The following is a 72,089-nucleotide window of genomic DNA, read 5'->3' on the forward strand; positions in this document are numbered from 1 at the left end:
CAAGGATATTGTGGAGGAAGTATGCTTTGAGGCACATTCTTTTCTTACCTCCAACCCCAGGAAGAGGGGAAACTGGAGGTCCCCTGAGAGACATTGACTGCTGCTGGCTGGTTGTGGACAGAGTCTCTCTCTGCTTGTTCAGTTGTGAAAACTTGTAGATTTGGGACTCAGTGGAGAAACGGATGGCTCTTGGAAAATTCTGTCTTAAGTCTCCTATTGTGAAGGGCACAGGAATTTTGATCTGATTGTTGCTTAGAAAGGTTCGATGATGGGAAGCTCACACAAACTCCCTTGGTGAGAGTAAGGGGTAGTTGAGGTGGATGCAAACTGCAATATCACCACTTGCTATGTGGGTATGCACTCCCCTGAATCCAAAGGAAGTGGAAACGAATGGGGGGTTGAGTTTATTCAAGAGAACCCTTGGCTCAGAAAGGGGAACCCAGAGTAAAGAAATCATGTGGAATATTTCAGTGGAAAGTCAGGTAAAGTCAGAAGAGGCCAACAGGTACACACCACCTACATCAGGGGAGGGAACAGTATGGAAATTCCTCCGTGGTATATCTATTAATAGCTGTGGGGTTATCTCCTAACACCCACAGAAGTGCTCTGAGAGGTAACTAGTCTGAGTATAGTGACATCTGGGTTTAGTAAGAGAAACGGAACCAGCAGGGAATATGTATTAAGAGATTGTTGAAAGGAAATGGTTTAAGTAATTGTGGGATTGACTAGGCACGTCTAAAACCCCTAGACAGATTGTCAGGAGGGGCGGACAAGACCTCTCATAGGGGTAGATAGGGGCTGAGGCCACTGTCCACCCGTGGCAAGTCCTCTTCCTCAGAGAAGCTTCAATGCTGCTCTTTAAGGCCATTGAACTGACTGAATCAAGCCCTCCGAGATCCTCTGTGATGACCCTACCTTACTTAAAGCAACTGGTTATAGGCTTTAAATCTACAAAATAGCTACAAACAGATTCATATTTGAATGTAGAACTGGGGACTGTTACTTCATCAACCTGGCACAGCAAATGGCCATCACAAGTATCTTCCACACAAGATGGTAAGCAGGGAACAGCACCAGTGAAATGATTTTGTCCTTTCCTCCTGAGGCAGGGGACTGCCTCACTCCCACACTGCTTGTCTGCTGGAACAAGGAGCAGAACTGAGAGAAATAGACAGAAGCTTCAAATTGGTTTTAAGGTTGACATTTTGATTTATATTGGATTGCGTTTTTTTCAGGTATCAGAAATTAGTCAGGAGATCAGTCAGGAGAAAGACAAATGCCGGATGGTGTCACGTGTATGTGGAATATAAAGAAACAAAACCAAGGGTTAGATAAAGCCAAACTAGAAAACTAACCCTTGAAATATCAATCTATAAATATAAAATGGAGCTGAGGGAGGGGGGTGAGAACAAAGAGGAGGTAGAACAAGGGATCTTGGAGGTGGGGACACTGTGGCAGCAATATCTGAAGGAGGGGCTCCTACAGTCCTGGAATACGAACAGTGATGCAAAACAATGTTACTTCAATAAAAAATTATTTTAAAATATTGAGGATTGGGGCCTCCCTGGTGGTGCCAGGGATTAAAGCACAGCACTATGAAGCAAAGCATAGCACTATGAAGCTATCTACAGTCACTGCAGCATGAGTTCTATCCTCACCATGGTCAGGAAGCTGACCCACGTGGCGCAGCAGACCTCTCCTGTCTCGCCCACTGCTCCCCTCAGCAGTGTATTTCAGTAGCTCTGCCTATTTTGCTCCCCATTCTGTCTCTGGTGGGTTCTCTCACCCCACCCCCATCTCCACCCCAGCTCTTGTATACAAATAAATCTTTACAATAAATACTGAGGATTGACGGGATGATCTTACTTTGTCTCTTTACATGTGTTAGTTTTTTTTTTTTAAATAAAACATTTGCCATTTCATAACATTAGCCTCTGCTTTTTCTCGTTACCATGTTAAAAATTGGTGCATAATGATGTCATTGCTGGATTTAATTGTCCTTTTAATCGCCCACTGCCATGATGATGATAGCTGCTGAAGTACTCAGCCCAAGGTCAATTTAAAGGATACGGAATTAAAACGCTCTTTCAGGTTTTTATGCTTTTGAACTATCAATCAAGGGTAGTGTTTGTTCTATTCAACCATTGGAAGAAAAACATTTTCTAATTACACACAGTTTATGCATGAAGCAGGAATGACAACTGCATCATGACATTGCCTACTTGGGAAACAACCTTGTAAATACTGGGGCAGTCTGAGGTGCCAGAGATGGCTATCACAAACACTCCATTTGAAAAACAAATGAATGACTTTATTGTGGTTTAACTGATCTACCACAGACTGTACCCGACTGAAGAATACAATTTGATGAACCACATATTGTTTTGCACTGGGTCCTTATCATTCACCATCAATGGAGTCTTGAAAATGGACGGCGTATATGCGCACTTATCCTTTCTTGTTTTACCTGCATTTGGTGAGTTAGTTTGTGGGCAGATGTGTTGTTTCTTAAGTTCAGAGAGTGTACTTGAGGAAGTACTAAGGAACTTCATCCCCAAACTTCGTTGTTTTCGATGATGAGAAATTAAATTCATCCATTTTGTGGGAAAGGCTAAAGGTATTTATATGAGAGAAATAGGATTTTGTGCCTAAAGGGTATATTTAGTAAATCATGTTTCCAAAGGTAGCCATAGTGTTATCTCCAACTTCACAATCTTGGTAATGTGATCTTGATCCACTCCCTCAAGAAGGTAGTTATTTTATTTTCTCTTGACTATGAGCTGGCTCATACTCAAACGTGACAGAAGTGATTTCTGGGACTAGTTCACAAGAAGCCTTGTGGTTTTAGCCTTAATTTCTTAGAATCCTTGGTTTGGGGAGCTCTGAAATGCCATGTGACAAGTCTACCTGCATTGCTGGAGAGACCACAGGAGAAACCATGAAACTCCGTGGAGACCAAGCGGTCCGAGAGCCCCAATAGAGCCTCAGAGAAGTCCAGTCTCGCCTTCTGTCTACCTGAAATTTTATGAGAGATGTTTGGCAAGAGGATTAGAAGAATCACCCACTTAGCCCAGTAAATACATGAAACTATATATATATTTTTGTTTTAACATACTGTATTTGTGAGTAATGCAGTAGGCAACAATAAGTAAATGAAATGGACATTGTACATATCAAGATATGCCCTAGTATCAGACGGGTTAATGTGCGTAGGGGGGAAGGTAATTATAGTTAATGAAATGCAAACAGAAGCACATGCAAATTATATGAGTAGGTGATTTGTAGAAGACGACATCTAACGACTAATGTGAAGAGATGCTCCAGTTCTCTAGCAATCAAAAAACGTAAACTTTGAAGCAATCAAGAAATAAAACTTTTTACTTAAAAGCTCAAAAAGTTGGGGCCTCCCTGCTGGCACAATGAGTGAAAATGCAACATTGCAAAGCTAACTGAACCACCTTAGCACGAGTTCGATCCTAGGCCAGGGAGGTGTCCCATATGGCCCAGCAGAACTCTACTGTCTCACCTGCTGCTCCTCTCAGCAGTGTACTTTGTCAATCTGTCTGTTCTGCTCCACGCTCTGTCTCTGGTGAATCCTCTCACCCTCTGTATCTCTGGCCTCTACTCTAGTTCTGTATGCATAAATAAATCTTTTTTTAAAAAGTTCAAAATGTTAATAAAGTTGGATAAATATGGACAAGCTCTAGGGGAAATGGGACCACTTTATGAACTATTTGGGTAATATAAATTAGCGCAGCCATCCTAAATATGTCTAGGTGAACAATGAAATGATGTTTGTATTATTTCTCACAAGGTTTTAAGATATAAGGCAGTTCTCATTTTTTTAAAAGAGTATTTATAATACATACAAGAACTGGGATGTAAGCCAAGAGGCAGGGGTGCTGGTGAGTATTCACCAGAGACAGTGGGGAGCAGAACAGGCCGAACAACTGAAAGTACACCGCTGAGGGGAGCAGCAGGTGAGACAGGAGAGGTCTGCTGGGCCCGGAGGGTCAGCTCGCTGGCGGCATGGAATTGTTGCTGCAGCGACAGCAATAGCTTGATGGCGCTGAGACTGAACGCTGCACCACCAGGGAGGCCCAAGCAGGTCTCACTTTTAATTTTTGCTGCCATCGTGTGGCTATCTTTCAGTGCTGCATGTAAAAGAGGGTATTTTATGCTGTTAAACTACGAAAAAATGTAGGGGAATCCCACTTAAAAATATACTCTCAGAAGCACTGATGAATTATGATAGCTGTGGGTTTACCATCATTGGGAATTTTTAATTTGTGCTCATTTTGGTGTTATGTTTTTAACTACCCACGCAAGTGGTCAGTGTATATACAATAAGGATACAGATGTTGCTGCTTGCTCATAATATGTCAACAGGTAGTCTGAGTAAAAGGGCCAAATTTAACCCTGGAAAGTCACAAGCTACAGGGTTCCTAGATTTTCAGGATTTCGCAGGGCTACTTACTCAGCTCAGTTCCACATTCTTCCAAGTAAAGAATTTTGGGAGTTAATAATTATTTTCATCATGTTGAGGCTTGGAAAAAAAAGTGAAAGAATGGTAACTGCTAAAGACCTGTGTGTGTAGAAAGCTTTTTTTTTTTTATTTTAAAGCCTCTGGCTTTTCTTAGGTACAAAATTCAAAATGTCTACATGGTGTTTGACAAATAGCAACCCTTTTACCCCTTGCTCCTGCTTCCTTGGCCAGAGCTACCAGGTTTCTATCTTATTTTATTAAGATTTATTTTATTTATGCATCCAAGAACTGGGGTATAGGGCAGAGGTGTGGGGTGGGGGGTTGGGTGAGAGGATTCACCCGAGAGAGTAGGGAGCAAAACAGGCAGATCTACTGAAACATACTGCTGAGGGGAGCAGGCCAGACAGGAGAGGTCTGGGCGGGGGGCTGCACTGAGACAAATACAGGTTGCGGTAGCCAGGTGCTTTCCTTTCCACCTCACCTGAGAGGGGTGTAGGATAAATATCGTTAAGTCCTCAGGGGCTCAGTTTCCACACCGCAGCACATTACTTAAAGCGCAGCAGAGATAGCAAGGAAATTACCTCAAATTTCCTTACCAAATTACCCTGGGTGTGCACAGAATGATTTGGCCTGTCCAGCTTTTCCTAAATAGTGCGAGGCCACTGCCATGAACTACGCATGCGCCAGAGGCGCTTTCGGCTCCAATTCTGCCGTGGCCCCGCCCACAACCCAGCCGGTCCTCATGGTAGGCCCCGCCTTATATTGGCTACGTCAAGGTGCAGGTGACTGGAGTAGGTGACGGGAGAAGCATCCAGAACGCTGTGGGCAGCATCTGTGCGCGCAGCCTGAGGCCTACGTGTGAAGAGCGCGAGGCGAAGAGCCTCTCAGAGCGCCTTTCGGTGGCCCGCCCGTCTGATGTCAGGTAGGGCCGCCCCGCGGGGCCTCTGGGCCCTTGGTATACCTGCTGCCCCAGGTCTCTGCGGGCTCCAGGAACCTGTGGTTCCGTTTGTTTGTGTAGCGCTCCTTTTCACGGTACCATTTAAAATCAGGTCGTTTGGGCCTCCGATTTTGTCCTTGCTTTTAAAATTGTAGCTATGCTAGGTTCTGTGATTTTTCTTGGAGATAAATATCGTATTCGTTTGCCATTGTGTGCGTGCGTTAATGTGTCACGCGGATTTGTTGAGTCGGTTGGTGTTTTCAAATGGATATGCCCATTTAAACTTCCTGGCGTTGTAGGTGTTAAAGTGTGTTTCTCTGTGACATCTCCAGCAGAGGCCAAGTGAGCCACGGGATGCTTGTGGGCAGGATGATTTTGCATTCCTGCTCCATCCTGGAAGGGTAATGATTAGGTTTTACTGAGGAGAGGGTCTTTCAGGTTCTTTGCTTTAAAATATATATATATATATATATACATATATATGACAGATCTTCCCTTTGCTAGTATAATCTCTCCTAGGAATGCTTTGATGATAACAAAATCTTTTGTAGAGAATATATAGAGGGATTATGTGTTTATAATCCATTTGCCAACTTCTTCCTCTTTAATAGGAGAGTTTATATTTCAGGTAACGACTACATTTATATTTCAAGTAATCTTACTAGTAAAGAAGGATTTCTGTAATTTGTGTCTTGTATGCTGTATATACATCTGCTCTTTAAGTAATCCTTTAGTGCTTCTTTTGTATTTATTTGATTTTTTTGTAGTGTACCATTTTGATTCCCTTATTCTCTTCCTTCCCATGAAGTTTCTATCAAGTTATTTTCTTAATGACTCCTTTGAGAATTATAATTAACAACTTGAACCTACACTACCTATTTTGACTAATAGTAATTTAGCTTCAGTAGTATGTAAACATAGTTTCTATACATATCTTCCCCACTTTTATTGTTATTTTTATAGATGACATCTTTATACATTGTATACCCATTAACAAATTTATTTTTTGCATTTGACTTTTAAAAATCATATAAAAAAAGGAGTTACAAACCAGAAGTATGATAAAACTACATTTATATAGTTACATCAGTTTTTATCATTTGTTACCATTGATTTTGTTGATTCATATGGCTTCATATTATTGGATAGTATCTAATTAGGTAGTGTCTTTAGCATTTCTTGTAAGATTGTTCTACTGGTAATGAACTTCCTTTGCTTTTGTTTTTCTGTAAATATTTTAATTTCTCCTTCATTCTTCATAGTTTTCCCCTATGTAGAATTCTTACTTGGTATTTGTTTACTTTCAACATTTAAAGTGTCATTCTGTTGGTTTGTGTCTGAGGATACATAACTCACAGTTCAGAACAATTTATTGTGGTGCCAATTAATTGTAGCCTCCAATGTAATCTACCCAACTTTGTATTTTGTTACTTCCATTTAGTATGGGAAGTCATTTCTAGTTTAGCCAGTCCTTAATTTCTCATAGAATCTACTCCTTGGCTGACTGTAGTTGTTTTTTATTTTTGAGTTACTATTTTTTAATTTTATTTTATAACAGCTTATTTTTACATCACTTTGTACATTTCTTTTTCATCTCAATTGTAATCCCCTGCGGTTTCCCATCACCAAGTCACCCATGCACTTCCTTACCCCCACAACCCCCTGTTTTTTATCCCATTCCCCACTTTACCCCCCAAAATGTCTCTGGATATGGCTATTCATTATTCTTATTATTTTCTCGCCTGGTCCATTATACTCCTGCTATGAGTGAAACCATACGTATTTTTCTTTCTCTTTCAGGCTTATCTCACTAAGCATGATCCTTTCCAGCTCTATTCAAGTTGCTGCAAAAGACATGTGTTTCTTTTTTTGGTTGCTGAGTAATATTCCATTGTATATTAATCCAGTCATCTACTTTTGGGCATTTGGGCTGCTTCCATGTTTTTCCAATTGTAAATAAAGCAGCAATAAACATGGGGGTACAGGTATCTTTTTCAATCAGTGTTTTTGTGTCTTTTGGGTAGATAACTAGGAGTGGGATTGCTGGGTCGTAGGGAAGCTCCATGTTAAGCAGTTTGAGGAACCTCCAATGACTGTATTTGTTTTTTAAAGATTTATTTTTATCTATGCATACAAGACTGGGATGTAGGCTGGAGGTGGGAGGGCAGGGTGAAAGGATTCACCAGAAACAGAACAGGCAGATCTACTGAGATTCATGGCTGAGGGGAATAGTGGGCCAGACAGGGGAGGTCTGCTTCTCCTTTCTGTGTGTGGTTTAGTTCATGGCCAGGGATAAAACCCCTGCTAAAGTGGCTTGATAGCACTGAGGCTTTACTCTGTTCCACCAGGGAGGCCCACCTCCACTTTTAAAAGGGTTTTCCCATAGACAAACAAGCATTTCCTAATTTACATTTCTCAATATTTTCTTATATTTCCAGCAACTCCTACATGCAACCTACTCAGATAAACACCACTGTAACATCTTTCATTTTCTAAAATCTTACCCCTTGATTACCCCAATTAAAATTGCTATGAATTTTAATGCCAGAATTCTATTGGGAAATCATATTGATATATATAATGAATATTTATTGGATGAAGGAAGAAATGGTGATGGAAATTGAACAGAAAAAAAAAAGGTTTACTCATAAAATCTTAATAGATACAAAGTTTTTCTTCCGTGGAATTCTGAGTCTGCAGAACAGGGACTCTAGCAAAGCTGTTTTTATTGATGTAATCTTCAAGCATTTCCATGAACTGTGATAGTGGAAAGAAAAAGAAAGTTAAGATGAAATTTGGTTTATTGAAGAATGAATATTTCTTCCACTAGATCTGGGTAGCATAATGTCTAAGGAAACCCAATTAGTATAGTGGAAAATGATATCCATTACTTAAAATTTTCTAAAACCAGTCTATGAGCTAAGGGTTGAATACCAGTGATCCTGTTTCAATAAATTCATTTTTCTGTGATAAGTTTCACTTTGAATAATACAATGTCTATGAAAAATATTTAGCCCAAGTTTTATGGAGGAGAGTTGAAGGTTTCTGACTGCATTTGGAAGGAGGATGGATTGCTTACCTTTGCTGCAAGGAGTATTATACTCGGCAATTGCAAACTCATCTGAGAAAAAGCAAAAATCATTAAGTGAAATGAAAGGAAAAATGCACATTTGTGGGATACAGGTCAGTGAAAGAATATTATGGGAAGAACTGTATCAGAAATATAGCGTCATTTATTGCTCCCTGCTTTGCATTATCTTTTCAAATAGACAACAGTTTTAAATTAAAATGTTATGTTTCCGGTTACTCTAAATTCCTGGACAGTTCATTTATTTAAATTTCATATTGTCCTGTGGCTGATTTATATAAAGAAAAGAGAATTAAATATGCTACAGGTGCTTTGTATTAGTAGTTGATAGGTTTATACTATAGGTGGTTCTACAATGTGCAACAATTAAGAGCAGCTATAATACACTGGACCAAACACATTTCTCAGCTGTCATGCCTAAAATTAAATAAGAATTTAATTTCTGTGAGCAAGTTGCTTGTACTCACCAGTCTCATAGTAATCATAGACTTTCACTATGGCTGGTTTCAGATCTCTTACTGGGATATCTTGTAGAACCATGAAGGATAAACTCAGTGTCTGGTTTGTTAACTAGAAAACAAAAGGGAATTTATGAACTTCCAGGGAGTTTTCTTCTGTCTTCTTTGAATAAGTTTAAGAATTCTTCTGTTTTTGAGAAAAAAGTTTTTATCAACTAACAGGTTCCTTCAGTTGTATTGAAAGCTCTCAGGGTGAATGAAAAGTTGCCTAAATTGTTTCTTAACTAGCATCAATGCAATAGGAAACTATTCACAGGGGGTGAATAATAAATGCTTATTACTGGTTGAATTGCTATATTCATTTTTAAACAGTCAGAGATTTACCACAGTTTCACTTCTTTAGTAGAAATACTTGGGTTGACTTTAAAAGGGGTTAAAAAGGTTGGTCATTGTACTCTTGTTTATATTTGTAAAATTTGTAAACCATAATATTTATTTACATATGAATAAATAAGTTATGCTACATTACATAAATGTAAAATCAGATTGGTTTCTTGGGGAACTCATCTGAATATTTTGTGGACCAAGACCTTGCTGAGGTTGACAGTGTTTTCCCTTCTTACATTATTGTGGGATGCTGATAGCATTGATTAATCCCACTGGTTACTTCTTTACATCACTCAGTACTTTCAAAATAACTTGTGAACATTTGTAGAGAATTTATCACTAATGGAGTCCTAGAAATATTCCTATGCCATTTTAAGTAATTCCTTCTGATAGTCCTAGATGAAATATAAGTATAGGTGAAAAAGAACAGTTATTAGAATTAATGTTAAAATGCTCAAATTTTTAGCATGGAGATATCTCTAAATGCCTTCATTCACATCCCAGATACCTCCCCCAAGAGAGATTATTATCTATATATTTTGCAGATAAAGGCAGAGCTTCTCACCTTATCAAGATAAATCAAAACATGGTTGTTACTGACTTCTGTTCGACTCACATGGCTGGTTTTTTCAAGCTGAAGGAGAATTAAGATAACACAAATATTATTAGACAAAACCCCTAGAGAAGCTAGAGGGAAAAAAGTATTTATAACCAAATTAAGCCTGAGGTTAGAATCTCTTCCATGTTTTTTTTTTTAAAGTTAATATAATGTGATAAAGTTAAAATTGAAATACAATCAGGATGCAGGGATTCTTAGTATGACATACAATATTAGCATGATGCTAATATACTGTGGTATTAATATCATAGTAAAGCTTATTTATTTGGAGAAAAAGGTACTAAATATTCTCAACTTGGGAATTACCCATATTCCAAGGTTCATTATGTAACACATAATGTAACTTCATAAAGTGCACATTATGTAACTTCATAAAGTGGCTCTTGTTATTTTTGTGGCTTGCTCTAACTTAGACCAATCTTACTTTTCTCTGAATTTCTGTAATACTTAGAGTTTATGTCAATGATTTTCATTTTTTCCCATTGGTTCATGTGGATATGTTTTATCATAAGGTTGTAAGCTCCATGAATAGAGGAACTTGTTGACATTTTTCCTTGATTGATGTGTCTCTTACAAGAGTACTGTTTGTGACATAAGGCAAATGGTTACTATGAGCAAGTCTGACCAAAGTTGCTAGAACTAGCAAGGTTACCATGTCTACCCAAAAGTTCAGAAAACTAAGTGAACAGTATCTGTAATACCTGCTACTCCAGTCTTACTCAGGAGCAGAGGAACAGTCTCAACACTGTCTTAGTTAACCACTTAAGTTTAATAGTAAGAGACTGTGAATGATAAAACATTGTAAATGTTTAGAAGGAAAGGAGAATATTTTGTGCACCATTTGTTTATTACATGTGGTAGTTTTAAGTTAATAGTTTTTAAAATCAGTATTTTTTCTTTTTATTTTTAATATATATTTTTTTACATCATTCTTTATTTTTGTGCAATGTATGCTTTTTCATCAAGTTGTAATCCCTATGGACTTCCTACCAATTCACCCATGTGCCATTACCATAGTCCTGTGTGCTCTTCCCACCCTGTTTTATCCTATTCTTCTCTCCCCCTACTCTCACACCTATGTCTCTAGTTTATAGTTGGCTTGGTGTAAAATCAGTTTGCTTGCTTTTTGTTTTTTTTTTTGATGGAAACAACTTGACCAAAAAAATCTGTCACAGAATTTTGTGACATAGTAACACAGTTTAATAAGAGGGATAAACTCATATAAACATGCTAAATTACACTGAATTTGGCAAAAGTACAGTCTCTAGGATAGTTCAGTTTACTATTTTTTTACTTTGTCATGGTGCAAAAGTGATAAATATTCAGAGAAGTTGTATTTCAGATTTAGAATTTTGATCTTTTCCTGGCCTGATGATAGGTTTATGATGCTGGGCAGTTGTATTGAGCCACAAATTCCACTCAACCATGTGATCCCAAGGCTCAGCCATCCTGCTTTTCACTTGCTTTATTCAATAGAGCACATGAAATATTCAATACTTTATTATAAAACAAACTTTGTGTTGGATGATTTCCCCCGACTGTAGGCTAACGTAAGTGTTCTGAGCACATTTAAGGTAGCTACACTGAGTATAGTGTTTGGTAGAGTGGGTATATTAAAAGCATTTTTTTTTTTACTTTATGTTATATCCAGTTTGTAATAGGTTTATTGGTATATAACTCCATTGTAAATTGAGGAAGATCTGCATAAGTCTTAGATACTAACTGATTTATTAATATTGGCTTAGTCTGGAGATACATAAAACATTAAATAAAATGTTCAGGCTAATAATACACCTACCATTTTCACTGTTGGTTTTAGGGGAATGAAGCCAGATACCATCTTCACATCCACAATCACCATATTGGAGGTGGGACGGCTCCCAGTGTAACTGAGGATCCAGGGAAGGAAGGAATTAGAGCTTTCTCTGTTACTAAATATTCTCTTTACCTGTGTCTATGTCAGGCACTCAGTGGCCCTTAACATACAGGGGTTCTAGATATCTACCCAGGGATTTGGAAAGCTGAATATTTTTTTGGAAACACTGTAGCTGTTTGAACCCTGTTGCATATATATATATATGTGTGTGTGTGTGTGTGTGTGTATGTGTATATATATATGTGTGTGTGTATATATATTATATGTGTGTGTATATGTGTATATATATGTGTGTGTGTGTGTATATATATATATATTAGTCAAACTGATTATTTTATGAGATTAATTTATACCACCTGGACTTTTAACTGGAGAAGCACTGCTTCTATTATTCACCTTTTCTAAGAATTCTCCATTTCTGTTATGGATAGAATGAGAATAATATAAGATTTCAAAACAGTAGAATGGATCAGGAAAAGTCATTACATTAGCGTGAAACCCGGGATCTAGGTCAGAGACATGGGGTAATGTTCTTTTTAAAACTATTGAGGGAAATTGTCTTGAAATAATGAGATCCAAAGTAATTGTGGCAGGGTTTGTACAGTATAAGCCCCATCACTGAGAAATTCAGTATCAACATGAGAACATACCACTTTGTCAGAAACGCAGCGCAGACACTGACAGTCACCCTGCTCTGCTCAGTGTTCCGGAAGGAAGACTGGTGGCCATACTCAGAATTAGGTGACTCAGTCCCAGGTCTTACCTGACATTCAGTGCTATTTGGAAGCTGGTGTGGGCTTTGGGTCCATCACAGGTCTGGGGCTGAGTCTGCACCTCCAGTGCAAATGGGAAATTTTCCTCTTTTGGGAGAATATTGTATTTCAAGGATGTCTGTGGAAAATCAAAGGCAATAGTCTGCGTTTTCACTCATATCCAGAAAGTCTCCCAGCTTCCTCAGTCCTTTCTCTGATTTTCCCATCATTTAAAAAAGTTTTTATTTATTTATGCATACAAGAACTGGGGTGTAGGCCAGTGGTGTCTGTCTCACCAGAGACAGAGTGGGGAGCAGAACAAGCAGAGGTACTGAAATGCACGGCTGAGGGGAGCAGGGGATGAGACAGAGGTCTGCTGGGCCATGAGGGTCAGATCCCTGGCATGGCAGGGATTCAACTCCTGATGCAGTGGCTGGCAACAGCTTGATAGCACTGTCTTTAACCCCTGAGCCTCCATGGAGGGAGGCTCCAGATTTTCCCATCATTTGCTGAGTTACAACTTTTCAGTAAGATTGGGTCCTTTGCCCCAAGATTCTCACCTGGAGGTAGACACATCTTTCTCCTGTTGTAGTAATGCGATATTCTTCAGGCACCTTTGGCAATGAAATCTGCTGTAATAACAGGCGGTTGTTGTTGTCTACTTGGAATTTTGTGGAAAATATTCCTGAGGACTCAATGGTCACCTGTGCCTCCTTTCCAGTCCTGATGAAAGTGACGGTTCCATATTTGGATAGAGCTTGGAGGGCTACCACTGTGTCCTGTAGGCAGCAAGTGAGAGAACCTGCTCAGCTGTGCTGACCCTCTAGAACTCAAAGCCCATGTTAGCTGCTGTGAAAGGGAGTTTGATTTCTGTTTCCCTCACTATGTAATTCTAAATTCCAGATTAATTATAACCCTTAGGCAGATAAATAATCATACATTCACCTATCTGACTTGGACTAAATAATATAGAAATTCTTTTTTTTTTCTTAGAAAATCATTCTTATTTTCTGTAGAAATACATGTGGAAAATATGTGCAAGTGAGAATTATTCATTAGCATTAGCAGTTTGCTTGACAACTGTGGTCATATCTCCTACCACCCAATTAAAGTTCAGTCTGGTTTTCATTCCAAACTCAACTCTACTCAGCTGCTGAACTCAGTGTCCCAGAGGAACCATGCTCCTGAGATTTCTTGCAACTCTGCTCAGGGTCATGCTTCAGTTTCTCCAGTGGAAATAAAAGGTGAATGATGATAATTATCTTCTAGACTTGTTGACATTTTTATTTGGCTCTCCCTTTTGTATTGGAACTTTGGGTTTTCCTTGGTGTGCCTGTTCTCAGTTCTTCTCAACAATGAATCTTCCAGGAGTTAAATGATTTCTAGCAAATCATTACAACTGATTTAACAAAATTATTCAGTTTTTTCCATTCATATGGAAAAGGGGGCTAAACACAGGGATTTTAAAAAAAGGCATATGACTTTGCCACATTTTCTGCTCTTTTAGGGGGTATATGCTGACCCCTAAATTATCTGAAGATGGCATTTTCTGTGTACATGTTGATAAATTTCTTATATGTAAATTATATAGTTAGACTCAGGAGATTGTATGAAAAAAGAATCCTTTATATATCTAGTGAACAAATAGTTGTTTGTTGAGAGGTGGGTCAAAAAAGCATGAAATATGTCAGCTTTAAAGGAAAACAGTTAAAGGAAACCTAAGAATAAAGAGGTTCCTAAGGTGAGATTGGTGGGTTTTGAACATCATATCTGGGAATAGCCTGAAAGGACACTTAGAACTTAAAGGTGTAGTAAGTTAAAAAAAAAAAATTCATTCCCCTGTGGCATTAGAGTGTAGGGCGTAGTTTCCTGATTATTGTTTTAGGGAGGTAGAGTTGGAGTTGGAAAGAGGAGACCCGGGATGGGTGTCAGAATTCTAGGCTTTTTCTTTTTAATCATCTTTTACTTTCACTTTCATTATTTTTTCACTACCTGTATGTACTAATAATGTTTTCCTCATTTCAGGTTATTTTCATCTTCATCTTTTCTTACTGTGTGTGTTTATATCTTATCGAAGACTTTTGCTACATGAGGGTGAAATAAAAGGTTCTGGCAGACCTGGGTGGAGGAGAAGCCCCCAAGGGAATTCTGTTGCTTTGTGATCCACTTCAGGATGCTGGTGGCAGTAGTCAGCTCCTCTGAGGTTGGGGCAGGCAGGGCTGTGAGGTAAGCAAGGAGCACATAGGACGTCATCTCCACCTCAGCAGAGGGAGCCTGGGGTTGGTAAAAAGGCTCCATTGGTGTCCTGGGTTTCTGAGGTCGTGTCCAGTGGATGGAATTATCTGGAGGGAAGAAAATGAGAATTGTTAAGTGACTACATATTCTTATTCAATTTCAAGTTGAAAGTATCCAAGCCAAAACTGAAGTGAGGGTTCATTCCAGTTATAGATATTCAGGAGAGTATGAATATGTCCACATTCTCCTGAACCATGTCTAGATGCTTTCCTTTCTGAACTTGGTTTGTTTCAACCAACCTAAGGCAGTGTATTTCTGGAGTCAGTAGCTTATTGCTATCTGTTTCCAGGTGGTTTTTATAGTTGAGTTGGTGAGAATGAGAAAGAGCAGAGTAAGCGCTCTTATTGATTGTGATAATTTCTTATTTTTGAGCTTATCCAGACCTCACCTAGTGTTGTTACATTTTTTTATAATTCCTGTTTTTAGAGGTTTCTCGTGGAGATCAGAGGTCACATGAGGTAATGGTGCTCACACTGATTGGATTGGAGAAATAAAATAATCCTTTAAGATACCAAAGACAAACAGGTGTGTGAAGTAATGGGAAGTGGCTTACATTGGTGCAGGAAGTAAAGTATTCTTTAAGGAGTAATTTGGCAATATGTAGCCAAGTGGTAGAGAGTGCAGCCTACTTTCCACCAATTATGCTTCTCAAAGTGTAAACTTAGAGAAACTCATACATATGCACAGGAAGCAAGTGCATGAGTATTTACTTCAGCATGGTTTGCAAAAAGACCATTGAGGAGAGACTGTCAGTTCTGACCTATTTCTGTATTTACCATGCAGCAAATGAATGTGCTGGACCAGGGGGCATCTATCTAGGGGACTCCTATTAGCATAATGTTGATCTTAAAAAAGATGCAGAAATAACCAGGATACTTTTCTAAAGATGAAGAATATGCTACAATTCTGAATATTATTTAGGGATATGTATATAATAAAATATAAAGAAATTTATGGAAGTTGTAATGACAGATTCAGGGTCATGATTACCTTTGGATGTGGGATTGGTATACAGGGAATTTTTCTTGGATTGGTAATATTTTATTTCTTGACAAGGGAGGGATAAAGGTATTTGACAGTTATTCTTTCTGCTATTTTGTGTATCTTAAATACCTCTCAGTACATTTTAAAAATAAATAATAGCACTTTCAAGGGAGAAAAGTAGAATGTTACTGGATATTCTCTTTTTAATAAAAGATTTATTTATTTATGGATACACAGCTGGGGTACAGGCCAGAGATGTGGGGGGTGAGAGGATTCACCAGAGACAGAGTGGGTAGCAGAACAGGCAGATCGACGAAGTACACTGCTGAGGGGAGCAGAGGGAGGGTCAGGAGAGGTCTGCCACACCAGGTAGGTCACCTCCCTGGCTGGAGATTGAATTCATGTAGCAGTGGTTGTGATAGCTTTATAGTGCTGTGCTCTAACCCATTGCACCACCAGGGAGGGCCGTTACTGGATATTCCATCTTCACTACTATGTCTGTGTAAGTCACCTCTCTACCATCTGAATTCCAAAATTACTTATGATCTATTTTTTTTTAATATCCAAAAGGTCAGCTTTATTATCAAAAGGGAAAGAAATGTAAAGGACACTTGCAGAGTGGGCAGGAAGAGCTGTCTTAAGTGAGATTTGCATCATAATAGTGCTCACTGAATATTTATAGTCCTTACTATCTCCCATATACTCTATTAAGTGCTTTTCATGTGTTGATGCATTTAATACTCTGAAGTAAATGAAGTAAATACTATTGTTGTCCTTGTTTTCACTGATGAAGGGACTGAAACACAGATTAGCGACTTGCCCAAGGTTATAGAGGTTCTACTTGGAGCTAGTCTCCAGAGGTCAAACTTTTCACTACCATAGTATTTTTCTTATTTTTTAGTGTGTGACTTAAGAAATCCTGGATTTTATGATGTTATAAACAAAAGATGAGAGGGAAAGATATCTCAGAAGGAAGTTATAGGAAGTATTGGGGAGGTATTGGCAGTGTAGTTCCTGACACAGAGACTGTGGATGGGAGAAGGATCTCAGGTGCATGCTCACCTTCCTTCACAGCTTCCTCATCTAGTAAGCTGAGCACTTCTTTCTTCATGTCCTGGTTACCTGCCAGTGCAAAAACATAGGCAAAAAGTGCCTTGGTATAGACATGACTTCCCTGGGGTCTTTCCTTTGCTGACTTCCAGGCCGTTTCCAGGCAGAACAGGGCATTGCGGACGACAGGGTGCTGTGCAGGGAGAACAAGAAGGGGACTGAGTGGTATGAACAGTGAGCCTGGTGTTCAGGGGAAAAGGCAGGTCAGAGCATAGGTGCTAAAGAAACTCTTCAAATGCATTTTTACCTGTCTCTAATCTTATGAATAAAGAGAATTGTTTTTATCCATTATTCTTACATTCATAGGGCAGAAATATAGACCATATCTTTAGCCTTCATTTTTTGTGTGTGGCTGTGTCAAGGGTGATAGGGGATGATTTCCCTAAGGGCATCAATGGGAAAGTATAACTTTTTATTTACGGATTGACTGAATTCTCTACATTAGGAAGCGTTACTATTCAATAGAAAGAAAACTGACACTTGGCTTTTAGTAGGGTGTTTCAGACAGCAAGTCAGCAGTTTCAGTGCATCCAGAGCTATGCTTTAGCAGAGGAAGGAGGTGATACACTTACAGTGACTGGGAGAGGGATCTCCAGGAGGGCAATAGTGATATAGGCAGAGAGGGTCACTTCATCATCCACTCCACCCTGTAAATGAGAGAGGCGGGGGGAGAAACTTGAGTAATTTAACTTCTAAGAATGCCCTTATTCGGTTTCTTATATTCTACTATAGTGGAACTTATCCTTGCTCATGTACATTCCCATGGGGCAAAGTATCACAATTAACCTAAGTTCCAGCTCCTTTTTCTTGGTAAGCTCTAGGTTTTCTTTTCTTTTTACATCCATTAGGGAACGCCTGTTACTGCTTTCTCTCCTCATCTTTGTGGACATAATAGCCACATCAAAAACTAACTCCAATAGTATAGTACCTTAATGGCATTGTTGAGCAGTGACCCAGAAGTCCTGAAACAGCCATTGTCCTTCTGCTTCTGGGAGAGCCAAATGAGGGCTTGGGTGATGTGTGCTTCATCAATGAAGATGTAGGTTCGAGCCTGAGCAAAAGTCTTCAGTACAAAGGCTGTGAGCCTGAGTGGGGAGGAAGCAATGATGGTATTAGGTCATTACAATTTGCAGTAATGGACTTCATACGACACGTCTATATTGATGAGTCTTCTAGTGCGTCTTTTAGTGTGTTGGAGTTCCTGTCACCCCCTGCTTGTGATGAGTCTGCTAGAGCTGCTATTTCCCTGCTGACTCATTTTTTCTAGTGCGTCCTTTAGTGTGTTGGAGTTCCTATCTCCCCGGCTTGTGATGAGTCTGCTAGAGCTGCTATTTCCCTGCTGACTCATTTTTCTTTGCAACAGAGAGTCTAAATAACTCTTAATTTTACTTATTCTTAATGACTTGATTAAAGCCTTAATTTTTTCTTTTCCTTAGTGATTTCCTTCTATAGATGGAATTTTCTCACATATAACTCTTACATATAATAACTTCTTCTGATTTTGCTTTGCCATAGGGGTTTTGTCATTTTTGTGGATCCCTCTAATTTCTTTCTTCCTATTCATAAATTTGTTCACAGTCATGGTGAATATGATCCAAAAAGCATATTATAAGGTGCATTTAACATGGTTTATCTAGAAGTTATATATGACTCAGTTAAAAAGTCATGGTTATGGCAGGTATATGAGACCAAAAAAATGAATTGTTTTTAGAAAGAGTGTCTTGATGTTTTATTAACATGATGAATTTTGGGGTCAAGTCTATAATAGCTGTATGTACCTTTCTGCTTTTCTGCTTGTTATCTTTCTAGTCTTGGTGTATCTTCCTAGTATAAGTGACAACAAGTTTATAATACATATTTGATAGAGTTACTGTGAATATAATTGTGGCAGTATATATAAAATAGCTGGCACAATAGGAGCTAAAAAATGGTGTTTCCCTACCAGGTATTGCCTTCATTTCTGCCATATTGTTCCCCAAAGGTACTGTAGGAACCATCATAGTGCTTGTAGTTCAGCTGTCTCTGATAACCTGGAATAAAAAGTTAATAAAACAACAGATTGTACATGATGCAGCCAGAGAAGTACCTAAAACATATTGGTCTCTATTGTAGTATTTCTTAAATTTTGCTAAATATTTTATTGGAGGTTTGACACAGGATCATTACCATAAAATTAGCATCACAGTATTCTTATATTAACTATTATAGCATATAATACTATATATATAGAATATGGTATAACTGAATATTATTGGGAAATTCAGTCTATTATTAAAACAAAACTCTGAACTCTCTCATTCAGTCACTTACCGGTGTTGAGGTAGCCAATGGCCTTGGACTGGACTTCTGGAGTCAGTTGCTGTGTTTCATTTAGATAACCCAGAACATAGATATTTGGAGCAAAAAGGACCATATTTTGTTCTCCACAACCATAGGGCATTTTAAGGAGATCTTGTGTATTTTGCATGGCGGAGCCTAATATGTCTCCTAGGGAATAGTAAAGTTGGGAGGTTAGAAAGTTTATAGATTGTAATTTATCAAATCACCAAGAATACTAATCAGCTGAGGTAAAGAGATGAGGACTTTTTTGAAAAGTGATACGGCCAGGAACAGAAGTAGGACTGGAAATAAGCTCACAAAAGAAAGAAGAATAAAGTTAAAGTTATAGTTGTCATTTGGGTAAGTGTTTATGGGAAAGAGATATAGTAGAAACTGTCAGTATGAAATAATAGCCTCCCACTGGGATTGGAGACTCACCTAAAACTGAGAAGGAGGCTCGGGCAGAGTCTTCCACCACATTTGATGGCAGCTTCAGAGGTAATTGTTCAACTACCTCAGAACCTAGAGAAAAACATAAACCATTCATGATGTACATTATTTCTGCTATACCTTCTTGAAGCTTTTAATGACCCAGAAGTCAGAAGCATGCCTTATATGTCTAAACTTTTTCTGAAATGGTGTCCCTCTTCATGATCCAGGGTTTTTTTTTTTTTTTTTGAGTGTGTGTGTCTTAAACATGTATTAATGGGATTCTGAAATTTCCAGAACTTCTTTCTCAATTATCTTTTCACCTTGTTTATAGAGTTGTACTCCAAAAAAGTTGTACTCCAAAAGCACCCATAATGTTGTGATTCTGTTGTAGTCATCCTGTGACTAGCCAAGATGGTTGATTATCATAAGACTGTATTCTTAGTGTCCACCCACAACCTTTTTACATGATAGTTAAGTGTGTGTATATATGTATGTGTGTGTATATATAAAACTCACTGATATATAAGCAAAGGGAAAAACTCTAAAAGGTTTCTGAATTCTTTCTGTCAAATTTCACATTTCTTTCTATCAAATTTCAGACGTTAAAATAGTATTTTTATGGCTAGAAGTAGGGATAAAGATCAGTCATGTTTGATTTATGGAAAATAATTGCTGCTGATATGTGTACGTTTCCTGACTTTTTTATATTGATAAGTTATATGAAGATGAAAGAGAGAAAGTTTATCTTCATGCTGAATCTCTTTTTCATAAAATTAATATAAAAAATTTTATGGTACAAAGGCTAAAACATATTAGTTATGCAAGATGTATAAGTTCTAGAGACCTACTGTACAGCCTAGTGCCATGTGTTGGTAAATTTCTAGGGTGCTAAATATCCATAAATGTTTTTGTTTAAACTAGAAAATTGTCAACCAGGATAGTCATCTCTTTTACTATAAATGTCAATTTTTCCTTTTCAAATGACTGACAGAACATTAGGCACCGGGTTGACATCAAACGAGTATTGATATAATAGTAATGGTAAACATAGGACAATTCTTTCTTCAAGAAATAACATTGTCCTATTATCAAATGCTGTTGACTTTGCAAAACTCAGCGTTGGGTGACCTGAATTCAGTCACCCATATATTATAACAGTAAATATCCAAGCATATAGTAAATATCCCTTTTGGTAATTATTTTGGTTCCACCCATTTTCTCCCTATAATTATATCATACACTTATGAGAAGAACATTTAGTGTTTGTACGGTGCTGTAGGATATAAGGCTCAGAATGCATGCAATCTGGACATTGTCCTGACAGATTAATAGCCTGCTTTAAGAGACAACTTTCAGATCTGTTAAATGGGCTGATATTTTTTAATTACTTCATAGGAAAAGTGTATGAATAATATATAAAATTCTTTGAACTTTAAAGTTTAAAAAGGTAATCAGTGTCATTTTAATTATGATGGCTGACTCTTACCTGATGGACAAAGCAGGGAGTTGAATGTTGTTTCTATTTCTAGTCCTTCAGGCTTTAGATGGACAGAAAGAAAAATTAAAGCTGAGAAGGGACTTTCAGGACATGTGTGTTGATAGGGGAACAACAAAAATCTTGATAGTGAAAAATATTATAATTAATTTTCAAATGTATTTCTTAAATCCTACAAGTGTAAGCAATATGAGGGAGAGTGATACTTGGGAAAATGAAATCAGTTAAGAGAGACAGAGTAGAAAGATAACAATAGAAGATAGACTGGTAAGGCTGGTAGATACAGAGAGAATAATACCGTAAAATAACCAATGATCACATATTATTTAGCTCCTTTTACCTAAAACTTGAAATGTCAACTGGATTTGCTATTTCTTTCTTTCTTTCTTTCTTTCTTTTTTTTTTTTGATTCATTGTGATCTATAAAACCAGAAGGCTTGCTTACTTCAACCAACAGGGACTTGATGATTGTGTCTTTCTTCCCATATTCTGGGACCACAGCCACCTCAGCCCCACATGGCTGTTGAGACTCCAGGGCCTCTGCACTCACAGTGAAATTCACATTTCCTGAAAAAGGGTTAACAGAAATGAGCACATCTTCTCCTTGCTCTGTGCCTCCAAACCCCAAGTTTTAGGAATTTTCAGTGCTTTGTAATTTCTTTGTGTTCTATAAAAACACAGAGACAGACTAGTATAAGTTGGAAGCTAATGATACTGGGAATTCAAGAGGGAGTTGAACGTGAGAGAGCAGGGATATCCTTTTAGACATCCTAGAATAAAAAACAAAGAAAAAAACATCTGACCATCCTTGGCTGGGCAGGTGTTGGAGGAGAGTTCTTTGTCTACCACTGATTATAAGATACCCGCTGATACACAGTCCTTGAGTGGAAAGCTCTCTAGGAGACTGCCCCTTACCTAATGACTTCGGTGTTACTGCCCATGAGATCGTTTGGCGACCATTTCCACATATGCAGTGAGACTCTTGTTCCTTCTCCCTGGGGACAGCTAGGAATGCAGGAGAAGCTTCCAGCTGCATGCTGACCTGCAGTTACAAACAGGCAAAGGGACAAAAATTTTAGAAGGCAAAGGGAACCAAAGGGTGAATGTTTTTAAATAAAGTATATTGGGGGGAGGGTTTGGTTAAATTTTAGTTTAATATTCAAGGCAAAATAACAAAGACTGAGCACCTTCTAGTGAGTGTGGCATCTAAATCTTAATATTTTGAGATAAATCTATGTTTTCATATGTTGGGACCAGAGATGAAGAAAAGTCACGTCCCCACACAGCCTATGGGAGCATGTTCTTTGGTCTGGGGTACTGGCTATCCCTCAGCTGTCCCAGCAGAGTATGCAAAATTTAGAGACAGTATGGTTTCAGCAGAGGTGGGATGCTCACAAGTCACATTTATTTATATATAACATCGTTGTTAATTTTTGTACAGTGTTTGCTTTCCTCTCTCAGGTGTAGATGCCATAAAATCCCATCACCAGTTCATCCGTTAACCATCACCGTAGTCCCTTGTGCTCATTCTGCCCTTCTTTAATCCCTCTTCCTTCCCTTCCCCTGCTGAATGTCTTCAGGTTACAGTTTGCCTGCTAGTCTTGTCTTCTTCCCCTGCCCTCCTCCCACCCCTTGTTTGGTTCCCCTGTTTCCATTTTAAAGAAGGCTTTGAATAATAAACAATATATGGATAGTTAAATATTGGAACGCAAAGGTTGAAACCTCAGAGAATCTAAGACACAAGAATAATTCTTGATTTTCATGTCAAATCTTCATACTATACAAGTTTCTAACCTAAGGGGTTAAAGGTTAGAAACATTTTTATAAGTTGCAATTTGGTATTTGAAGTTATCAGTAACCATAACTTATCTCTTATAAGATATTTACTTTGGTGAGCAAATTGTATGTACAGAGTTTACATATTCCTCAGAGTCTTAGGAATGCAGTTTTTAATAAACTTGATTGCATTTAATTTAGGAAGGAGAGGTTCTTACTCGGATGCATGCGGACAGGTAGTTTAGGACAGTGGCCTTGAGGGTGAAGGCCTCTCCACGGACCACGGAGTAGGGCAATGTGAGCTCCACAAAGAAAGGCTGGAAGACTCGGAGAGAGGTGGGAGGAGAGAGACCAAGTCCAGTGTCCTTGGACAGGCAGAAGGCTCCTGCCTTCCACTCTGTGATGGTATCAGGGACTGTAACTCCTACTTCAGCCACACCTGATGAGCTGGGGAGGGACAAGGTGAAGAACAAAAAGAAAAATCAAGTCATAAGTTCATTTTAGGAAGAGAACTCCTATAAGTGACTTCTTGTCATAGCTTGAATTCCCTCAGTAGGAATACCCATCAGGCAGACTACACTCCAGCCTCGAGATGGGAAAATAGAAATCTTTTTCTTCCCATTCTGTTTTTAATTCTAATCTATGTCAGAATCCCCATAGACAAATAGTTGTGTTATAATCTGTTATAAGCAATATAATTATAAACTAAATATGTAGTTTGAGGTTGCTCTGAAGTTTTCCTCTCTAAAATTCTGTTCCATTGAGAGGAGGTTTATAATTTTTAATTCTACTGCTACTGTATATTGTTGTCTTGACTGATTCTGTGTTTAATTCAAGATTTTTGTCAATAAAAATCTCTTATAGGTGTTATCATGTGTTATTTTTAGTACTAAGCCTATTTTCTAGAAATTTTAGTATTAAATTTATGCAAAATTTCTTAGCTGTGTTGTAATTAGGTCAAACTTTATAAGAGATATTTAGTTAAACCTCTCCTGAGAATAGCAGTGTGTCTAAAAGAAATAATTGGATATTAAAAAAATAAACTAAGAATTGAAAATTGTGAGGGCTCTATATTGTTACATCTTCTGTGTAGGGAAGTTACTTACTCTGCCGCGACCAAATCCCAGATCCACGTCTCAGGGAAGTACTTCCGCACGGTCTCTGTGAGAGGCTCCGAAATATGTATCATGTTCATAAACTCACCAGCTGTTCGCAATTCAGCTGAGACTATGTTGGATGAGGGAGGAGACAAACAATGAAAAAAAGGATAAAGCTATAAGAAATTGTAATACATACTACAAAAGAAATAACAGATAATGACTCAGTTAAGAACCAGGAAAGACTGGATGGGTACTAAGAGAAATCTTTGAGGAGTAATATTTTAGCTGAATTCTGAAGTACTGGGACAAGGCTGAATTGAGCAAGGGGAGAGAAACATAAGCAGGGCACATAGAGAACTAGATACAGGAGGAGAACTTGGATTGTCTGTGGGGCAGAAAAAAATCCCCTGTGATTACTTCACATTGTACAAAGTAGAGGGGCTGAAGGAGGACAGGAGTCAAATTTTCCATTTAGTGTGTTCCTCTGTGGGAGCAAAGGAAAACTATACCCAGGCATCATGACAGTGACTTTGAAAAACAGTTTACAGGTGCTACAGGGTCAAGGAAAAGAAAGATTTGTTATTCTTAAGTTTTTCAGAAGATCAGAGTTAGGATCTCTTATCTTATTTACTTTCTGTTAGTTGATGTTCCAGTAAAAAAAAAATTGTGCACACACACTTACATAGATAGACTAACTGTAAATCTTACTGCTAAAGGGTTATAAACTATATAAATAATGATAAAATTTACAGTAAGTTGATTTAAATTCCATATAGTTTATTAATTCTCACTGAATGTTTTCCTTAATTTTTGACACATTCTTGCTTGTACTCAATTATATCCCTCAAAGCAAAGAAAATGAAGGAAAAGATGAGCAGCTTGGAGTATATCAAATTAAAAAGCTTCTGTAAAGCAAAAGAGAGATTAACCAAAACAAAGAGACTTTCCTGATTAGGAGAAAATTTTTGTACACAGTACTATGATAAGAGACTCTAGGAAGGTCTCATACCACTCAACAAACAATGCAGTCACAAAGTGGGCAGAAGAGCTAAAAAGACACCTCTCCAAAGAGGAAATGCAAATGGTCAACAGATAAATGAAAATATGTTCAACATCACTTGTAATCAGGGAAATGAAAATCAAACCCACAATGAGATACTACCTTATACCAGCGAGAACGGCACATGTTAAAAAAACTAGCAACAACAAATGTTGGTGAGGATGTGGTGAAAAAGCAACCGTCCTACACTGTTGGTGGGCTTGCAGACTGATCCAATTACTATGGAGAACTGTGTGGAGATTCCTCAGACTACTAAAAATGTTTATATGACCCATATGACCCAGAAATTTCATTCCTAGGAACTACCCAAAAGACACAACAACACTAATTCAAAATGATACCTGCCCCTCGATGTTTATTGTAGCACTATTTACAATAGGTAAGATATGGAAACAACTCAAATGCCCCAAAATAGATGACTGGATTAAGAAGATGTGGTATAAACACACAATAGAATATTATTCAGCAATCCAAAAGGCAAATTCATGCCATTTGCAGCACCATGGAGCTGGAAGGGATCATGTTCAGTGAAATAAGAAGGAAGAAAAAAGAAACATACTGGATAGTTTCACTTACAGGAGGAGTGTAGGTGAAGCAAATAAGGGGCCAGGAAAAAATGATAATAAAAAAATCCTCAAATTAGCAGTCAGCTATTAATTGGAGATACATTGCAGGGGAGAAGTGGAAGAATGGACCAAAACAGGGGAAGGAATGTGTTTATACAAGGAACTATGGTGATGGTGCATGGGTGAATTGGTGGTGGTAATTTTGCGGCACTATACCTGAAAGGAGAAAGCAAATAAATACAAAACCACAAAATAAAAAAAAAGAAATTTTATAAAATTTTGTATAGCTATAAGACCTTAACATATTTGAACCACAAATCCTTTTTTATTTATCTGCATTTTTCTTTAAAGGAAACTTTATGTTTGGCACATCATATTAAACATTTTTATTGTTTTTTTTTTTTTACCTGGAGAAGCTAACAGTCTTTGAGATACCGGCATCATATAATGTTGAGGCTCTGAACATACTTTGGGTTTATGAATCTTTGAGTTGGTGAATACCTTTAAGCCCATATCCTGTTAAAAGAAATATCACCTAATCAGTACATAAATACTATTAAATATATGTGTGTGTATATATACACACACATATACATATATGTACATGTATACATATATATACATGTACATATATGTATATACATATACTTCTTTTTATTGACTTTAGCAAATAATCCAGTTAGCTTAATATTGAACTTTTAATGTTCATATCTGTCAAAAGAATATTAGTATACTTACAGAAGTAATTTTACTCTGTTTTAAAAACCCTTTCAACAGTTATTTTATACACATGATATTTGAAATATCACATGACAGTAAATTTCAGTAAAAAGAAGAAAATTGTTTAATAAGCCCCAAAAGTTCCAGTTCTAGCTTTCTTGCTATTAGCAGATCTGCTACTATTGGTAAGTTCCTTGACTTTACCCTCAATTAATGATGTGAAGGCATTACAATAGATATTTTTTTCATTATGTAATATTTTGTGACCTTTAAGAGTGACGACCTACTATATAACTAATTTACCTGTAGGAAGCTATACATATCTTTTTCATTTGTATTTGATATTGGAGAATACATTATTCCATTGATATAGACATTTTGGTGATTGATACACTCTCTATCATCTTTCTCCCGTTGATTCAAACTCTCAGGGAAACCATCGAGATCCTTTACTGGTAGCAGGTTATAAACCTGTACAAAGGGAAGAAGGCCAAACTTATTTATAGCATATTTTTCTTAAGAGAAAAAAATTAATCACTATCAACTTTCTTTGAATACCTCCATTGCTTAGATAACTTATAGAAATTTTTTTTAAAGATGTTTAACAAATTGGGGAAAGAAAACAAAACATTCTCATCTAAGCAAGGGTAATGATAACTTTGGTACAGTTCAGAGGCAAACACCAGACTCTACTAGAATGACTTAAAATTAATTAAGAGAAATCAAGACCTACTATATTTGAGACTTTGGAATGATAGTTATATCTCTACCTCATAGGAACTGTTTCATTTTACTGATGCAGCTTGCATGTAATATAGCTAATGGCCAAACACATGAGTAAGTATATATCTTCTATATAAGATAGGATAGTATGTCCCAGGTATCATTCATGGGAATAGAATACTCCAAATCTTCCAACATTATGTAAAATTGTAACATACTGGAAATGATCCTTTCAGATTCATTTGAAGGGAGAGTAAGAGAGACATAAAATATTGATAGGTGTACTGTATTATATTCATAGGAATTTAAAACTTTTTGACAATGAGGAACTTGTTGGGAAGATGGCATCAGTGGAAATTCCTTGCTTTGCTCTGAAGTCCAGATAGGTACAGAACCCAAAGAACCCCAAAGCGTGAGTGCCTAATGATCGCATGGGGCCAGTGCTGACTATGACAGGGGAAATGCAGAGAAAATTCAACTTAAGGAAGCAAAGGGGTGAGTGGAGGAGGAGGAGGTGGTTCATACATATGCCCAAGGGAAGGCAAAGCTGATTGCTGGAACCTACCCATTGAAGATTCAGGCATGAGTGCTAGGGCAGCCAAGCAGCCAGGCCCTCTAGCGAGCAAGACAGAGCTCTGAAAGATATGGCCCACTCACCCTCTGCATTTCCCTCAGGCCCACTCACCCTCTGCATTTCCCTCAGGAGTGGGCTGTTGCAGGACTGAGTGGCTACAGTGAGGTCGCATTGGAATGCACTGGGGTTGCACGGGGTCCAGCCCACAAACTGCAGCGTGCAGAGACCCAGAGGGCACTGACACAGGTATGAGCTGAGCCAAGACCACACAGCACTTTCAGGAGCTCTGTGCTCCACTCACACCAAATTACAGGTTAGTGCTCTTTTGTGGAGCCCGTCTACTGGGAAGGTAGAAGCTCTGCATCCTTAATATTCAGAAAGTAAATAATAGAGGAAGAAGGATCATAACCAGCAACCTGAGTATTCACACATGACAAAACTCCAGAGCCCAATGACAAAGACATGACAGGTCTTTTCTTTCTATTGGATATAGAATTAAAAATTGCATGATAAAGAAATTAAAAAGAAAAACAGAAAAACTGATCAAAGATGTACAAGAAAATTCATAAACACATGAATGTCCTGAATAAAATGAATGAATGGAACATTGAAATTGAAGCTTTAAATAAGAAAATAATGGAGATGCAGGATGTAAATCATCAGAAGAGATAAATTCTGGGAAATGGTATGGAAGTAGAATAGATCAAGTGGAAGACCAAAGCAGTTACCTTGAAGATGATGATACATGAAGAATCCAGGTGGTTAAGAAGAGTTACAAAGAGAGAAAAGTGAAACACTTCCCGAATTAATCTGACTCCACGAGGAAATAGAAAAATGTAAGATAATGAGGTATCCCTGAGGGGAAAGAAAGAGAAAAGGAAACAGAACATAAAGAAATAATAGAGGAAACCTTCCCAGACCCACAGAAGGAATTAAACATACTAATCCATGAAGCTAAAAAGCAGTAGGATACCGAAAGAGGAGACCCACACCAATGCATCTGGTAGTAAAACTTCTAAGAACTTAAGATAAGGGGACTATTGGTTTAGGAGAAGCATATAACCTATAAAAGAACACTGATCATTGTATTTCTCTAAAGAAACACTGTGGGCAAGGCGAGAATGGAATGATATAATCAAAATACTTAAAGTGTAAACACTGCCATCAAAGAATATTTTATTATGCCAGATTCTTCAGATATGAGGGAGAAATAATGGTCTCTCAGACAAACAGAAGCCAAAGCAATTTGCAAATACTGTATCTCTGCCCCAAGAAATGTTGAAAGGAGCTCTCATTTAAGTAAGAGAAAAACTTCCACAATAACTGAACAAGGACAGAATGACATTAGCGGACTTTTATATACTCAAAACCACTTTAAATGTAAATGGACTGAATTCACCAATTGAAAACAGAGTGGTTGGATTAGAAAACATCCAACTTTCTGCTGTCCCCAGAAATGCACCTGAACTCCAAAGATGAACATAGAATTAAGGAATAAAGGGTTGGAAACAATCCTACAAGCAAATGGGGCCCAAAAGAAGAGAGGTATAGCCATACTTCTAGCTGAAAAAAAAGATACACAGTAAGAAAGATAATAAAAGCAGGTATATATACTATAATAATTAAGGAAATAAAACATCAGAAGACATAACATTCTTCAATATGTGTGTATGAAATGAAGGCCCATAAACATATAAGGCAATTACGAGCAAATCTGAAAAGAGCCATTGGTTAAAACACATTCTTGACTGGTGCCTGCAAAACCCAACTTTCACCAGTGGACAGTCGATCAACCAGGCAAAAAAAATAAGGGCACAGTAGCCCTAAACAAAGAATCAGATCACATAGGCTTAACAGACAATTATAATGCATGACCCCCAAAAGGTGGATACACATGGGCCATTCTTCAGATTTGACCACTATTGGGTCACAAGATGAGCCTTATACATTTATGAAGACTGAAATTATACTAAGCATCTTCTCTGACCACAATTATATTGAACTAGAAATGAACCACAACAATAAAGCAGGAAAAATTTCTCATATGGAAGCTGAACAATATACTACTGAGCAACAAATGGATTAAAAGAAGAAATATCTCAAGATTCATGACAGTAAGGACTCAACCTTTCAGAACTTACAGGACAAGGCACAAGTAATACCAAGAAGGAAACGGAAACCCATTAACTTCTAGATAAATATAATTTTAATAGATCCTATTTTTCTTATTAGGCTTTTCTCCTGGCTCTGATCACTCTTCCTCCTCCTAGGGGCCTTTGCTAACCCCTGAAACTGATGAGAACTCACGAAGGCTGCAGAGAGCTCTGTCTCAGGACTCATGAGCAGCACACTCTGGTCCACAGCACGGAGGGCGCAGAGGGACTGAGGAGAAGCCATGACTCGCAGGAGGGCGTGTGAGGCCGGGAGACTCTGTGCTGGGCTGAAGCTCAAATCCACCTGTGGAATTGGGAAGAGAGGGCAGAAAGACAAATCTGCTTTAGGCACTCAACAACATTTCTGAATGTTTATAACATATCACACTCAAAGCATAGTCTCTTTGGTTTTGTTGGAACCTAAAGAAGAAGAATTAATTGAGCCATTATGGTGATACCGAATTATTCTGTTATTAAATTTGAGATGCCATTTTTGCTTTTGATAGATGGTGTGATGCTCATTAACTCTGGATGGAATGCAGTTATTTCTAGATATTCTTGTTTAATGTGGGCTTTTTAGTAGTCTTAAAAACATGCATACATATTTCCCCAATATTCCATTAAAAGAAGTCAACAAGATGCTCTGAATTGTACCATGTGGTAAGAGACAGTGCATCAGAATTTTGCACTAGGAATTAAAGTGAAATGACTTGTAAGTGTGATTCTGCCACTCCTGACTGAAAATCTCTAGGAAGTTCATTTACCCTTTTTGTTCCAGTGTTTGCCTGTGGAGACTAATTCATGACAATAGTAACTTTAGTCTTAGATGCTGACAACTTTATGACATAAAGCACTCACCTTATTGGCTAGACAATTTTCAACCTCATATTTTGCAGAATCCCCAATCACTTCCCCATCAGGTAAAATAGTGTATATGAGCAGTCGTGCGATGGGAGCGATGTTGGAGTCCACGGGGACTGACACAGAAAACTGGCCTTTCACTGGAGCACAGAAAGTTTAAGAAGCGATTATGGGTTAGATGTTTCCCCAGGACTGTAGTGAATTTTTCAGTCACACAAAGCCAGTTTAGGAGTATGGTCTGTTTAATGTTCTATCAGTAGACACAATAGATACACTAAACAGATGTAATTAAGTGTTGTTACCTCTTAGAACTCTTACTTAAGGAAAACCTTATCAAAGCCCTTTCTTCTCTCATAAGTCATATGATTTCTCACTGATAAGCTTTCGCTTACTTATATAACAACATTCTAATACTACTTAAGATTCTTCTACATGACTATCATTTGATCTGGACTTCACACTAGAGAAGAGATATAATGGAATCTGAAGTTGTGAGATATAGGAAGAGCTGAGTACATTTTATACTTAAATCCTCTTTAACCTTCTATGAACTCGTGTTTTTTTCTTTTTACTATGCTCCTTTGGAAGTTATTTCTTGATACTCATGTAGTTTCTTTGGAGGTTCTGTAAGTCTACTATGGTGTTTCTGTGTTATGAAGAGGGAGCAAAAGTAAGTATAGTTTTACTAATAGTTTGCTAGTAGAGACCTTTAGACACCCTTAGAATAATAGAAACCTTCAGAGGTTTATCTTAATCAACATTTATTCATGGGGACAGTCCAATTCATTGAATGAATTACCCAATTTAACTCTTCATAAGTCAAAAGGGAATTAACAATATATAGATATAAATTGACTCAACACAAGACCTAATAAGTGTATGATACTCCAGCATTTTACCATCTCATTTCTAAAAAATTTTGAGATGTCACTTTGAGAAGACCAAAGGAAACTTGTGGTTTGAAAATTTGGAGTAAGCATCGATTACAAAACAACAAAAGCATTTTAAATAATCAAGATAGACTATTTAAAAGGAAAACAAAAGAAATATTTGATAAAGGATGGAAAAAAGAAACATTATTGCTTTCACCTCAGTTTCTTTATTGGGGTGAAATGGAATGATCTCTATTTGAAACTCTTCCTGGTATTTCTGCAGTGTATGATTGCATGGATTGGGGTGGGGCAGAATTGTGAAATTATGGATATACTCACTGTCTCCCTCCTCCACAGGCAGTATATGAGTTCCAGTTTGGACAATGCCTCCCTTTGCCATTATCTGCAAAAAAGGAAATAAAAAGGAATCAAATATACTTGATAGAGATCTTACCCTAAGTCTTTTTCTCCATGTGATAAGCTTATTTCATCTAGTTCTGGCTCACAATACCTAGCATGAAAGAAGTCACTTTCAGAAGGAACATGGGTAAGAAGGCACAGTAGTGACGTCTAAAGAGTTCCTTAATTCCTTGTCTTATAGGGAGGCTTGGCTAGAGACCAGTCAGTACAGGGGCCTGCTTCTCACCAGATAATAGAATGTGAGCTCCTTCAGCCCCTGCAGGACCCGTCCATTCAGAATATATTGTGCTTGGATTTTCTGGGTTTGGCCGCAAGGCAGTTCAGGCATGGGTTCAAGGTGGACAAAACTCTTGCTTAGGGAGAATACAAGATTAGCAGTGTGATAAGCTTCCTCATGTTCTTCTGACAGCCATTGGTAACCATAACAGGGACTGTGATCTTTGTGTTTGACCTGATGAATTAGAAAAACAATATTATAGATTATATGCTGTAAAAATTAATGTTATCATAAACTATACTTATCCTTAACTAGGACTCAGAATCTTTTGCTCCATTGTAAAAAGCGAGAGAAAAGGATCCTTATTTAACTTGTTTATACAGCAGGCCTGATTTGTGCCTTTACAATGTAAAGACTCTTTGGGTGATATTTATACTTCTGAAGTATACAAGAGGAATCACTTGCTCCACTTAACTTGCTTGACATATCTTTTTCATCTTTCCTACACAAACAGAAACACTGGAACTATGAAAATTCATTGAGGAGACAAAAAAACCTCCAAATACTGAAGAATTTTGTTTGAGAAAGTAAATGAATTTCAAGTAGGTATTATAATTAAATGTAATATTGCAAACTTAAGGTTTTGAGAGCACTTTCTGCAAGCAGCATTAGTGTAAGAGTTGAGCTGGTAAATTAACTGAAGTCTACCATTATCTATACTATACTATTCTATCTATACTAGTCACTTGTCTTTCTCTATAGTTTGAACCCTAACTGTACTGGTATAGTATGTAATCAGATATGATGAGTTTAGAGAGCTTTTCCCCATTGTAGTAGTCATCAGATGTCCCTTGGACTATTCTAGGCTGACATTTTTTTTTTTAAGTTTTATTTATGTATACATGCAAGAGCTGGGGTGTAGGCCAGAGGTGCGGGGCAGTGGTGGTAAGAAGATTCACCAGAGACAGAGTGGGAAGCAGAGCAATCCAGACAGGCAAGGTCTGCTGTGCCATGTAGGTCAGCTCCCTGACTGGGATCAAACTGATGCTGCAGTGGCTGTCGATAGCTTCATACTGCTGATACATAAACCCTTGCACCACCAGGGAAGCCTCCAGGGCTGACTTTTTTTTAATGCTTCCTGAAGTTCTGGAGTCTTAAGCTTCATAGGTCCTATTAGAGTTTTATTTTAACTATTTTTTCACATAGAAATTGTTCTTTCCGAGAAAGAAAAATACCGGATGGTTTCACTCATAGCAGGAGTATAATGGGCCAGGCGAGAAAATAACAAAAATAATGAACAACCATATACCAGAGACATTTTGTGGGGGTGGAGTGGGGAATGGGATCAAAAAAGGGGGGGTGGGGAGAGAAGTGCACGGGATTATGGTGATGGCACACGGGTGACTTGGTGATGGGAAACCTGCGGGGATTACAATTGAGATGGGAAAAAAAATGTACAAAATGATGTAAAAATAAACTGTTATAAAATAATTAACAACAAAAAAGAAATTGTTCTTTCCTGGCTTCCTGTACCATCAACTTCACTTCCCAAGTGATAAGAATCCTTGTGCATGCATAACACTGTTTAGATGTCAACTAATATTAATAGTATATGTCATCATGGAAGGGAGTCTTAAAGTAATATTTTAATTTTTAGGATTATCACATAACCCACAGTATAGAAATCATTCAAGGCACTTGATTAAATAAATGAACATTTAGTTTTGAGTGTTAGAGGATTAAAATTTTACAGTATAAAACTGAATAAAGTATATTATTTATTTCCTTTTCATATTTATATGTAACCTCCTAACCTGATTGAAAATCTATTGTGATATAAAAACTTCTTATCTATATCTTTATAGATGAATCAAGTACTGTATACTATATAAAGTAGTATTGTTTTGGGCAAAACTCTGGAGAAAATTGGAATAGTGGGATAAAAAATAAAATAACAATTTATAAAGTATATATATTTGATATTATACTCCAAGGATGTTAAAAATGAGTTTACTGTTACAATATTTAACAGTTATTTAGTTATTTAGGGAGTTATTTAGTGATTTAACATGTGTTATCTTATTTAATACTTAACAGCAACCTGAAGATAATTACTCATGTTGCACTGTTCTACAGTGGTATTGTGAGTAGTGCTGCTATGAAAATGGACATGTAAATATCCTTTTGAGGCCCTGTTTTAAAGTCCTTCAGATATATGACAAAAAAGGGATTAGTGAATCATATGGTTAATTCTGTTTTTAATTTTTTGAGAAAACTGCTATACTGTTTTGCATAGAAGTTGCGCCATTTACATTCTCTGCAGTGCACAAGTAAAATCCACACTTAAACACCATAACATTGTACTGACAATGTTAATAAACTTTTCCAATGTTGACCTTAAATAGGTTTCTAATTTCTAGCTCTTTTATCTCCATTAAACTAAACATAACTTTGAAATGTCATCACTTTTAGGTTGCAACCTTTTTTTCCAGGGCTCTTCCCATCATTGGTAATTCCTTTGTAAACTTACCCTGATGGTGAGAGAGGTTCCCAAAACTTTGGTGGTATTGATGGAGAACTGTACCAGACCGTGCTCGTCAGTGGTAGCATTGGCATTATACTTTGCTTCGTTTGCTGTGATGAAGATGAGTTTATTTGGCATGGGGAGACCTTTCCCATCCACTAGACGCACCTGAGAGTTAAAAGCTGTGGCTCAGTTGCATGATCGATATTCTCTAATAGTTGCTAGACATGCTCATTTATTGCAAACATTTAACGAATGTGTCTTTTTACAGTGGATATGGTTTGAAGGATTGAGGCTATGTATGGTAAACAAAACAAAGTTCCTCCCATCATAGAGCTTACAAACTATTAAAAGAAGTCCATGCTAACTAAGTGCATAAATTATATTTACTTACTTAGTAGTAATCAGTTCTAAGAAGAAAAATAAAGCTGTTTAAAGGGATAGAATGATGAAGATAACTGGGAAACAGTAGACCTGAAAAATGTATTGTTGGAATTTTAGAAGTGCTATTTAAAAGTATTTAAAAGTACATATAACTTTTAGAGTATCACAGAACACACATCACACAATAAGAGAAACTGAACTCTGTGATTGTATGGATTAGTGCTCTGAAGCATAAGAATGCAAGTATACAGTTGTTAATGCATTGTTTCCTGTGCTTCTGAATAGCTGCTTCTCTGCCTAGATTTTTAACCTTTTGGAACGAGGGCAGATTTTTTATGAGACAATTTCCATATGAAAAATGTAAAATTGAGAAGAATCACAGTATTGATTCAGCAGATGGCATGTCCAGAGCAGATTTCAAAGATGCTGTTTCTTTTTCAGTGTCAGCTACTTTTGGTAAAAAGAAGCAAAACTGGCAAGTTGGATTAGTATTTGTAGTTAATTGGCAAGATCTGAGGTGGTTCGGATTTTGGGCCGCATGTACAATGAGGAGAAACATACAATTGTGGTTCTTCTTTTTCAGTGAAAGAGTATGTTGTATTTATTAGGTGATATTACAGTTTGATTAATGAATTGAAAAACTATTTACCTGCCCAAAGAAGGGGATCCCTTGTCTAAAGTAGGGGTCCACTTTCACAAATGAGAGTTTGGTTATGGTTCTTGTTATTTCACTGGACCCTTTCCCAATTAATTCCACCTCTGAAAAAAGAAGAAAAAATGTTCTGTTTGGGAAGGATGATCTCCTTGAACTTCTGATACTACCTCCTCCCATTTCATAATTTGGCAAAGGAAATAAATCAGTGTCTATTGTTTCTTTGGCCCATACTCATGTAGTACACAAACCTGTTCCTTCTTCTTGGATCTTGGCCTCCACTTCAAGTTTCATTTCATACTCTTGTCTCTTCATCTGGAAAATCTTGGTTTTCACTTGCTTAGAAAAACAGCCCTGGCTATTTAGCTATGAGGTGATAAAATAAAATACAAAAACATTGTATTAGATCAGTGGTGAGATTTTTTGGGATTACATAACCTAGGAATTTTCAATGATGATAGTACCATAAATATTCTGGAGGGATTAGTTATTATTACATTTCACAGCACTGTAGTTTGTAAATGGCAGGTTTATCCCTTAGTATTTGATAGTCTATAGAGTGAACGAGATACATTAACACTGGGTAATTGTATTATAGCAGGTAGTTTACTCTTCACCAAATTTTGACTTCCCTCCCTCAGAATATAACTATGACTGCGAAGTGGTCACCATCTAGGGACTCTACTTCCTTGATGTGTAGGTGGGATCATGTGATACACAAGGATATGTCATAGTCTCATAGAATGAGAACAAAGTCAACTCCCTTTCCAAGCATGGAGACTTAGGATGCCTGGTATTAGAGATGGCTAAACTGCATCATTCTAGGTTCTTCTAGCATACATACAATGAAAAATTGCAAGAAATAATTTCTATTGACCTAAGTCACTGATGTTAAAAAGTTATAATAGCTAATATAAAATAGAATTTTCTTACAGATTGCTCTTTCACTGAGCAATCAGTTAGTTCCACGGTGTAACCCAGTGTTTAATCAGCAATGCTTTTGGTGTTAGTTACTAGAAGGGGTCAGTTATCCACCTACCTGCTGACTGAATTTCTCACATGTAGCCCGTGACTCTTTACCAAAGCAGTTGTTAGGGCTGAGATACTTCCTGCACATGCTCAGAGTCACATGTCCTGGGACAGGCTTTCCATATGTGTATCTGTTATAAGGATATTTCCAAATGAATCAAAGTAGACGTTGAATATCTACACTTCCTACCTATTTATACTCTTTAACTGCAGTATATTCACTTTCTGTACTTAACTATTACCTTTGTAGTGCTCTCACAGTGTTGGGGGCAAGTAAAATAAGCAAAACCCTTCTTTTTAGAAATCTCCAGTGTAAAATGCTGAAATCTACTACAATCTTCATTTATCAGATCTTTTTCCCCCTTAATTTGTAATTTTTACTTTCATCTTAAAGGCTTTCTTATTACCAAAGTTACACCTTGTTCTGAAGGGGGACAAATACTAGCACAACAACAAAAAAGAAAAGAAATAAACACCCTCAATTCTACCTGGAAATACAAACTGTTAATACAGTGGTATTGCTCATTTCATCATCTTCTCCCCATGTGTAGCAGCTCTACTGTATAGAATTTTATTTATTTATTTTGTATAAAATGAGATTGTCATAAATATGCCATTGACAATTGCTGTGTTTTTGAAGACATTTTTTCCTTCCCTATTTAAAATCTCCTGTATTGTCTATATTTGCAAGAGTATTGGTCTGCCAGTTACATGTGAGTGTGACTTTGGTGGCCATTACTCTGAGATTGTTCTGGGCTAAGGACTTAGGTGAATAGTGGGTGCATTCCGACATGTTCTTTAGGTGGGACTTAGGAGTAAGAGTTCTGCCTGCTCCTTCTGTTCTTGCTACTGCTGGCTGACTGGAGATGGGAGAATAAGATCCCAGAAACATGCACTTTCAAGGTTGAGAAGGACCATACTGAGACATAAGATTCAATCTCTTCAGTAAACATGTCTGTGCATAGAGGTATGTGACATGACTTTGGTAGAACGTGAGTTAATTGAGATTTTGGTACAATGCCTATCTCTGCAAGTTTGAATCTAAGCTATTTTTCCCTGTGTGAAAGTGAGGTAAATGGTCTGTGGATAATTGCGTTTTATCTACAACCTGGTGACAGGAAAATCGCAACCTTTCATCATTATCACCTTTATGTGTCTGTATATGTGTGTGTGTGCATGCTTGTGTGGTTTTGTTATGTTCAGAATCAATCCTAGTAGCATAACATCTTTAGAAACAGTTATCTGCCCCACTGTAGTTATAAAAAAGTTGGTACAGACATAGAAGAAAATAAGGAGGAAAAATAAAAAAGCAACATAAAAGGAAAGTTCTGGAGATGGAGAACGTTTAAAGATGGGGTCACACCTACTGAGCATATGTGGAATATACTCACTCTTTAGCTGAGTCTTTGGCCCAGAACAAATATTTGTGCTGCCACTGTTCTTAGACCCATTACCCAAACATCTCAAATGGTGAGTCTCTTTTGAATGATTCATTTTAAAAGATTTAAAACACATAAACTCACATGCCACACACCGACACATTGACCTCTTCTTCCAAGATGGTGATTATCTTTGGCATTGTTACTTGCACTTCAAACTTGGGAAGCACTGATCATTGGAGATAAAGGAAGCTGGTGATTAGTTTTCAATTCTTGAGGGAATTAATATTTTGATGTTCTCTATAACAATTTCCTATATAATATTTTGGGAATAAGAAAAGTTAAGGTACTCTCCCATATATCTATCTTAGTCTCAAGTGGAGATTCTGGTTGAGGGACTACTTCAGATTACTGTGACCTTAATGAAATATGACAGACTCCACTAAAATAGGAGTGTTTTACCTTTCTGTGGAAATTAAAAATTGCTACAAAAAATAATCAAGCTATACAAAATTCCATTTATGACTCATAGATGGTCCTCATTGGGGTTAGTAGGTAGGATTGTTTCTATTCCAAGCCAAATCTCAACCCATGGGAAATGGAAGGATGTCAAATAAGCTCCAATTCCAGGCACTAGAAGTTTAAGGAGAAATGTTCCATGATTTTCTATAATCCATACCAAATTCCTCCACGGTGAAGGTATGCTCTGTTCTTCCACCTGATGCCTTCTGTACTACCACCTTGTACAAGCCCTGAAAGGGCTCTGAGGAGAGAGGAAAGGCCAGTTGCTTGAGACCATTCTCTAACTTGAGGTTCTGCCATTGGGTGATGCGATTTCCTTTGGGGTCCTATGAATGCATTAATTGTAACTTAGAAAAGACCTTAGAGAATTAGAGACAATGAAGGAAATGTATAGAAACTCATGTTATTCATAAAGGACATGGTTGGAAGCAGACATGAACTACATCTAGTACTACATGAGTTTGAAATCTTCCTCTGGCAGGTTTCTGGGATATTGTAAGAGCCTCTCAAATAAGAAAAATTCCCCTTAATTTATTGCTTTATGTATAATTATGGCTTTTAACCATAATTATATGTAATTATGTCTTTCACATTGCTTACCTCAATGTACACAAGTGGAAGCTGTAAGGCAAAAGGGAAAAGAGTTTAGAATTGCTTTGAAATATTCCCAATTCTGATCTATAAGCAAGTTTATGTAAAATAATTCTCTTTGTAGTAACACACAGATTTTCCAGGTATTATTAATTATAACCAACTCATAAGTAGTGTTAAAAAGTTATTATACCATTAGCAACAAATTAATATGTGCACTGCCATTTCTTAGGAATGGGAAAATGAGCTCCTTTTCTATGAAAATTTTATAGATTGGAAATAAATGTTAATGGAATTATAAATAATCATACTCAGATCCATATATTAAGATCGGTCACAGATTTCTTAGGTAGTTCTAGGAAAAGTTCAATATTTAATCATATTGAATAGTAGTTATTAAGTACCTATATATGCACATAGACACGTTTGTCATATCTGTGGTAATGTTTTACACACATTGATACATGTATGATAATACTTTGACATATATAATTAACATATATTTAACTTACTTATATATTTGAGATGTATACATGAAATATATATAAATTTAACAGGTCGTAATAAGTGCCAAGAAATAAAATAAAGCAAGGTTAAGCTGGTGAGAGTGATGAATGAGGTGTCTGATTTTAGAAAGGGGAGAAAAATTAGAAAGTAGGAGGCCAGTTTCAAGTTATCCAGTCAGTGGTTTAGGTTAGAGGTGATTTGGCCAGAACACTTGATAAGAAATAGTCTTGTTATGTTTCAAGTTAATGTGATTGTTTGGTGAAGTGGCTATAGTTGTAAGAGAAAGAGAAGTGAAGATTATGTCCTAAACTCTTGCCATAGGAACCAGAGGGGAAAAAAAATTACCTCTTTAGATAAGAAAATGTGGTAGAGGAATAGACTGTGGGAGAAGAAAATTAAGACTGGTTTGATGTCAGCAATATACTCAAAATCATTTTTCTAATAACTTTCATGTTAGTCTTGAAGAACAAATATTTCAATATTTATTACACTCATGTTCCTTTATAGAAGATGTGTTTGAGAAAATTCAGAATTTTTGAGATTGCTTGTTTGCTTAGGCTATTACTTGTATATTTTTCTATTTGCCTAATTGAGAACTTGCTATAAAATTTAATTATGTGACAACTAAGTACCAATACTCAGAAAGAATTAACTGTTCTTTTGACTTGGGATTCAGTTTTAAAGGAAGATCTTGCACTGCGGTAATGCCAGAAATTATTGTTATTGATACCAGGTTGTTTGTCTTCCTGGTCCACCCCTAATACCAGAAATAGGCTTCCACCCTATTTGTGCACATAATAATGATTCTAGATAGATGTCAGAAGACTCACCAACTCATCCAGGGGGTGAAAATTCTCATCCAACACAACAACACGAAACTGCACTGAAACAGAAATATTTTACATGAATCCTAAAAACCTTAAACAGGCCTGCAGATCTATACAACAAAACATTAAGGAATTGTAGGATTCCTTATTAGAGTTTTGTAGGGCCCCATTGTTGTAGGGCCTTTGACTGAGGAATACACGGGGAAAGGTGATCTTCCCTTTTTGAAGTTGTCCTTACTGTAGGCCTTTTCTTACCTGTCTGCTCTGGTTTGTAGATGGGTTTGTCTGTCTGGACAAACACCAGATTCTCTTTCTTTGCCACCACCACTAGGGTCCGCCTCTTGAATTCTTGAGTTGGTCCTTTCACGTGTATGGTGAAGAACATTGCCTCCTCACTGGATGAAGATGCTGGAACCTGAAATATAGAAGGGATCCTGAGCGTGCATTTAGTCTCTCAAGTGTCCTCTCCATCACCTGTGCCACTTCCAAGAGCTCTTGCCCTTGCAGTTTACACACACACACACACGTATATATATAAAATTTCACTCCCACATCCTCATCAGGGAAAGCTGGCATGACTAGAATTAACTGTCATTTTACAAATGGGGAAGCAGAACATAAGATAGAAGAGAGTTATAGTATGGGTGATGCGTCATATTACCATAGGGGGCTTATGTTGAACACTTGGCCTATTCTGCTACATTTTTATCTACTTTAATTTTAAGGAAATGTAATATTTTCTTTTTCAGTAGTATACACTGCCATTTTTTTTCTGGATAATAGGAATTTTTCTTTGATCATTAAGTTGATTTTTAATATGCCTATAAATATTTAGTTCCTACTATTGGAACTTCATGCCCTGCTTCTTTAATTATTTAGTCAATACATTAAATTTTTCCCCTAAAATCTTTGCCAGCCTCTCAAAGCCTGTTGACTGAATTCTAGATCTTATAACCCTGACCAATAGAAACAAATAGACTGAGTCAAACTGTTATACTCACAGTGAAAGAAACACAGTGGAATAGGTCCTTCTCTGCCACTAGGTCAGTGAAGAGGCTCCTGTTCTCCCTGACAGACTCCAAGGAAGCATGCACAGTCACTGTCTCATTCAGGTAGCTCAGCAGGAGGCAGCTCTTCTCAGGGGTCCCACCATGGAGCAGAGAGGGGACCAGCACCATGTACTGCCTGGATGGAGGAGCAGTTAATGGGCAGTGTAGTAGACGAGACTCTGCTACCAGCAGCGTTATACTCCATCACTACTGCACTCTGGTTAGTTCTGCACCAGGGATCATGAGGATGATCCCCGTTAAGTGTCATGTGTGAGAACTCTTCCTTTCTATCATCAGTGCCAGGACAGTGAACGTTTTATTTGAAGTGAGCCTGAAATAGATTATAATTTACAACTACATCTCACTTTTAAAGAACCCAAATGTGGGAGCATCTTACTTCCAGTAAAAATGTTAGTTACATTTATTCATGTTGTAAATTTATTTTCTTATGGATTGCTGTTAAAAGCAAGCAAGTTCTCACTCAAGTGAGATACTACAAAAATCAATCAGTTTACAACACTTTCATTGAATATTCAATATCCCTGTGGAATTGGAACAACAAGTATAATACTTGCTGCCATTTTACAGTACAGACTGAGATTTCAAAATAGTGAGTCATTAGGTTAAAGTCTCAGTTGTGGTAAGCAACTAATTAATAGAACCTTCATGTGTTACCTAACCCTGAATGTTTGCATTTTAAATATTTGCCTTTCAGCTCTTGGTTAGACAGTAACTCCACCCAAAATTCACCTCCTAGTGATTGAATTTTGGGCTTAATTAACTCATGAGCAGAACAGAAACTGTTCTGATACCTTATACATAGTTTCACTAACCCTGTGGTTTTCAAACAGAACTAAAATCAGATAGTATGCACTACTTACATGTTTTCAAGTAAATATCTCTTATCACAAGTCTAAATAATAGCAAAGATAATATAATATTTTGATTTAAAATAGGTTACTGTTTTATAAATTTCTGATGAAATCTTGGAAGTAACATAGTGATAAGATAACCAATGTGACCTTTAAAAATACATCAAAATGTTCTTTTTGTAAGATCAGAAATTTTATATCTTACCCTTTTTCTTCCTTAAATTTTTACCACACATAAATTTATCCTAATCTTCTTAAGCTTCAAAAATGTTTTATGGAACACGTGGGCTGCTTTATTAAGAGTCATAGATAAGTGTATATATACACATATAGGTAATATACATAGGTATATACATTTATCTTTAACTCTATTAAATTTAATGCAACCATGAAGTTGTAAATGTTAAATATTTTCTTGTCGGTTGACTTATCTTCAAAAATCTTAGGTACACAAATGATGAAAAGAAAAGAAATATATTACAAGTTAGTAGTCATATATATGATATAAAGTAAAAATGCTTTTGAAATACATCTTTAATGAGAATAGAAAGCTATTTTTATATTCATGGGTGGATATTACTTATTGCAAGAAATAAACAAGATCTAACATCAGTACTGTTACTGTATTTGGTTTGTTTATATGTGAGTACCGAAAAAGTTGTTTACCTAAAAGTAGATAAATGACCGGTAAATAATTACATAACTATTGCTACTTGCATCTCCTGCATTTCACGACAAAGATCATCAGGGTCCTGTTATCAAGAATTGCTCCTAATCATCCATCAATTGGTATTTCCTTGAGATCCTTGTTTAGTTTGTTGAAATAAAGAACTCATCACCACATGATTTGCAAAAGGATTGTCTGTCCTTTCATGATTTCTTTGTTTTCTCTATACCACCATAAGCATTTCAAATTGTTCTTTTATTTGGCACCAGTAGATTTTTATGCTCCAGTACTATAACATGGTAATACCTGACTGAGGAAAAGGTTTGTCTCTTTTTTATAAAATTGAAGATAGCTAATTAAGAAAGGGAAATAAGAAGACTAAATAGTGTGACCTCAAGCAGATCATTACAAATGTAAGGATTTTTAAATTGATTTCTTTAAAAAACTTTGTGTGTTTCTTAACACATTTAGAGATTCAGAGATCCTGAGAGTTGGAGAAAAATAGTTAAGAATAAGAGAAGGATAAATAAGCCAGATTTATAAAAATCCCATAGTTAGAAGAGACCGTTGAGTGAAACAAATGACAATTTCATAGGAAAGATAACTGGTGTAAAGGAGAGACTGGAACAAAGCAAAGAATTCTTAAGTTTATGCTATATATGTGAAACTTACGGTTTTCCAGAGATTGAGGCATCTTTAGGCAGGAGAACCAAAAGGAGTAGAATAACACTTGGATGAAGGAGTTTGTTCTTCCCCATGCTGCAGGGAGAAGGAACCTCAGGAGACCAGGCTGTATGTACCCTACTCCCTGTAATTGCTCTGGTCCCAAATGCCCCTCAGAGCAACTAGGCTTTATGCTCCTCTTTGTGCAAACAGGAAGTTCCACCCACACAAGGTGTCTAAACAAAGTAAAAGTCTCTGAAGGGTCTGGGGGGGTCATTGCACTCAGGGGCTAAATAGAATTCCTGGACTGGGAAAACCCACATTCCTGCTACTGCTCTTTCTCTGGGTTTTGCTGTAAAGCAGCTAATCGGCTTTTCAGTCCCTTCTTTCTGTTCCTCCTTCCATTTCCCCACAGTGCTTTTCATGGCACTCCTCACATCTTTTGCATGAATAGTTGGCAAGGCAGGCTACAAGTTAAGTAACACTGACCAGGCTCTAAATAGATATTCCACTACAAGTCCTGTGCTGCAGTCCTCTGTTAGATATGTCTATCTTAAGTACTGATGCAGTTTCTGAATTCAGTCATCTTTAATGGAAATGATATTGGATTAAACTAATAGGTTTCTGACCTTAGGGATATTATTGGATTGCAGTCACAGAACCAGGCTATCTAAGATGATAACAGAAAATAATCTTCCTGTATTGAGAAAGTTTAACTGTGACAGGAGAAATAGTCAGACTTCAAAAACAAAAATAAAAAACCTTGACTTTTGATCTGTAGTGCCTAACAAAGAGTTCAATTGTCTACCACCTACTGTACCAGATTTCATTACTACCCTCTAAATATGCTCCTCTTCACCAGTCTTTAAATCATATCAGTTATTTCATTCATCCTTTAATTTTTATATCCATCGATTCATTCAGTGATAAATAAATAAGCAATGAAATAGTAGTCAAACATTACTACCAGAGAAGTTGAGGATGCTCTGTGGACACATGAGAAGGGCATGTAATACAGACTTGGGCCAGAAAAAGGAAATGTAAGGAAAACAAAATGTGAATTAAACTCTGATGTATGAGCAGTGGTTAGTGAGAGGAAAGGAGGAGATGAATAGTGTGCTTAACCATAAGGCATGATGTACACACAAAGGCCCAGGAGCTGAACACTGTCATGATGCAGTGCGAAATGGACAGTACTTGGTATGGAGAAATTGCCTTTCCGCAAGACGAGTATGGGAGCAAACTGGCCTCAAATCAAAGGGAACCTGCTGGTACTATTGACGTGTTTGGGAATAGTACTGTTGAGGTGTTTGGGAATAATCAGCAGAGTGATTTCCTCAGATTGGTTTGCTGGAAGGATTAGTCACTGAAATTTAGAAGACTATCTGGAAGGAGACAGTCCGGAGGCAGGGACACTGCTTGGGAACTGATACTTTTATATAGGGGAGAGATAGATGGTGCATTGAACTGAGGGATTCATAATGAGATTGGAAAGAGGATGACAGATTTATATCATATTTAAGAGATAAAATAACATAGAATGAAGAGAATATATGAATGTGATGGATAAATGAGAATATGCTTTCAATTTCCCCGGATGGTTGCTGAGTGAATTGTGTTACTTTGAACTGATAGAATAAAATAGAAGAAGTAGAAGATGAGAACAGAAAGGAAACAGAAGGGTTGAGGGTAGCAAAGGCAAACAGTCTAATATCAGAAAGAGCTTATGGAATATTCATGTGCCTATATTCATAGGGAGTTTAACACTTGAATCTAGAGTTTAGAGCAGTGTGGTCTAGTAGAAACAAAATGCGAGCTTCCTATGTACTTTTAAAATTTCTATTAGCCACATTAATAAGGAAAAAGAAAATTTACCTTAATTTTAAAAGTGTATTTTATTTGGTTGAGTATATACAAATTATTTCAACATTTGAAAAATATAACACTTGTTAATGAGATACTTTACATTCTTCTTCTCTATTAAGCTTTTGTAATCTGGTATGGATTCTATACTGGCAACACATCAAATTTGACCAGTTATATTTCAAATGCTCACTAACCCCACACCTAATATAGCTATATAGTAAGGTGTGATGTTATGATCAGTAAGTCATGAACAGAATTGTATAATATGAAACCTAAAATATAATAGAAAATACAATATCAAAAAGAATATTTGGGATTTGGGAAGCACCTGTTTCAGATGTAAGTAGTAGTAGCTGTTGATTTTCTCCTGTTACTCCTTCCCAATTTGCCTTTAATAAGAGAGCTCCTGAGTTTTAATTGAGCACAGATTGCTAGCTAAAAATTTTTGTTCTTATAACAAGTTTGAAGGTTGTCATGGTAAATTATTACATTCTGGGCATTGGGGTGTGAATGGAACTGATTTATACAACTTTTGGTCCATAATTTTAAAAAGAAGGTTCTGTGTTGCCATTTTCTCGATTCCCACTGGCTGCACTGTACTGTAGTGACCACAGTTACAGCATCTGTTGTAGACCATCAAAAGGAAACAATGAAGAAAGGAAGAAATAACAACAGTCTGGATACAGTCTGAGTCCCTGAGTCATCCAAAGCCTGAACTTCTCATGTGTGAGAGAAATAACCTATATAAGCCATTGCATTTTGAGATCTTCGTCAGAGCAGTAAAACGTGCATTCTAACTAGTGTCATTTCTCTCTCTCTTTTTTTTCTCACAGTCTCTGTCTCCATCTTCTTTGTCCTTAACCATACGCGTTTCAGGTGATACGTGTTCCAGGTGACAGTGTAAAAGTTTCATTGTGAAAATGTAATTGCAGTGTTACATTGTGACTGACAAATGAAAATAGAAAATTTCTTATCATAGGTCAAAGCTAAAGCAATTTGGCCAATGCTAGTTTACAGAGATCTGGCCTATGTATGTAAGTTAGAGATTTATTAATTTATTGTGGAGTGCTAATCCCCTGGAAAAGGATGAAAATGCATGTATGGTATGGTGATGAAAAGAGAAAGGAGCTAGACATTGAGCAGGAACACCTAGATAGAAGAAATACTACCAGAACAAAGCACCATCCATCTAGTGTGGATATATGAGTCCCAACGAAGGGAGAATTTTAAGAGGTTAAGAGTAGATATTTACTAGTCAGAGAAGCTGACTAATGTCAATTGATGCTAACAGTATATAGAATATAAAGAAATCATTCCAAAATTTCAAGATATTATTGTTGATTTAAAATGTAACCAAACAAATTGCTTTTAAGAAACAAGAAGTAACTGAATTATTATTTGTAAGATTACTTTAAGCAAGAGGCAGTAATGACCTTCATTTGGTGCCACATCATAAATTACTAAGATGATCTGTAAATATTGCTGTTGCTAAATCTCTGGCCATACATATCAGATGCCATTGAGAAATCAAATAACAGATTGATAATAGTTTTCAGCTGGATTGGGACAAGGAGAACATTGGAATCCAGCTGTTTTAGTGTGGGGGTTGGACAGAAGCCTGACTGCAACTTCTGAAGGAGCAAGGGAATATGAGGAGTTGGAGCCAGCTTCCCAGAGTGTGAAGTGCAGACGAAGATAGGGCAGTACTTGGCGCAGAGTTGGGGTGAGGGAAAGGTTTCTTCAAGAGGAGGGAAGGGGAGAAGAACGGAGGAGAAGGGAGGAGTTTAAATGAAATGCTCTGTAAATGCCTAGAGTGGGAGACTCAAATGAGCAGGAGAGTGAACAGTGTGGCATCAAGAATGATAATCCCTAGAGAAAAGAGTCCTAGGATGCATGGTTAGATGCATTAACAAAGTGGATTGAGGAATTATCCTCAGGAGGAGTGACAGAACTTCAATATAATCATAAAGAGAGGTTTTGTCTAAAAATCTCCCTTTTCCAAATCAGAGCTCTCTCTCTCGGGAAGAGTGAAAAAAAAAAATGAGCTTGAGGTGGGGGAAAATGTTGTCAGGACACCCAAGTCCTACTTCTGACTCTGTCTTGTGGTCTGAGATAACCCTGTGTTAACTGTGTTTAGCTTTAGCACCTCGCCAGGAAATATGGGGTGAATAGCACCTGTGTTACCAGTTTATGGGATGGTTTTGCTCAAGATGCTGAACATATGACTCGTGGCGCAGCGGGTTAAAGCACAGCACTAAGAAGCTAAAGTCACTTCAGCATGAGTTCGATCCCCAGCCCCGGAGGTGATCTACATGGCGTGGCAGACCTCTCCTGACCCACCTGCTGCTCCCCTCAGCAGTGTACTTTGTCGATCTGCCTGTTCTGCTCCCCGCTCTGTCTCTGGTGAATTCTCTCACGGCCCCTGCACCTCTGATCTATACCCCAGTTCTGTATGTATAAATAAATCTTTTTTTTTTTTAAAGGTATAAGCCTTATTGTATGGTGAAAGAGGACGTCTATTTCATATCTGTTTTCTGAGCTTTGATTTCGAAAAGGCATCCAAATAAAGAGAGCAATCCCTTGACAGAAAAGTAAGTAGGATAAGTAGTTTACAGGATGCAATGTTTAGAAAATAATTACTGCTAGAAAGCTGAATAAAAGGGTAAGAGAAGAGAAAGAAGAAAAGGCAACTCGTGGAAAAGAAAGTTAAGAAGCAAAATATGGAAAGACACATGCTGTTAAGAACAATGGAAAAATAAATGGACTAAATTGAGCCATACCCATCTGTATGGACAAATCTCAAAAACACATTGAGAGAATAAAGATAATTACCATATACATATAGTATTTCCGTTCTTCAAAGGTGTCAAACATAAACAGTCTGTTATCTAAGCTGCCCTGTAGTTTTGGTATCTCATAAAGAGAAACAAATTAATAACAAATAAATGCACAAACTCCTGGGCTTCGATTACCCAGAGAGTAGATGTGGATTGAAGGAACCTGTGAAGGACTTCAAAATTACTGGAGGTGTTTATATCAACTTTCACTGTACAGTATTATTTTGTTCACTACACATGCATTATATACACACTCTCTATACAGGTTATATTTCCCAGTGGAAAAAAACTCAAAAGATAAAACAGTGCTCTATCCAACAGTTGCTCTATTGCATACTGCTTTCCTGGACAGGGCAGATTAAAAATACTGCCTTTCATATTGGGTTAAATAAAATGTATTACTAATTTTTTTTTAAAATAGCTTTTCTCTGACTTGCTAAGAACTACCACTGTGCATACTAGTAAAAGTTGTAAAAATATCTTGTGAATTCAAATAAAGATTTAATTCACCATTAAAAAAATAATGGAAAAATATCTGGAAGTAGGAAATAATAGAATTAGGAAATTATATGGGACATAATAAAAATAAATAGAAAAAAAAGTTTTAATTGTGTTCTTATAATTCTACCAGAGGTGGAAAACAGCTTCTGTAATGGTACAAATTATTATGCTTAGATCACTTTGAGAAGAGTGGGCTACGTGAAGTTCCTGACAGTGATCCAGGGAAGGACATTTCACTGGTTACATATTAACGACCTTTAAAATGAGAAAGCTCAGTAACTGGCACACTGCATTCATTCTATCAGAGTGTACCTGTTTTATCTTTGCACAAGCAAGGTGGACAAAACTTGGAGTTAGGTTAATATTTCCTACAGATGTGTTCTCAGAGACTTGTGCTATTTCTTTAACACTTTTCCAGTTTTTTAAAAAAATATTTGTGCATACAGAACTGGGGTACAGGCCAGAGGTGCAGGGGCGGCGAGAGGATTCACCAGAGACAGAGTGGAGAGCAGAACAGGCAGACCGATGAAGTACACTGCTAAGGGGAGCAGCAGGTGGGTCAAGAGAGGTCTGCTGCGCCATGTGGGTCACCTCCGGGGCGGGGTATTGAACTCATGCAGAAGTGACTTCAGCTTTTAGTGCTGTGCTTTTTTTTTTTTTTTTTTAAGATTTATTTATTTATTCGTACAGAACTGGGGTACAGGCCAGAGATGCGGAGGGTGAGAGGATTCACCAGGGACAGAGTGGGGAGCAGAACAGGCAGATCAACGAAGTACACTGCTGAGGGGAGCAGCGGGCGGGTCAGGAGAGGTCTGCCTCGCCATGTGGTCGCCTCTGGGGCAGGCAGGGATCAAACTCATGCGGAGTGGCTTTAGTTTCTTAGTGCAGTGCTTTAACCCGCTGAGCCACCAGGGAGGGCCTAGTGCTGTGCTTTTAACCTGCTGAGCCACCAGGGAGCACCCGCTTTTCCAATTTTTAATGAGAAAAATGTGTGAATGTTATAAAGATGAAAGTATAACAAACCCTCACATTGTTTCTCCTCAGACAGTATGCTTGTATAATTTCTCAAACTATCAAAATGGTTCATCTTTTTTTAAAGATTTATTTATGAACACAGAACTGCAGTGGTGTCTTTTATTTTTTTTTAAATTAAAAGCCACTTGCTTGTTTAGCTATAACAGTGATTTCCACAAATAACCTACTTTACTAGATTCTATCTTGTGCTAGAGGAAGTAGTATCTGAATTAAAACACTGTACTATAAACAGTAGAATTCAGTATCTGTCCTTCCATATACATTTATAGATGTCATGTAGAAGTATGTTTGTATGGTGAATCTATACGTGAACTTCCTAAGTCAAGGAATCTATAAACTTTTTATAGATTATTGTTATATCACCGTTTTTTAAAGTTTATCTTTATTTTATAAAATACATTCTTCACATTATTCTTTATTTTGTACATTTTCCCATCTAAGTTGTAATCCCTGTGGGCTTCCCACCACCACTTTACCCATGTGTTTGTCCCATCCAGTTTTGATCCTGTTCCCCTTTCCTCCTTTCCTCCCCCATAGAATGTCTCTGGTTTATAGTTGTTAGTTGATATTCTTTTTACTTTATTACAATTATTCTCTCTCTCTCTCTATCTGTCTAGATATATATTTCCCTCTTTCCTTCTTTTTTCTTTTCTCTTCTTTTCTTTTCCTGATCCTTTACACTCCTGCCATGAGTGAATCTGGTATTTCCCTCTCTTTTTGGCTTATTTCACTAAGCATGGTTTTTTCCCAGTTCCACCCACGTTGCTGCAAATGGCAGGAGTTTATCTTTTTTGATTTCTGAGTAATATTTCATCTTCTTGATCCAGTCATCTATTTCTGGGTGTCAGCTCACCTTTCTAAAGTGACTCTGCCAACTATCTTTTTATCAGCAGTGACCCATGCCTTTAAAAAATTTCCTGACATGCTAGAGAGAGGTACATAATATACATTTTTTTTGAGTTTATGATTGCTAGTATAGAGGAGCACCCCAAATACATCTTTCTGTTACAAGATTGATTTTATGGTAGGGACTCTAAGATTGGGTGGAGGTTGCTTTTGAAAAAGATATTTCCATATAAACTTCTCTAGGCTGTAAATACTGGGGAAACCTAATAATCTCTTTATATAGTTTCTTAAAAAAGACAGAACTTTAAATCTGCATTGTGTACTTTCTCAGTACACAGTGACTCAGTACACAGTATTCTCCTCCCTCAGTGACTTCTCTTCCCTACCAGTCCCCCTGCCCCAAGTCCTTCTGTCTTAGCTAAACTATGTTAGATGATGTCTGAAGGCACATGGTTGAATTTTTCTCGCTGGGTCTCTCCCATGTATAGAGGAGATACACATGAGATTATTTAAACTTCTCTGTGACATTTTTCTATTATGCATATGTCTAATTCTTACTAGATTATATGTCACCTTGGGAAGTATCTCAAGGGGTACAGGATAATTTACTTTGCCCTCCAACAATTGTGATATATTGGATTTTTTGTTACTTGTGGGAACTGTGTTGCTTATACTTTTTCTTGGAGCTTTATTTTATGGTCTGGAAGACCTATTACATCGCAGAATTGTTAAATATTAAAGTATTAGAGTTTTATATTTTTATCTATAGATATAAACATGTCTCATATTTTAATATGAAGCAATGTAGAGGGTATGTTGCAGCATGGATTTTCCTTTGGTGACTAAAAAGTTGTGTATTGTCTAACTTTTCATGGCTCTTTCCCATTTAAGTCTACTTTCTCTGTGGCTCTCATGTTCACTGTGGAACTTTCCAAAGTCATTTTAGAGTTGTATTTGATTTGGGAGCAAACACTGTAGTTCGATTTTTAGAATAGGTGAAGGTGAAATTAGCTGTCAAGCTATAATTATTTGCATGATAACAATGATATTAACAAAATAGTAGTAGAGTTACTGATTGCACAATATTTACTTTATGAATGTACCAAGTAATGTTCTAAGAGCTGTTGTTTTAATTTCATTTTTGTCATGCCCCAAAGTTATTTACTTGATTTACTTGTTAGTTGACTTGTTGATGAAATAATTCATGATTTTTAGTAATAGTATGAAAATTGAAGAGACTTGTTTCCTTTTTTATAATCTTGGCACCCTTGTTGAAGATCAGTTGACCATATGTATCAGGGTTTCTTTCTGGGCTTTCTGTTATGTTCCATTTGTCTGTACTCTCTGTTTTAGTGCCAGCGCCATAGCATTTTGATTACTGTAGTGTGTAATATTTTGAAACCTGGGGATGGGTTATATCCAGTTTTGTCCTTGATCAAAATGACTTTGGCTTGTAGGAATTTATATTTGTTTTATCTGTCTTTTCAAAAAAAGATGTCATTGGGATTTTGATAAAGATTATGTTGTATCTATAGATTGCTTTGGAAAGCATGGGCATATATAAATATTCTGGATTCTTAGAGTCCATGAAAACAGTATGTCCTTCCATTTTTTCTGGGTTTCTTTTTAAAGCAACACTGGAACTGTAAGCATGAAGGGTGAGGGGCTGCTTCCGTATCTAGTCACATTCATGGCCAGTGTGTCTGCTGCACAGTGTGCCTGATTTCTCAGTGTCATTTCTTAGTCTTTAGCTCCAATAGGGTTTCACAACTTCCTAAATGAATCTCAAAGGTCTTACAAGGTCACTTTTGTCCATGCTTGCTTGCCAGTTGGGAATAAGGATTGGGGAATTCCTATCCTGCCATCCTGCCAATGTCACACCCATATTTTCATTTTTATTAGAAGGTAAAAAGTGTTTTTTATTAGATGAAATAAGTTGAAGGTTTTCTGTAACTGGAATAAATATGTAAATGTTTATAAGTGGAGTTTAACCTTATTAAATCTACTATACTACTTTTCTAGAATAAAGCAGTTCTCAGTTTGCTGGCTACAAGTCTAGATTCAGTGTCTCGTTTGTGAGGCAGTTGGAATTATGAATGTTCCTGGATTCTTTAACAATTATAGCTATTTATCCAGGTTTAATAATGTATTTTTAAGTAATTTCTTTGAATCTGTTCAGTGATTTCAACCTAGTCTTTAAAGACTGAGATCATTTTTTGTATTTTGTTTATGTGATTTAGTACTAAAATTTATAGTTATAATAATGAAACTGCATAACTTATTTGACAATATGCCATAATGATTTTTAGTAAGCAGATAACTCAGCTGTTTAGAATAAATATGGATGGGGATATTAGAAATATTTTAGTAATCACAGCATTTAATATTTCAGTAGCTTCATTTTCTGAAATAGTGTTATTTCATCTGTGTCAAGTAAAGACTAATTAAGAAAAGTTTTATTATAATTTGTTGAAATGTTATGGAAACTTATTTCATTGAAACTTTATTTTAAACAAACAAAACTACTAAGGTTTCATGGTTAACATATAATATTGTATACTAATAGCATATAAGATAACTTCAATGAATATAATTAACACATATGTCATGTTTAAGACAGAATCTTAAAACATCTATGAATCACTTCACTTCATAGTACCTTTTGAAGAACACAGAGTTTTATATGTTGTTTTTCCCTCTGTCTTGTCTTTGTATTAGCTATTTTCTCTTATCAATTCCTTAATTTCTACAGAATAGATAATTTACCTCAAAAACTCTTAGAATTGGTAAGAATAAACTTATATTCGACGTGTTATAGCCAAAAAATCATTGCTAGCTCCAGTGTCATGAAGATTTTACCCTATTTTTTTTCTAGGAGTTGTGTAGCTTTAGGTTGTATATTTATTTATTTAATCTTCATGTTAACTTTTGTGACTCATGCAAGATAAGGGTCCAACTTCATTCTTTTGCATCGAGCCTTTCCTACATCATTCTGAAGAGACTTCCCTTATCCTAGTGAGTGGTCTTGCCACTGATATTGAAGATCATTTGTTCATACGTGTAAGGATCTGTTTCTGGGATCTGTATTTGTTTGCATTGATCTGTTTGTCTGTTCTTATGCCAATACCACACTATGATTATTTTGGCTTTGTAGTAAGTTTTGAAACAAGGAATTGTGCGTTCTTTACTTCATTTTCCTTTTTTAAAGGTATTTTGGATATTCAGAGCCCCTTGACATTGCACATGAATTTTAGTATGGATTTTCTGTTTTAAATGTTGTTTTACTATACCATACATTTTACTCTACCACTTTTATACTGAAGATAACTTCCCATGTCAGCATAAATATCTACATGATATATACACATTTCATAGTTAATATAATTAATCAATCTCATATAAATTACAATAATTTTTCACTATTCTAGCTATTTATCAATGAGTGTGTTATATCCTTGAAGAGTAATATGTAAGGTAAATTACTAGAAGTAGAAATATTTTATTAAAGGGTCACTACTAGGATAGAGATATCACAATGGAAGAATTTTGTTCAATTCTATATTCCCAGTGCTTAGAATAGTACCGATATGCACTAGGCACTTATTTGATAATGAAAGGATATGTACACATATAGATGCATAGACACATACAATATATACACACATATAATTTATATTTAATCCACATGTTTATTTACATGTATATCTGTTTGTATACTAGATACCTAAGATGTAATCTTGAGCTAACTTTCAAGCATTGTGAGATATTTGTTAAGTAGGTTATTGTAAGCATTGCTTATTGGCGGATGTACACGTTTTCTCTAGCCATCCTCATGCTTTAAATAGCTATTTGATCATATCTGGCCAGCGACATATAAATAGAAAATTGTTTTGTGGTAACTTGTGGGAAAATTTTTTTTCTTAATTTGGAAGAGAAAGTTGCAGTGGGCATGTTACCGAATATCCTTCTTGCTGGAAGTCATTGTGAAGCTTGATATTTGAATGACCATCTTGAGATGATGAAGCAACAGGAGGGTGGATGAAGGTCTGCATGCTAGTCAAGTCCACAGGTGGAAGGCTCCCTGCCAGCATCATTGGGCAATTGCACCAACCTTGGAATGTTCACCTGTGTACTCTTCTTCCCTATTTGTTTAAGCAACTTTTAGTTGCTTTTCTGTTATTTATTACCAGAGGTTTTCCAGTCAACACATAGACAAATGGAAAATATATTCTAAATAGATAAGTGTGGCCAGTGACAGGGAACTAAAGTGATGTGTGTTAGGTGATCTGAAAGTACTGAAAGGAGTTGAACTTTGCTTAGGTATATGACAAGAGAGAGAGTTAAAGCCTTGAATGCCTTTAGAAAGAATTTGGATTTCATTCAATAGTTGTAAAAACAATGAAATGAGTAAAGCATGGAAGAAACATGATCACTTTGGTAGAAAGGCAATGTAGGAAGCAAAGAGACTATTCAGATGGCTAGTTTCATGTTCAGATGAGAGAAAGTGCAGGGCTTAAATAGGGGAGAGAGAAAATATGGACATGTAGTAAATCGGATATGACATATTTACTAGTTTAATATTGATGGGCAAATTGAAGAGAGAAGTTATATTGCTGCATTTTATTGCATCTGAAGATGCCACACGTAATGTACTACCTGAAGAAAAAACCCATCTAATAAAATTATGATATATTAATTGTAAAACACATCCTGATTTCAGAAATGTGCAAAGATGTGTTATCTTTGAATCACAGAAAGCTAGTAATAGCCTATATTTATACTCAATTTTGCCAAGCATTGTGCTAAACACTTTATTTCACTAAACATGCCCCAAACTTTTGAAGTAGTTATGGACTTTTCTACTTTAGCAATGATAAGTAGAGGTGACTCTAGGTTTCTCATTAAGGGAAAATACCTGGGTGATTTTTTAAATATAGGTGTTGGGAAAGTAGGAGGTAGAGTCTTAGATGTGAGACTGAGTATGAGAATATCTTGATATTTCACTGAAGCTATTCAATAGAGAGTTATGTATAAGGTTCAGAAGTTAAGAAAAAAAGAGATTAAATGGATCATTCATTCATTCATTATTTGAAGGCTTAGGATGAACCAGGCAGTATATTAAGTACTGGGAATGTTGTGGGAAGCAAAGTAGTTAAATGAGAAGATGAATATGAGTCAGTCCACATGTATTTTAATGCATTCTTTGTACCAGACACTGTTCTTGGCTAACAAAGATCGTATGTCTCTATCATAAGGAGTTTACATTAATTCACATGCATCATAATTAGAGAGCCTCTCTTGTGAGGGAGTTAGTCATGTTGGTCTCTTCCGTATATATAGGAGGTATACGTGTTGTTATTAAACATCTTTTGGATTTTTCTTTTTTAAAAAGTATATGTATGGTGAAAATCATAGCGTGATGCTAGATTTCACTTTAAATTCATGTGTGCAAACTCTAGCACCTGCATACAGTGCTACTTTATTGGTTAAGTAACTTCATCTTCCCGCTCTCCTAGTTCATTGTCTTACATCTTTTATTTCTTCAGCATTTCATATGCTTTCTCTTCTTTTCTCTCAGCTGATGTTACTACTTTTTATTTCCCTGAAAGAATAGAAGTAATCAGAAGTAAAAATTCTCATCATCTTCTTACCAAAATAGTCCTTTCCTCACCTATATTTAAGCATTCCGCCTTCTCATGATATAATGGATGTGCATCTAAATCCAAACCATTATATTATTAAAATTTTCTCTAAAGCAGCATAAAAGTCACCTTTTCAACCTCATTTTCATTAGTATATAAGTATTTCATTTGTGAAAAACAAAATCCTTGCCTTCATTTGCTTCTACCTACCAACACATTTTTTCAGTTTCCTTTTTCTACCTCTTTTCTCATAAATCTACTTCCATCAGGCTTTCTATCCATCATTCTACTTAAACATATTTTGTCAAAGTTATCTGGGATCTCCTCATTGCCAACTTCAGTGGCAGTCTTCACTTCTTCGTCTTTCAGAAGCCAACTGTCATAGTTGCTTACTCTTCTTTTTTAAAACAAATTCTTCACTTGGATTTCAGTATCCCACACTCTTGATTTTTGGCCAGACATTTTTAAAATGCTTTGATATTTATCTTCTTGGTGCTTACACATTGTAGAGTCTCAAAGCTCAGTACTCTGAATCTAGCCATTTTCAAGTCATACTCTCGCCAGAGTTCTTTTTCAGAGGACACTAAATACTGTTTGTTAATGATGTCCACAGAGTTTCTTGCTGTAAAGTAGTTAACTTCTTCCAGATTCAGAATGGTATTCATAACTGTTTACTCTGACTCTCCACTGAAGTCTTAAGCCCCTGAAATTCAGCATGTCCCAATTAACCTCCGACTCCTCTGCTCTCCTCAGCATTCCCCCCTCAGTCAATGATAGCTCCCTGCAGCCAGCTGCTCAGGTAAAAAATATGTGGATTACTCGTTGGTATCTTATTTTTGACTACATATAATCTAAAGTTTGGCAAGAGGTAAAAATATTTCCTTAATCAGCTGACTTTTCCCTCCTTCATCTGCTATCTTTTTAGACCAAAGCACCACCATTTTCTGCCTGTATTAAAGCAAGAACCTCCTAACTGGTTTCTCTGTCATTGTCATTGATATCTTATATATTATTCTCTCACAGATGCCAAAGTAAGTTCTTTACAATGAAATCTAATATCTCATATCTGGGAAACACCTGCAACAACTCTCTATTATCCTTAAAGTAAAATAGGAAATTTTAACTAAAACTTACAGGACCCGACAGGATTTTCCTGTCCCTCCCCCATGGTGTGATCTAATCTTACTCTTTGTCCACATCCCACTCACTGTCTGCTACAGACGCAGTGGTCTCTTTCCTGTTCCTAGAACGCACAGATCCTGCTTTTGCTTCTGAACCTTTGCACTCTTATTTTCTCTTCCTGGAGCACTTGGACATGCATGTGGACTTTCTCTTGCAGTTCATTTCGCGGTTCCAAAACCTCCTCTCAAAGGCCTATCCTGACTCTTCTGTCCAAAATAGCAGTCCCATCCACACTATCTTCTATTTCCTCATCCTGCTTTTTATTCTTCATTGCACTTTATATGTACATCACATATATATTTTAAACTATTTTATTTATTTATATTCCTTAAATATATCTATTTGCATATATATTTTTAAATATTTATTTTGTTTATCTAAATAAATATTTTATTTATTCTCAAATGTGATTATAGTTTCCTCAGAGTTGTCTTTCCTGCCAGTGTGTTATTTACAAAGCTGATAAAGAATTTCTTTTATGCATACAAGAACTGGGGTGTAGGCCAGAGCTTCAGAGGGGGTGTGTGTGTGTGTGAGAGGATCCACCGAGACAGAGTGGAGAGCAGAACAGGTGGATCAACTGAAAAACACTGTTGAGGGGAGCAGCAGATGAGACAGGGAAGGTCTGCTGTGCCATGTGGGGAACTCTCTTTGGTTGGGGATTAAACTTATGCTGCAGTGGCTGGTGATACTTGATGGTGCTGAAACTTTAACCTCTGCACTACCAGGGAGGCCCTGTAGATTATGTATTTTCATACATGTATTTATTATATATTCATATGTATTAATGCATGTTGTGCACATACATTACATATACATGCATGTGGTTATAGGTAGACATATATAACTAGAAATATCTATATAACAATGATATATTTCAAATACACTCTCTGTACATACAACATACAGTATATATACTTATTTTACCTACAACAGTGCTTAGCTGTTCATATTACATGCTCAATAAATGATTGTTGAAAGAGCACATGGCCAAAATCAATGTTAAAAAAGAATAGTGTGTGTGTTGGCAAATGTTGGCCTCTTTCTCAAGTTTCTCAAATGTGATTATAGTTTCCACAGAATTGTCTTTCCCCACAGTGTGTTATTTACAAAGCTGATAAAGCACTTGCCACTGACCAAAGTGGGAGTGAAAAGACTTCTACTTGTCTTTCCACTTGTCCTTTAGGACATGAAGGGTTCTATTAAACACTTAAGTTAAAATGTATTTTTTAAAGTTAAAATGTATTACTAATTAACACTCTAGGTATGGTAATTTAATTGTGAATTAAGCTATATATTCACAAGCATGTAACTCACATTTTTCTAATACTTTTTGTGTGAAAATATCATAATTTATTTAGATTCCTTGCCAACCTCACATTATCATCTTAAGCAATTAATAACTCCTTTTCTTCCCTCCCTTCTGCCCATTCACCACATTGATTGAGTACACACTGAGTTCAAGATGAATAAATCTTCCCTAAACCAATGGGATTCTTTCTTTGTGAGCTCCTGTGACTACCAAATCTTGGCATACACAAAACATGGGCAGAGGGGGCCTGGCTGCTACTTGAACAAACATGGTAGTTGTTGTGGCACTGGAGAAGCAGCTAAGAACCAGTGACAATTCCCATAATACCAATTTAATTTGCCAGTGCAGAAAAGCAAGGAACTCAGAATTCTTTTTATGTATTGATGATAGCATTGATAACTACTCTGGGCAAAGATAACACAAGAGACTAATCTCACTTATGAGTATAGATTGTCTTAAATGAAAAATTAGTAAATATAATTCAGCAGCATATTAAATAATTACTGATCTTATATCATGACAAGTTAATTTTATTTCCATAAATGTAGAAAAGCATTGATAAAGTTAAATATCTATGTTTATAAAAATTAATTAAATATATAATCAATAGATAATTCTATAAATATATGGCATTATATGGTTAGTTAAATACACATACATTATCTTCCCTTGAGAGTCACTGCATGCTTAGTAAAAGAACATTAAGTGATTGACAATAAATCAAAGACATACAAAAAGATTCTCTCTCCTAATCTTTAAGTTTGTTCTATAAGTTTGAATCAATACAAATAAAATAAAAATAGAAGTATGAAGTATAAAGGGGAAAGGTAAAATGATCCATATTTCAACATGGAAAATCAACTAAAAAACTACTCCAAACAGAGAACTCAGTAAGTTAGGAAATAAAATGAATATGCAAAAATATTTGTCAGTATATTAAAACTCTATCAAAATTGCAGTCACAAAAATCCCTGCAATTGCACAATTCAGTTGACTTACTATTACATTTCTAGGAATTCAGTCTACATTTATATTGGCACTCTTGTGAAATGTAGTTATTCATTGCCATGTTGTTTGTAGTAGTAAAGCTAGGGAACAGCTCAAATAGTATAGATAAAGAAAATGTAGTCTATACATAGAATGGAATATTAAGCCTTTAAAGAGAAGGAAATCTTGCCACTTGCTACTGCATGAAGACGGATGAAACTGGAAGACATTAAGCTAAGGAAAATAGGCCAGACTTGGAGGAACAAGTACTATCTGATCTCACTACAGGCAAAATCATAGAAACTCGGTAGAATGATGATGACTGGGGACAGGGAAGCTCAGAAAAATAATGGTCATGAGATGTGTGGTTTTACTTTTGCAAGATGATTAAATCTGAGAGATACACAGTACAACATAGTGCATGAAGTTAATAGTATTGTTTTGCTTACTTAGAACGTTAAGAGAAAAGATCTTTTATTAGATTCTTATCAAAAAAGGAAACTTTTAGAGGTGATGATTAAGTTATGACATTGTATATGCTGATGATTTCATGGATATGTGCTTACCTCAAATTCATTAAAATGTGTGCATTAGATAGGTTTTGATAGGTATAGGTTTTTCAATGTCAATCATATGTCAATAAAAATAAATATGAGAAAGAAAGAAGAGGGAGGAAGGGACAACTTTATGCCAGGCTCTGAATTAGTCACAGTGGTTTCACAATGATTGTGAGTGAGAGAAGAAATTTCATCTCTCAGGGGCAAGCAAATAGAAGTGGTAGCATAGTTTTTAAAGAAGACATTGCTGTGGCAGGTATGGATTTGGAACCACAAATAACATTATTTTCTTTAGAATGAAAAAGTCTGTCTGCCTTCATTCTTCTAAATCTCCTGGTGAGAGTTAATCTTTGTACTAGAACTTTAATGGTGCTGAAGTTTGTAAAACAGGGTATCTGTGGAAGTTATAGTTCTTGCCTCAAATTGGGTACCCCTGATCTGACCATGTCCTTGTCCAGCTCCTTAGCCACTTTGTAGCCTGGGTCACAGGGCTGCTTCTGTGTTGTATTTGGACACAAGAATGTTTGCCAAGACCGGAGCTTTGTGATCCCCAGGATTTGCCTCACACAAATTTCTTTTTAGAGGATCTCTCTTTTCTCCTAAATGCAATATTGCAGGGGACCACAGGTAACTACTATTCTGGGTTCTATAAACCTGGCTTTGGATATTCCTGCCCAGCTGGGCTTCTGCTCTCACTTTCTTGCAAAGGACTTCTTTTCCACTTCCTCAGAATCACGTAGAATCATTTTGTCAGGAAGCCAGAGCTTTTTTTCACGAAGTTCTCTTTAAGCAACTCTTGCCTTTCATCTTGACAGGTCTTAAAGCAGAAAGTACATGAGGGTGTCACTATGAAAATGAAAGGGAAAAAATACCAGGGAATCAGGATCTTCACAGTTCACTTTTTTTCCTATTTCAGTTTATCTTTCCACACTGGTCAGGAAAGGAAGCTGGGAAAACAAATATTAAAAAAATCACTTATTTTTGGGAGAAAAAATTAGCACATACAGTTTCAGCTGAAAATGTTCATGTAAATTTTTCTTAGGGGGAAAAAGGAAGGAAAAAGCTAAAGGGAGGGGAATGAAAAGGCTACTGTTTTCACATATATATTGCAATAATCTTATATTTTTAAATAAACATGTGGAGATTTCTGGTGTGAAACTTCCAGTCTATGATTTTCTTATACAACAATGAGTAAATTTACAGTGCTCCCATTTTCTTCTTTGTTCCCCATTTGATAGTGTCACTCCTTTCCCACACATGCATTCTTTTTGCTTGTGCAACAGTAATATGTTCCTGGCAGCCTGGAATTTTAATCCCAGGATTCAACAAAGACCATAAGCATTAAAAGATTTAATTTTTTTCTTCTGGCAACAGTGAAATATTGAGAAAAGGTGCTAATTCCTTATGTAAAAATGAATCAGCTGTTCTTGACCTTATGAGAAAGGGGTTATAACGCTAGTAGTAATATGTGCATTATTTGGGGGAAGGTTCTAGGATATCTTATTTCTTTCTCTTTGGAAATTAAATAAACAAGTGGTCTAGATTGGTGAAAGAATTTCTTAGCCTGCTGGCTGACCTTCTGTCCAGTCCTCCTTCCTGTTGTCCATCTAATCCTGTGATTGAGAAACCTCTTGTTTTTACAAAATTCCTTCTCACATTCTAATCAGATCATTTAGATAATCTTTAAAGATTTCTTCCAAGTTTTCCATTGTGAAACACTGTGCCTTTTGATTCTGGTCTACATGAAAGCCAAGGAGATTGGTTTCTCATTCTGCTTTTTTGGCTTTTCCTCTAGAACAGTTTACATACAATGTGTTATATGGAGAAGTCTCTGAGATGTTTAAACTACCATGCATGTATAAAAATAAAATGTGAATGGACAAAATTCTTTCATAAAATGTTGTGTAGTCTGAGAATCCTGTATAAAGAGGACAGCAATTGAATTAAGTTGGATCTGACTCAAATATATGTTCATTATTTGCCTTTTCTTTACCCAGTGAACCATTTAAAGGATCCTGGAAATAGATGAAGTTTGCAGTAGGAATGGAAATGAGAAGGGGAATCATCTGAGTGCTGATGCATCATATTTTTAAATTTCTTGCAAATCAGCCCAATGGGTGAGGAATTATACATGCCTAAAGGATAAAATTATAGGGGGAGAGCAGCATGGGTCATTGACATAAGGAATTGGGAGTTATTATTCTTGGGCAACAGTAGCTTCTAGTCATAACTTGCTCTTTTTGGTGAGCAGCCCCAGTCCAGAAGCTTATGTTGGAGCCCACCGAAATTGCACATGAGGAATGGCACTCAAGGCAGATGACTTTAAGGAACCTCATGTGTCCTAGAACCTAGTCTAGGTGACAAGAGCCATAGGTTCAGGCCTGAAATTTGTGTCATAATATGAGGAGACAGCAAATACTGGCAGAGAGGATGGATGAGTGCTTTTTTCATGTAAGAGAGATGCATGTCAGTGCCCTGTAGAAGATTATGACAGTTAATTGCCAAATATTGTTCCTTACTAAACCACACCTTTTAGTATTTGTAGCTTTATGTAGTTCCTTCCCCTGGAATCTGGATTTGTCCTATGACTTACTGTGGAGAAAGGATAAATAATGGAAGTAACTCTTAAAAGCTAGGTTTAAGAGGCCTTAAAAGTGGAAAATATTTTTGAGTAAGCATTAAACCATCTAGTGGAATACCATCAGAGATATTCCACTAAAAAGATTACAAAGACGTAAGAAATCTCACCCTTTTATATAACCAGACAGATATAAGAGTATATATAAGTGTTCTCAAGATAACGTTGTATTTAGTACAAGAAATTTACCACATCAAACTCTTCCATGTTGTTGAGTGTGAAGTAGTAGTTTGAAATTTTTTCATTGCTTGATATATTCCATTATATGAACATAGTTTAATTTCTCAATCTATGATTGATGGACATTTGGGTTGATTTTGTTGTTGTTTATTTGGTCTTATAAATAATTTTGCTACAAACATTCTTAGTTTTTTGGTGAATCTTGGTCCACATTTTCTCTTGAGAATTGTTATGTCCATATATGTATCTTCACTAACACTCCCTAGAGTTTTACAGAATGGCTGCACCAACTTGCTGTGTGACCAGCAGCGTGGTAGATTATGCGGCTCCACATCCTTATCAACACTAGTACATAGTTGTTGAAATTTTTCCAAGTATATATTGATATTTCATTATAATTTAACTTAAATACTCCTAATAATATGGAGCACATTCTTATATATTTAATGCTCATTTTACTGTTTTCTTGTGAAGAGTCCATTAAAGGTATTTTTACCTATTTAATTAAATTTCACCTTTACTAGTGAGTCTGTATATTCTAAATGTACATTTTGTCATATATGTACATTATAAAAAGCTTTCCTGGTATATCATCAGATGATATCTAGATGAATAAAGAGTCAATTTTGATGAAGTCCAGCTAAGCTTTGCCCTCACGGGCTGCAATTCCTCCCTACCCCCTGCCACCCTTGCTGTCAGCAGGTGCTGTTACTTGAGTCACTCAGGAAGCTTCTTCTCCATGCCTCTGTCTCTTGGCAGCAGACCTTTTGTCAGTGAGACTCATGATGCGCTGGTCCAAATTGGTGCAGCCATTCTGCAAAACTCTTGGGAGTGTTAGTGAAGATACATATATGGACATAACAATTCTCAGGAGAAATGTGTAGATAAGAATGTTTGTAGCAAAATTATTTGTAAGACCAAATAAACAGCAACAACAAAACTAACCCAAATAGCCATCAATCATAGTTTGAGAAAGTAAACTGACCTTGTACATATAATGGGATCTATTAAGTAATGAAAAAATGCCAAACTATTATACACTCAACAACATGAAATAATATTTTTCTTAGTAATAATTTATGTAGGCCCTCCCTGGTGGCGCAGCGGGTTAAAGCACAGCACTAAGAAGCTTAAGCCACTTCTGCACGAGTTCGATCCCCGCCTGCCCTGGAGGTGACCACATGGTGTGGCAGACCTCTCCTGACCCGCCCGCTGTTCCCCTCAGCAGTGTACTTCGACGGTCTGCCTGTTCTGCTCCCCACTCTGTCTCTGTCTCTGGTGGCTCTCCCACCCTACACATCTCTGGCCTGTACCCCAGTTCTGTATGAATAAATAAATAAATCTTTAAAAAATAATAATTTATGTAGTTGTAAATAATTACTACTACTAATATAATAATAATAATACCATATACATATTTTAGTAAAAATACATGAAATGCCTAGAAAAATATAGGAAATTTGTATCTTATATGGAAAACTAAATCATCACTGAAACACACACAAGAAGTCTGAAAAAACAGAAAATAAAAAATAAAACAATGTATGCCCTGTTCTTGGCTGAAAGGCCAAGTTAAAAAATATTTGACAACTCTTTCAATGTACACATTTGATGAGAATCTAGTAAAATATTCAACTATTTTTTTGAAACAGAAAGTGATTTTAAAGTTCACAGGGAAAAATAGAGACATAGCCAAGGAAATGCAGAAAAATAAAGTGAAGCAGTTTGTCACATGACTGACTTTAGCCAACAGAATATAAATGGTAGTGGCGCACACATCATCCAAGCCCAAGCTGAAATGCCATATTCAGCTACTTCTCTGTCGCCTCTTCTATGTGAGAATAGTATATCTATCTACCAATACTTAGAGGAAGAGTCTATTTTATTCCCCTTTCCCTGTGAGAAAGGTAAAGCAGAGAGGTAAACTTACTGCCTTTGTCACCCAGTTACTGATGCAATTAATGTTTGATGAATAAATGACAGAACAAAGGATAGTTTGATTAGAAATATGTAATTTATTCAGCCGGCCTTTTGGGTGTCTGTTTTCTAGGATTTACAACTCCATTACTTCTTAAATAGAAACAGAAAATGGAATCCAGAAAAATCGATAGCCTATAAATGGTCCTTAGGCATTTCCATGTTTTGTGTCTGTGGAGAGAAGAGAAATTAAATGTAAGGAGGTTGTGGGGTTTCCTGGGCTATAGCAGAGTAGGTAATTGCAGGGGAATGCAAATTTCTCCCTGTGAAAGGCCAAGAAGTAAATATTTTAGGCTGTGCAGATGATACAGTCTATGTGTAGGTAAAACTGCTCTTTTCATGAAAACATCTATGGACAATAATAGTAGATACAGTTCTCTTTCAAGAAAACTTCACTCACCCAGAAAGGTGTTGGGCTATATTTAATTGGGAAATTGTAGTTAGTCAACTTTTGCACTGATGGAAACTCAGTTAACTTTGCTGTGAAATGCTGCCTATGATAGTTGCTTAGAAACACAAATCTGATAACAGAGTGATATCTCAAATTGGACAATCCATGTGCAGAGTTAAGTGCTGTTCTCCAAAGTTTCCTCTGTGTGAGAATGTGCCACATGAATTGTCTCAGATCTGTGATAAGACTTGGGGGAGAATTTTAAATTTGGAAGAATATGTAAAGATCGAAGTTAATGGGGGCATCATGATGTGCCATAATGTTATGACTCTTACCTGTGCTGCAAGGAGCAATGTATTCCTCAATAGCAAACTCATCTGAAAGAAACAGTGGGTGAAGGGAGAAACAAAGGGCCTGTGAAGCAGATGCCATATTAAGCCTATTCACATCACATCAGGATTGTAAAATTTCTTTGTAAACAGACCAGAGTTGAACAGGATTGTTGACATACCCTATTCCTTTTCTCTGGGGCAAAGGAGAGGGGATTGAAGCCTGGTCAGATATTTTCACATCTTAGGTAATGATGTTTGTTGCATTAACTTGCAATATCTCTTCCACAAACTCTCTACTCCTCTTCACATTGTCCAGCATACATATATCCTTCCTTTTCTAAAATTGGTGCTTCAAAAAAATTGTTGTTTCAATCTGAAACACTTCTCACTTCTATATATCTAAAAGTTGTATTCATTTTTCAGGATCTAACTTAGATCTTTCTTCATTTTTGGTCCTTCTTGAGCTCCAGTCAACTCCTTCTCTCTAAACTCACTAACACTCATTTCTCATTAACTGCCTTTTCTGGTTACATTATCTCTGCATGTCTGTTATATGCCTCACATCACTAAACTATTTGGGAGCAGTGATCAGATATTACCCTTCTTTTGAAATTATTAAGTTTCTGATTCTAAATAGTGACATATTTGTTCCATGGATAGTTTCTGTAGTATATAGTAGGAGGAAATAAGTATAAAATTGAGTGAATGGCTCATAGCAAGAGTGCAAGGGAGTGGGGGAAAAAAGCAATTGTAATAAAGTAAAAACAAAAATCAATGAGCAACTATAAACCAGAGACATGCTACGGGAGTGGAGAGAGAATAGGATCAAAACTAGGGTGGGAAGAGAACACAGGGACTATGGTGATGGCACATGGGTGAATTGGTGGTGGGAAGTTCACAGGGATTATAGCTAAGATGAAAAAAATGTACAAAATGAAGAATCATGTTAAAAAAATACATTAAAAATTGAATGGACCAAAACTAGAATTTATTACCACAATAGAATTTATTTCTTGACTCTGGGGCAAGATTATTTGTTTGAGTTTTCTCTTACTTACCTGTCTCATAGTAATCATAGACTTTAACAATTGCTGGCTTTAGGTCTCTTACTGGGATGTCTTGGAGAACCATGAAGGAGAAGCTTAGTGTCTGATTTGTCACCTAAAAGAAAAAGTGGGAGTAATCAGGAGATCAGAAATCTCTCTTCTTGAGTAAAATATATTCCTTATTGTTCTCTGACTCTTATGCGTCTGTCTTTTAGGTGAAGAGACATTTCTGTATGTCATATAGGCTTTCGGAATGTGGTTGGGAATGCTTTACAATGAAAAAGATCCCCTACATCGTCTCTTGTCTGCTATACAGATGAACTCTTGGCCTATGTGAATATTTCTTAATATGCAGAATTAGCTTTGTAATATTTGTAGTTATAGTATCAACACATTCTTTGATGTCATTAGATAAAATATTCCCTTTGCTTTCTAATCAGATTTGGAGATAGTCATGAATTCTATATCCTTTTTTATATAGTAATATACCAGAATGTAAATGCTATCATTAATCAGTCTCTGTAGTAAATTTATTCTTTTAATAATGAAAGATAGATATGGTAAAACTTTGATTTAATTGATTTTCTAGTTGAAATTTCATTCTAATGTTAACATAATTAAAAATTGAGTGTAATATCACATGGACTTAAAAGGAGATTTTTCTTTTATTCTTTTTAGAATAGAGGAATTTACTTGAAGACACCAATATCACTGCCTTTCTTCTGGAGAGACTTATTTAGAAAGATCACCAATGTGTATAATCTCATCTGAAATGTTAGAGCTCTTACCTGTTCCACATAAATGAGGACATGGTTGGTGCTCACTTCTGTCCTGCTCACCTGGCTGGATCTTTCAAGCTAATGAAAACACAGAAAGTTAGAGAACAGCTATGAGAACACTGAAAATCAAGGCAGGTTGATGGGACAGGAATTTATTCTCCAAATAATATGAAGACTAGGATTCCTGCAAGTCGTATTCATGATTGAATCGCCCAGGCACATTAGATATAAAAGTATGAGTAAGGGGAAGGAGTCATATTTTAGAGACAGACTGCACTGTTGCCATGTCTTAACAGAGCACCTGACTTTCTGTGCTGAGAATGGAGTAAAGTATAATCCATTTAATTTCCTGAGCTTGAGGAAAATATATTTTGAGGTAGAACTGATATTATTGATAGGGCCTTGAAATATTAGTGTTGTCTCAGTTTCAAGATGCAAAGCATACTTTTATATGAGAGTTTCTAGGCTTCAAATATACCTACCATTTTTACTGTTGGTTTCAAGGGAATAAAACCAGATACCATTTTTACATCAACAATCACCATGTTGGAGACAGCACGGCTTCCTGTGTAACTGTAGTGTCAAAGAAAAAGGCGTTAGGGTTTAATATGTGAAGAAAAGCCAGCCAGATTTTTTCCCTTTAAGATCACCAAGACCCACCAATATCCAAAGTTCATCTTCATGAACTTTCCGTAACAACATAACTAGAACATTTCTGTGTTCCCTGAATATGTGTGATGCTTATGTTTGGAATCCTGAGTATACATCAAAGCTGTAGATTTCAAGTCCTAGTGCCAAGCTATGGAATCAGGATCTTTGGGAGTAGAACTTGATAACCTGCATTTTTAACATATCTATATTGTTCATTTGTCATTTAGTATTATTACTTTTCTATTTTTAGTTAATTTGAATGAGCATGTTTCTCTAAAGAGGTCCCTGAATGTAGAGATCAGATAGTCTCAAGTTTTCTTTGAATAAATTGATTTTAAGAAATTGAATTTATTGTCTGAAATATGAAATGTTTTATAATATTAATATGATTTATATTTGATACATAGCAGTATCATTTATTGCTATGTTTTTTATCAGTCCTGTAAAATTTTTTATTTATTTTATTTTATAACAGTAAGATTGATTTATGGTAGCATGGTAAGTTTCAGGAGTATAGCTTCGCATTTCTTTAAATGTATTATACCATACATGCCTATCACCAGAGTTCTAATAGCCCTCCACCCCCCCTTTTCCTGTTTGCCACACCTCTACTACCTTTCTTTTTGGTAACCACCATGGTGCTGTCTGAGCCTAAGGATTGTTTCAGTTTGCTTTGTTTCGTAAAGTTACTGATGGATATGATAGGGCAATCTCTAGATTTTATATTTAATTTATCCTTTGTATTTAATGCTAGCATTTTAATTTATCTATTTGATTTGAAAAAGAATAAAACAGAATGTAATTATTCAGAAGAGGTAAGGAAGATACTTCAACCTGAAGCACAAATCTTTGAGAAATATAATTTATTCCTTAGCAAAGAGTTGAACAAAAATTAACGTAAAATTAGGAATTCATTGGGAATATTGAATAGTCCATATATTTTTTTATTTGGCAGATTTTAGATAAGACTTAGATTTTAAATGCCTTTAAATCATACTAAACTTTAAGCAAAGAAAATTACTAGTGAAAAAGAAAAAAAAATTACTAGTGAAAAGGATCACTTCATAAGAGATATTTAAATTCACTTGTAGATGTATCAATTTTACTCATGTAATAGACTAGCTTCTAGAATTCTTACTAATTACAAATGCCTTCAGGTACCTTTTACACTATGGATTAGACAATTTAGTTAGAAGGTTTTACCTGATGTTCAGTGAGATCTGGAAGCGGGTATGAGCTTTGGGTCCATCACAAGTTCGGGGCAGAGTCTGTACCTCCAGAACAAATGGAGAATCTTCCCTCTCTGGAAGAACATTATATTTCATAGATGTCTGTGGAACACCAAAGTCACCATTAGTTTCTCTTTTCTTGGGACCCCTCACTTTTCATCACTTAACTTCTTCAGATTTGCCTTCTAGATGCCAACGAAGGAAAGAACAGAGTTTCTCTTTCAGTAGGAAAAGTTAAATGGATTATTCTAATGTGATTCCAGAGTCTCACCTGAATATACACACACCTTTCCCCAGTCACTGTTATGGCATATTCTCCTGGCAGCTCTGGTAATGAGACCTGCTGTAGTAACAGGAGGTTGTTGTCGTCTACATTGAAATTGGTAGAAAAGGTCCGTGAATTCTGAATGGTCACCTGTGCTGTTTTTCCAGATTTGGTGAAAGTGGCTGCTCCGTATCTGGACAGGGCGTGGAGAGCCACCATTGTGTCCTGCAAAAGATGCGTGGTGAGCCCCACAAAGCTTAAGTTTAGGTAGCTGGGATTCCCCTCAAATCTGTGTTGGCTGCTACAAAGAGACAAGTATTTCACACAAGTATACATCTGCTAATTGCTTTTTCTTTTTTTCCTACCTTTTAGGCATAATCAAAGAGTTGCTATAATTTCTTCAATTGAAATAAAATGTTAATGATGCTGATAAGCCTTGCAGTTTATTTTCATCTGCATTGGTATTGTCCTAAAGGACTGCTTTCTCTCCCTAAAAGTTGTGGCTGCTCTTTCGTATCAAATTTCCTATTGGTTATATCTTTTAAAGACTAGGTCTAAAATTAAGACAAAATCAGTGACTATTGTTAGCTAGATGATTATTTAGATGGAAGGGAGAAATTAACTTTGAATAATACAAGTTGAACTTTCCCAAATTTCTTTTTCACTTTATGTAGTATGTTACTGTTTTTCTCACCTAGTATCTCTGAAAAATAAAAATTTATGGACATGGTAAATGTTGGAGGAGAATGTCTAGGAGGGGAAAACCCAGATTCTCTGGATGTTTAGTACAATCACATCCTCAGTAAAATATTTCCAGAATTCTGAGAGGAAAAAAATTTCAAGAACTTCAGCTTTAAAAAAATGAATTTCAAGAAGGAGTAGAAAGGAGTAGAGCAGATGAGTTCATTGGAATATGTAAATGAACTCTTCATTCTATGAAAGTCAAAGTAAGTTCTGCTTGGTTAATTTCCTTTTAATCAGGTAAACCTTTTTGCTTTATCTTAGAGGAATTCTTGTAGGATTCTAAAATTGCAGTCTAGAACACTGGTTCTCAAACAGGGGCACATTTGTCTTTCTCCATTGGGAGTGAGTTGATGCTGGCATCTGGTGGGGAAACACCAGAGATACTGCAAAACATCTTACAATGGCCAGGTTGGAGCCCCAAAGCAGTGATTATCTGACCCAAAGTGTCAGTGGTACTGATAGTTCCAAAGTCTCATCACGAGTGTGGGCTCAACCAGCCTGATGTTGCTTGGTTTCCCAGATCAGACAAGATTGGGTTCAATCAGTATGGTATGGCGGTAGACATGCAGACATTACACGCAAATGGGTGAAGGACATGTGTGTACACACAATGGAATACTACTTGTATTAAAAAAAGATGAAATCCTCCCATTTGCAACAACATGGTTGAAGCTAGAGAGCATTTGCTATGTCTGGTGGAGAAAGACAAACGTGTATGATTTCACTCATGTGGTAAATAGAGAAAACAAGTGGATGAACTAAATAAAACAAAAATAAACTTTTAGACTAATTAGTGCTTACCAGTAGGGGTTGGAGGTGATTGGGTAAATAGGGTAAAAAGGGACAGTTGTGGGTAAAGGATAGAATTGGACTTTAGTGGTGAGCTTGATGTCATGTATACAATTTTTGATTTTCAGTGATGCTCACCTAAAAATACATAAAATAATGCAAGAAAACAAAAAAAAGAAAAATTTTACGTCAGTGAAATAATTCAATTTTAAAAAATGAAAAAAGTGTGGCAAATGACCAATATGTGCTTCTAATATAATTCACCTTTGGAGGGGAATTATATTTATGAGGTAGCCAAGTGGATAAGATGTTATCAAAGTGTAGTGAAAACTATTTTTGAGAAATGTCTTGAATTGC

The 72,089-nt window shown here is 36.5% G+C and overlaps 2 protein-coding genes across 2 annotated transcripts in view; both read right to left on the reverse strand.

The window, feature by feature from the left end:
• Window positions 1-8,058: 8,058 nt before the first annotated feature.
• On the reverse strand, window positions 8,059-44,150 carry A2M (alpha-2-macroglobulin). Its single transcript, XM_012732574.1, has 36 exons — window positions 43,956-44,150; window positions 41,697-41,880; window positions 40,951-41,110; window positions 40,699-40,751; window positions 39,371-39,391; window positions 38,928-39,096; window positions 38,393-38,477; window positions 36,880-37,000; window positions 36,092-36,206; window positions 35,838-35,947; window positions 34,811-34,972; window positions 32,290-32,514; window positions 31,983-32,046; window positions 30,769-30,911; window positions 30,065-30,214; window positions 26,764-26,931; window positions 26,148-26,256; window positions 24,121-24,241; window positions 23,233-23,461; window positions 22,154-22,280; window positions 21,684-21,805; window positions 21,230-21,281; window positions 19,750-19,833; window positions 19,303-19,479; window positions 18,935-19,022; window positions 17,921-18,077; window positions 17,565-17,639; window positions 16,945-17,125; window positions 14,722-14,945; window positions 13,164-13,382; window positions 12,615-12,742; window positions 11,774-11,864; window positions 9,922-9,990; window positions 8,979-9,081; window positions 8,503-8,544; window positions 8,059-8,180 (listed from the first exon to the last, which is right to left on the reverse strand). Exons 1-36 carry the CDS (start codon window positions 44,039-44,041, stop codon window positions 8,164-8,166), a joined length of 4,431 nt encoding a protein of 1,476 aa, XP_012588028.1. The 5' UTR covers window positions 44,042-44,150; the 3' UTR covers window positions 8,059-8,163.
• Window positions 44,151-65,654: 21,504 nt separating this feature from the next.
• Window positions 65,655-72,089, reverse strand: part of PZP (pregnancy-zone protein) — a 37,636-nt gene continuing 31,201 nt past the window's right edge. Inside the window, 7 exon segments of the mRNA XM_004692582.1 lie at window positions 65,655-65,677; window positions 66,233-66,274; window positions 67,288-67,390; window positions 68,064-68,132; window positions 68,537-68,627; window positions 69,909-70,036; window positions 70,206-70,424. Of these exon segments, the coding sequence (XP_004692639.1) occupies window positions 65,655-65,677; window positions 66,233-66,274; window positions 67,288-67,390; window positions 68,064-68,132; window positions 68,537-68,627; window positions 69,909-70,036; window positions 70,206-70,424 (675 nt within the window).

The sequence above is a fragment of the Condylura cristata genome, unplaced genomic scaffold (genome assembly GCF_000260355.1).
Source record: "Condylura cristata isolate star-nosed mole 26May11 unplaced genomic scaffold, ConCri1.0 scaffold00034, whole genome shotgun sequence".
Classification (NCBI taxonomy): Eukaryota; Metazoa; Chordata; class Mammalia; order Eulipotyphla; family Talpidae; genus Condylura; species Condylura cristata.

Excerpts from the sequence above, each read along its gene's own strand:
- A2M (XM_012732574.1), bottom strand. The coding sequence starts at position 44,041 with ATGGGGAAGAACAAACTCCTTCATCCAAGTGTTATTCTACTCCTTTTG. Across the intron at positions 24,242-26,147 it reads AAGACTGTTAGCTTCTCCAG|TCTCAGCTGAATTGCGAACA; the intron begins GTAAAAAAAAAA and ends CATCCAACATAG. Across the intron at positions 12,743-13,163 it reads AAAGATGTGTCTACCTCCAG|ACATCCTTGAAATACAATAT; the intron begins GTGAGAATCTTG and ends GATTTTCCACAG.